The sequence below is a fragment of the Anas platyrhynchos genome, chromosome 35 (assembly GCF_047663525.1).
Source record: "Anas platyrhynchos isolate ZD024472 breed Pekin duck chromosome 35, IASCAAS_PekinDuck_T2T, whole genome shotgun sequence".
NCBI lineage: Eukaryota > Metazoa > Chordata > Aves > Anseriformes > Anatidae > Anas > Anas platyrhynchos.
The window spans coordinates 2,534,226-2,602,894 of record NC_092623.1 but is presented as its reverse complement, the minus strand read 5'-3'; the positions used below and the strand labels follow the sequence as shown (position 1 = coordinate 2,602,894).

Genomic DNA, 68,669 nt, shown 5'->3' with positions numbered 1-68,669 from the left:
ACCTTGCCTGGTCTCTCAGAGGACCCTTCTGTTGTGGGGTTGCTGAGGGTCGAAGAACAGCAAGTGCCAATCGCTACCACAACTGTGCACCGGCAGCAATATCACACTAACCGAGACTCCCTGATTTCCATCCATAAGCTAATTCGTCAATTGGAGAACCAAGGAGTGATCGGCAAGACTCATTCACCTTTCAATAGTCCCATATGGCCAGTGCGAAAGTCTAATGGCGAGTGGAGACTAACAGTGGACTATCGTGGCTTGAACGAAGTCACGCCACCACTGAGTGCTGCAGTGCTGGACATGCTGGAACTCCAGTACGAACCTGAATCGAAGGCAGCCAAGTGGTACACCACAATTGATATCGCTAATGCATTTTTCTCCATCCCTCTAGCAGCAGAGTGCAGGCCACAACTTGCCTTCACTTGGAGGGGAGTCCAATATACTTGGAATCGGCTGCCCCAGGGGTGGAAACACAGCCCTACCATTTGCCATGGACTGATCCAGTCTGCGCTAGAGCAGGGGGAAGCTCCTGAACACCTGCAGTACATCGATGACATTATTGTGTGGGGTGACACAGCAGAGGAAGTTCTCGAGAAAGGAAAGAAAATAGTCCAAATCCTTCTGAAAGCCAGTTTTGTCATAAAACAAAATAAAGTCAAAGGACCTGCACGAGAGATCCAGTTTTTAGGAATAGAATGGCAAGATGGGCGTCGTCAAATCCCAATGGATGTGATCAACAAAATAACAGCTATGTCTCCACCAACTAGCAAAAAAGAAACACAAACTTTCCTAGTTTGTTGTGGGGTTTTGGAGAATGCACATTCCAAATTACAGTCTGATTGTAAACCCGCTCTACCAAGTAACCCGTAAGAAGAATAAGTTTGAATGGGGCCCTGAGCAACGACAAGCCTTTGAACAAATCAAGCAGGAAATAGTCCATGCAGTAGCCCTTGGGCCAGTCCGAACAGGACCAGATGTAAAGAATGTGCTCTACACCGCAGTCGGAGAGAATGGCCCCACCTGGAGCCACTGGCAGAAAGAACCTGGGGAAAATCAAGGTCGACGCCTGGGGTCAACGAGAAAAATGGCCGGTTCTCTATCTCTACACTGATTCTTGGATGGTAGCAAATGCCCTGTGGGGATGGTTACAGCAATGGAAGCAAAACAACTGGCAGCGTAGGGGCAAACCCATCTGGGCTGCTGCATTGTGGCAAGATATTGCTGCTTGGGTAGAGAACCTGGCTGTAAAGGTACGCCATGTAGATGCTCATGTGCCCAAGAATCAGGCTACTGAAGAACATCAAAACAACCAGCAAGTGGATCAGGCTGCTAAGATTGAAATAGCTCAGGTGGACCTGGATTGGCAGCATAAAGGTGAATTATTTATAGCCCGATGGGCCCATGACACCTCAGGCCATCAAGGTAGAGATGCCACATACAGATGGGCTCGTGATCGAGGGGTGGACCTGACCACGGACGCTATAGCACAGGTTATTCATGACTGTGAAACATGTGCTGCAATCAAGCAAGCCAAACGGTCAAAGACTCTTTGGTATGGAGGAAGATGGCTGAAATATAAATATGGAGAGTCCTAGCAGATTGATTACATCACACTCCCTCAAACTCGCAATGGCAAGCGCCACGTACTTACAATGGTGGAAGCAACCACCGGATGGCTGGAAACATATCCTGTGCCTCATGCCACCGCCCGGAACACTATCCTGGGCCTTGAAAAGCAAGTCCTATGGCGACATGGCACCCCAGAAAGAATAGAATCAGACAATGGAACTCATTTCCGAAACAACATTATAGACACTTGGGCCAAAGAACATGGTATTGAGTGGGTGTATCACATCCCCTATCATGCACCAGCCTCCGGGAAAGTTGAACGATACAATGGACTGTTAAAGACTACATTGAAAGCAATGGGCGCTGGGACATTCAAAAATTGGGATACGCATTTGGCAAAGGCCACCTGTTACGTACTGTAGATGGGGATAAAGTTCCTGTAGTGCATGTAAGAAATATGCTGGGTAAAACAGTCTGGGCTACTCCTGCCTCAGGAAAAGGCAAACCCATTCGTGGAATTGCTTTCGCTCAGGGACCTGGATACACTTGGTGGGTGATGCAAAAGAACGGAGAGGTCCAGTGTGTACCTCAAGGAGATTTAATACTGGGTGAGAATAGCCCATGAATTGAATTGTACCATGTTAATTACTATATAATACTGTATGTTATCACTACTATAGGTGACTAATTAGAATGCATGGAAAAGAGTGTAACCTGAGCATGACATAAATGGTATGGAATAAGGGGTGGATAGATGTCCTGGTTTCAGTTAAAAACAAAGTTAATTTTCTTCCTAGTAGCTGGTAGAATGCTATGGTTTGGCTTAGGATGAGAAGAGTGCTGATAACACCCCGATGTTTTAATCGTTGCAGAGCAGTGCTTATACTAAGCCAAGGACATCTCAGCTTCTTGCTCTGTCCTGCCAATGGGCAGGCTGGGGGTGTAGCAAGAGCTGGGAGGGGACAGACCCGGGACAGGTGACCCAAACTGGCCAAAGGGGTATTCCAAACCATCTGACGTCATGATAAACAATATATAGGGGTGGCTAGCCGGGGGATGGGGGCCAGACTGCTCGGGGTTAGGCTGGGCATCGGTCAGCAGGTGGTGAGCAATTGCATTGTGCATCACTTGTTTGTACACAGTATTAGTAGTAGTACTATTATCACCATCATTGTTATTATTATTACATCTATTGTTACTATTATTTTCCTGTCTTAATAAACTGTCTTTATCTCAACTCACGGGCTTCACTTTCCCGTTTCTCTCCCATCCCAGAGAGGGAGGGGGGAGGGTGAGCAAACAGCTGTGTGGTGTTTAGCTGCCGGCCGGGTTAAACCACTACAGGTCCACAAATGCCAACAGGACATGAATGCACAGCAGCCCCAGCACGGGTAATTGCAGACTTATCCTTCACAGATGAAAAAGGTGACCCTGCTCAGTCTCTTGATAATACTGCGCCTATCTTCTGAAGAGGATTCACAAAGAATGGCTTGATATATCTAGAGATTAAAATATAACCCAAAAAGGTTACAAATATTATATTTGTAGATTAACTTATAACCCCAAAACAGAAGCATACGCCACCACATCCCAAAACCAAGTTAGCCAGCAACTGATTCTAAATATCCCCCTATTAAGAGAATTCCAAGCACTTAAAATCCAGAAGGTTACAAGACTCTACAGCCAGCAAAAGAGCAGGAAAAAGCTCCAAAAACAAAAGAAACTGTCTCCAACCCTGAAAAAGGCTACATCTTACATGCCTACTGCTGTTGTTTTCAGATACACTCTGGCACAGGGAACTTGGATGATACATTTCCCCTAAACCCTGCTCCATCACTTTACCACCAATGTTGCAACTTTGATAATATTTGAAATAGAGGTGAAGGCATAAGGTCACAATTGCAGGAAGCCCCGTAATTCTGCAAAAATCAGAAGGGACCTAGAACCACAGAGAAAACACGCAAAATAACATCATTTGTTAACAACGACGTAAGAAGTTGTTAACAAAACAACAACTATCCATAAGCACGCTGTAAAAATTACCCACTTGAAGAAGAGCTGCATGTGGTAAAGGCACCTACTACTACAAAGATGGCTTTACTCGCAAAGATCCTACGAGTTGTTACCTCAAAAAGACGTGCTTCTCTCTCTCAACTTGGAAACGCATCAGCCCATACACTCTGACCCACCTAAAGAACCCTGCACGCTGGCAGGATGCAGCGGTGCTGCGGGATGGGGACATTTCCTGCCTCTGCAAGTGAATTCTGAAGCCTGCTGCACGCACTCAGGGATTTCCCCACAACACTGCGCTCATGGCATTAACGCATGCCATTACCAATGCTGCATGCATTAGTGGAGATGCACTTCACTTGGGCCATTGCCTTCTCTCCCAGCCTTGCCATTGTCCCCCCGGCACAGCTCTAACAAGCTTTGTTTCAGCCCCGTCCCCCGTCTTACCTAGTTTAAAGCCCTCTCAATGAGCCCCACCAGCTCCTGGCCTAGGATCCGTTTCCCCCTTAGAGACAGGGAGATACGATTATGTAAGGGGCAATATCTGGGTAAATATGACAACCCTCACCCCTCCCCATCTACCCCCAAATGTACAGCTCCTCCAGGACGTACGTGCAGGAGGAGCAGGCAAAGAAAGGCTAATTCAATTAAGGCTAATTTCATGGGCACCATGTTTCTTCTTCAGCCTTGATTTTGTGGCTAGAACTGAGTCTTATATACAAAAGCAAGGCCGATACAACAATTTATCAAGTTCAGCAATCCCTTCAGCTTGCTATGTTACATCTTTTCTGTTTTATCCTCATTGTTTCAAAGAGACCAGAGAAGCCACAAAAGGCACTATGGCCCTTAAGGTGGAGTCGATCTTCAACATTGACCCTTGCGGAAGGTTGCGGAAGGGGACAGGCAGGGCTCCACAGGGTGCTGAAGGGTGTTCCCCGGGGCTATGGGATGCGCTGGATGGCAAGAGACACGAGAGCAAACGGGGGCCTCGGCAGACCCTGAAAGGAGCCCGGTGCCCACAGGCAAGCTGACTTAAAGAAAAAGGAGTCCACAATCAGTAAGCTTGTAAGCGCTGGGCAGAACGGGGGGTAATCCCACCAATGACTACCTGACGTGGCAACTTGCCTTGCTTATCTGCAGCAAAGAGTTACATGGGCCTGAAGTTTCACAACGCGCCCGTACATATTCATAGCCTGTCCCCGCTTCGTCTTAAAATTAGTCCCAAGCAGTCATTTCCGGAAACTCCTCCCATTTGCACCAGGGAGGTGGTCAGTGAGAGAGGGAGTTAGGAGAATACAATAATTTACTACCTTTTAGAAATGAAATGAATGCACTAACTATATAGAAATGGGGGGACAGAGAGAGGGAGTTAGGAGACTCTTATCAAGCACAGATAGAGCGCTGATGGCATTAAGCTAGGATGCTGCTCAGCGTCTTTGCTAGCCGTGGTACATTGTGCAAATTACCTAAAGCAAGAAGCTTTTTTTAGGATCTTTGAGAGTATAGCCATCTATGTAGTAGTAGGTGCCTTTTCTGCATGCAGCTCTTTGTCAAGTGAGTAATATTTACAGCATGCTTATGGATAGGAAGATGATGTTATTTTGCAGTGATGAGGAAGAGTCACCAACCTTCATCCCCACGACCCCTGATGACGACCACCAGGAGACACTGCGCAAGCGCAGATGGGAGGAGTTTCCAGCAATGACTGCTTGGGACTAATTTTAAGACGAAGTGGGGACAGACTGTGAATATGTACAGGTGCGTTGTGGAACTTCAGGCCTAGTAACTCTTTGCTGCAGATAAGCAAGGCAAGTTGCCGCATGAGGTGCGCATGACCTTGGTGGTGTGAGGAAAATCTCACATAACTTTCTTTAGACAGAATCTTCTGTGAAGCTATTTTATTCGCGATTGCAAGGGCGGGCGTCCTGTCAATCAGGAGCGCATTTTAGTAAACAAATCCTAACCTTTTATTCCCTATTACCCGACGCGTGATCACCTCCCCTGTTTCCTCATTGGCAGAGTACTACAGGTTCACAAGCTGCTCGACCCTCCTCTATACCATATATGTACCATTTGTCTTGTTTTCAACCCTTGAATTTCTCCCTTCTTGTGTGTTGAGGTCTTGTGATCTTTGTTTTACTGTTCTCATACTGCTCATCCTGTTTGTCTCAAGCTTGCAACTTATTTTGGAACAGCGAGGCCTTCTACCGTCCACTCATCTACTTAGCATTTCTCCTTGTTATGACTACACAACTACCTTGCAATACAGAAAATTAGTTCTGTACTGCAAAAACACAACTTTGTTTCTCACAGGGGGACTACCCCCGTGCCGCCCAGCGCTGAATAAACACACCTACTTTACAATCTTATGGATTGTGGAGTCCGTTTTCCATAAGCCACCGCCCCTAAGCCATTCCCCACCACACCACCTAAAACCCTTACAGCTGCCCACTACGGTAGAGGCTGGAATGCTCAGCACACCATGCAAAGGATTCCACGGCCCTGCACGTGGTGTTGGAGTTTTAATGGAATGCAGGCGTTTGAAGGTTTTGTGCCTCTCCCTGGCTTAGGAGAGGCAGCAGCACAGTGCCCGCCGGCACCAGCTCGATGTCAGCTGCTCCCTTGGACGTGTCAGGATGAAGATGGTCTGAGTGGCCAGAGACACAACACTTTCCTCCTCGTCATTCTGCAAGGGCCGGAGGACTGCAATGGAGAGAAACAGAGCAGAAATTAAACCCACCTGTCTGCAGAGACTGCGGGCAGAGCCTGCCACCCCTCCACCCGTCACTTCCCGCAAAGACACAGAGGGACCAAGGGGTTAGAGTCAGAGAATCATTAACTATCCTGCGTTGGAAGGGATCACTGAGCCCAACTCCTGACTGCACACTGGACGGCACAGGACTTAACACCACATATCCAACAGCTTTGTCCAAATGCTTCTTGAACACCCGCGAGCTCGGGCACCATGCCTGCTTGCCTGGGGAGCCTGCTTCAGTGCCCAACCACCCTCTCAGGGAGGGACTTTTCCCCAAAATCTGATCTGAACATCCCCTGACCCGGCTTTAAGCCACTCCCTCGCCTCCTATCACCGGTCGCCTGAGAGGAGAGCTCGGTGCCTCCCTCTCTGCTCCCCGTCACAAGGAAGCTGTAGACAGATGTGTTTTGCTGTTAACATACTCCAGAAAAGCCCTTTTTCTTAGCCAGCGCAGTACTGGCCAGCTTCAACCCCAGCCGAGCTTTTGGCCATACAAACTTTCTCCCTTCCCTCTGAGAAAGGTGAATGCCCCCTGCCCCACCGGTCGTGGACCCACACCCCGCTGCCCTCACTCACTGCTGCAGATTTCATGGATCTTCATCTCGCTCTGGTCCTTGCAGTGCTGCGCGGCAAGACCTAGGCACAAAGCTGCTGTCAGAAGCCTGCAAGGCTGCCCCCAGGCCCACTTGCATGGGGACCCAGTCCCGGGGGGGACTCTAGGGACACTGGGGCTGCTAAAGGCTGACAAAAGAGGGACCCCGGGGGCTGTGGCTCACCGATGAACCTGACGGCTGCCTCCCGCAAGGCGACCTGAGTGTGCTGCAGGTACGGCAGGCTCTGCTGCAGGTATTTCTCCACCTTTCCCTTGTCCTGCACGAGCTGGAGAGAGCGCAAGGTTACAGGGCTTGCAGACCCTGCCCGGCTGGACAGACCACCCCCTCCTGCCAACACCCCCCCTTCCCCTCAGGCCATTCCCATCTCCCAGCCACGAGCCCTGTGGGGCTGGGGTTTTGAGGTATGGAGAGAGCTGTTGTCTTTACCAAGTACTCTGCGATCTTCCGGGTCTGCTCTGTCTGCGCCAGGTGCTTGAGTTTTCCCTGCTTCAGGAAGTCTGCAGCGGTGACAAGGGCTTCCAGGGAGGCCTGCAGAGCAGCAGAGGCTGAGAGATGGCACCAGAGCCCAGGGAAGGGGACCTGGCAACGCCCACCTCTTGGCAGGGCTGCAGGCCTTTCCCAGCCCCCGGTGGGATAATGCAGTGGGGGGTGAGTGTGAACTGCGTTTGGCATAAGGAAGGAGGGGAGCTGTGCCCCCATTCTCCATGACACAGGCAGCTGCACCCCGAAGGGACACACATGCCAAGTGCCCGATTACCTTCAGCCCTGGCCCCGGACACCCAGGCAACCCCTGTGGTGTCAGTCTGCTAGTCCCTCTAGTCAGGTATGCCATACGCACCTTGGCCACGCTCTGGGTCTGGTCACTCAGGTGAAAAAAGAGTGGGAGCAGGCCCCTCTGCACGACCTTCTTCAGCTGCCTCTTGTGGTACCACAACGCAGCCTGCATCACTTTGTTGTAGAGGCAGATGGAGAGCTCTTGCAGCTGGCTGCACTCCTGGTAGGGAGGAAGAGAGGAAGACTTCAGCAAGAGCTGCTCCCTGCCTGCGGTGAGCAGGGGCGTTAGGGTGGCTGACGTGAACGGAGGTGCTACAGAATCAGAGTGTGCTCAGAGGAGCTGTGGCCAGATCTGTAGCCACACTGAAAGGACGCAGCCCCACTAGAGGGAACGTAAGAGGCCTCCTTCACGGGGGGCAGCTGTCATGAGAGTGCCCATCTGTGGGCAGGTCCTGCAGCAGCCTTACATCGTTAAACAGTGGCAGGATGTCCCCAGCCACTTGCAGAGCGATGGAGCTGGCCTGCTTCCTCTTCACGTGATCCATCACGTTTCCGATGAGAAGCAGGGCCTTCATCTTCGTGTCAGCCCTGGCAACGTGCAGGCCCTGAATGATGCCTGGCAGCAGCACGGGAAGTTTTCTTGCCTGGAGGAAGGACAGAGTTTCCATTTGGTGAAACGATGAAAGGCCACCCTGGCCAGAAGCCTGTGGTGCCAGAGCACCAGGCTGCCATCTTGCTCGCGCAGAGGCAGCACGAGAGTTGCACCGGGCAGCAGCCAGCAGACAGGCGATGGCCATGGGCAGCCCTTGCGTATGTGAGGGGAGCAAGGGTAGGAAAAGGAGGGCAGCTGAGCAAAGACTCTGTGCCCCCTTTTCGGACCCGCTCCAAAAGGTACACGGCATGCATGGAAAGCTCCCCAGAGAGCCGCTGGGCCCCTCCATGGCCAGCTCATTTCTTGGACATTTCTTCTGCGCCACAGAGCTGCGGGCAGAGCAGAGCCCTCCCAGCTGGCCGGGAGCAGGCCATGATACCTTCAGGACAAAGGCCCACCGGCCTTCACAGTAGTGTGCCCTGCTCACCGTGACAGGTGTCTCTGACGCTGGGAGGAGAGCGCTGAGCACCACCGAGTACGTCACTCGGTTGGGATGCTTCAAGAGCCTCTGGAGGTGGCGCAGGGCCTCCGAGTCGTCTTCTCCAACATCTGGGTGGGCCAGCAGCTGAAAGGAACACAGCATTGAGAGACTGTCGGAGCCTGCAGGGCTGCAGGCAGCTCCTGGCTCTCCCGGCGCCTCAGGCCAGGGGCAGCTGTGGCTGTGGAGGGCCGCAGGGCCCCTGAGTGCCCTGTGCCTGGCAGCACCCAGCAGCCTTTCTTTGCCTGCTCCTCCCGCACGGATGTCCTGAAGGAGCTGCCAGTTTGGGGGTAGATGGGCAGAGGCACACACACGGCCCTGAAGAGGAGCAAGGCCTCGTCCAGTAACTCACCGCCAAGTGAGGGATGCAGTTGTCCTCTGGGATGAAGCCCGGGAGCCCGTGCAGCTTCTGCTCCTGGAGCACGCCAAGTGTCTCCCTCAGGACATTCTCCATCGTCTGCTTCTGGGAGAACATGGTTTCCCACATGGCCAGGGCAGCGCTGCAAGGACGGAGCACTCAGTCAGCAGGGCACACTCCGCCCCAGCGCCGTGGCCTGCACAGGCCCTGCAGGCCCCAGGCTGTCCTGCAGCCCTGGCCCTGCCGCCCCCCTCCCTTGGGGTGCCCTGGGAGCCTTGTCCAGGCAAGCAGGAGAGGGCAGAGATGACGTTCCCTGTGGTGGCAGGGATCCTGGCTGGCTTGCTCAGCTCTGGCTGCCCTGGCTGTGGCCAAGGAACCACGGCTGGAAAGCATGGCGGCGTGGAGGGCCCTGCTCTGGAAACGCAGAGCAGGGCCCTGGAGTTTGCTGTGGATGTGTCAGGTGGAAAGTCTCCTGTCCCCTCCCCTCCCATACAAGAAGATCTGAAGGTTGGCATGCCTGTCAGATGATGGCCACATCTGCAGCAGGGTGCTGGCCACCTCCCTTGGCCGCTGGTTGGCCAGACAGAGGATGAGGCTGTCCAGGCTGCGCCGGGCTGATGCCGTGTTGATGCACTCCACGTGTCTGTAGATGCACCTCACGATCTCTGGCACCTGGAGAGGCAAAAGTGGAGTGCAGACGTACTTTCAGCCACTACTCACACAACTGCCCTTCCCATGGCTCTGGGATGGCTTCCAGGGATTGCCTGCGGTGCCTGAGAGGGCTGGACGTGGGAGGGAGGAAGCGGGGCCTGACATGGGCTAACGGGCAGGGCAATCCAACTGCAGGCCACTTACGTCGGTCAGCCAGGAGGCAGGGTCTTCGATGGCCATGTCCAGCACACCGCTGACCTCCTGCTTGTCGTATGTGTTGGAGTCTCTCAGGGCTTCAATGACCTTGAGGATGACGTCTGTCCTCTGAGACTGCTGGAGGTATTTTCCAAAGTTCTGCAAGGAGGAAGGGACGTAAGACACGTTGCAGCAAGTGCCCCGATGGTGCTGCAGAACTGAGCGGTGAGAGCAGCTCTGGAGACAGATGCCTGAGCGTGCTGGCAGCAGTGCCCACGGGAAAGCAGGAAGCAGGGGCTGCAGTCCCTGCGTGGTGGGGGCTGAGAAGAGCCCTCGGGGTGAGGGACCAGGGTTGGAGGCACGGGCCCAGGGTGCTGGCCCTGGAGATATGCGGGGCTTGCTGGTGGCCAGGAGGGCCAGGAGAAACTGCTGCTGGGAGGCCTATGGAAAGGCCCTACTCAGGGACAGCAGGACCGCGCGGGCCAGAACAGCGAGGCCACACCAGCCGCACTGATGCTGGAGCCCTGTGTTCCCACAAGTCTCCTGCTGCTGCTGGGACAAGTGTGCCAGGAAGGGAGGAACTCATTACCGTGGCAATGTCCGTGGCAGTGGGTAAAGGAAGCCTCGGTATGGCCTCAGCTTTCCCCTGAGGCTGTTGACTAGCTTCTGGCGCTGTTCTTCCTAAACACGGCAGCGGAGGGGGACAAAAAGAAGAAGATTCACAAGGACAAGCCACTTTTGTTAGGAGGCTTACCAAGTGGTGAAAAGAGCTTTTGAGTAGGAATGGCTGAGGAGGGCGGAGATGCTGCAGAGCCCAGGGAGGCAGTGTTGGACAGAGATGGAAAGCAAAGGCAGACAGCTGATGGGAGCAACGGAGATGGCAAGAGAGCAAGGGCTGACGTGTGCCTCAGGGGTACACATGCAAATGCTCCCAGCCTGGGACACGCAAAGGAACGAGAGCCCTGCGTGCAAATCGCACAACTAAAACGCTATTGGCCTAACTGAGGTGTGGGGGGTGGCTCGAAGGGCTGGAGCGCTGTAGTGCAGGGATACGAGGGGGACATACAGGGATCCTCTCTCTAGGAAGACCGCTCTAGAGGTCTCCACAAGAGCGCTCCATGGCACTACTTAGGAGAAGAAGCAAGTGCCTCAGGCAGTGCCTGTGTCTGGAGGGGAAGGAAGCCCAACACAGCTTCTCTTACTGTTTTTCTGGATGAATTGGTAGAGGTAATAAAGAGCATCCAAAGCCTCCCATCGTATCTGCCTGTTCTCGCAAGTGTGGCAAAGGAGGAGCCATCCCACCAACTGTCCCAGGAGCGGCACATTGCACTCAGTGTATCCTCCATCAGCGCTGTGGTCCTGGGCGAGAGAGAGAGGAGGGAAGTGCTGTGGGAGGCAGCTGGGGCCAAAGTCCTGGAGCCAAGAGTGTGCCCAGGGCTGGCTCCCAGGTGAGTCAGCAGCCTTGGCCATGCCTGCTCTCCCACCGTGCTCCCTGGGCGCTTGAGGCCTGCACAGGACAGGGGGCAGAGCTGGCTCCCAAGAGTGCTCTCAGGGACTGGGAACATCCCCCACTCGGGGTCCATGGGCAAAGGAGGGCTGAAGGCCCTTGCTTCAGGGCTGAGCCCTAGCTGAGGGTCTGTAGCCGGGCTTGCCTCGGCAGCACCCCTGAGCTGCAGGCTGATGTGGTCTGCGGGGAAGGGGAGGTGGGCTGGCTGGAGGGGTGCGTGGCTCCTTACCTCCGGTGAGAAGCGTGTGGCTAGCCAGCTGGTCAGCTTCGCGGCCCTCCCCACGGCCCTCTCGCAAATAGCTTCGCTGTCGGAGTTGGCAAAGAGCAGCAGAATCTGTGAGGGGAGAAAGTGCTGGTCTGCCCTGGGAGCTGATGCCCGCTAAAGCAGGAGCATCAGTGCTGGGCTCCCGCAGCACTCCGATCTCGGGAGGAAAGCACCACGGACAGGGAGGCAGGTGGACAGCAGCAGCACCAGTGGTGACCAGTGCAGTGCCTGGGAAGAGGGGTCCAATTCCTGCCGCTGTGTAGACGCAAAGGAAGCCCAGGAGTGCCATGGGCAAGGCTTTTCTCCGACACAGGAGGAGTCTGTGGAGGGGAAAGGTCTGCAGCCAGGGGATACGGGGCTGCCAGAAGACCTCAGTGGGCAGCCCCCGGTTCCCCCAAGGGAGGCGGGCACCCTTCCTGCCCTGTGCTGCCTGTGCGTGGCACTGAAGTAGGGTCTGTCCGTTCCGCAGTGGATGCTGAATTCCCTCCGGGTGAGGAAGCGCCCCTGGGAACACTGCTCTTGGCAAGTGGCAGACCTGCAAGATGTCCTGCAGCTCACTGAAGCCGGAGAGGGGAGAATTTCTGATGAACAGCCTCAGCATGCGGTCCATGGCGTCCAGGGTCTGCAAGGACAACAAAGGGGTGGCAGTGGATCTCCAGTCCCTCTCCCTCTGCCAGGATCTGCACAGATCTCAGCACAGAGCAGCCAGGGATCAACCCAGAGGGATGGGTGCTCCAAGAGCTCTCCCAGAGCATACCCTCAAGTAGTAGATGCGGCTCTGGCACTCCAAATGCTCGTGTGAGGGCAGCAAGAAGACACTGTTGAAACAGGTGAGCAGGATGCTCTTCTTCCTGCCATCCAGTGCTAAGTTGACATAGCTGCAAAGAAAGCAAGGGGCCTCGTTGTCACGGTGCTGGGAGCAGGGCCTCAGGGAGGAGGACGCAGCACTGTGGGGCCTCGGTCCCTGCCATGGGGACTGCCTTCCACCTTCCAGAAGCCCCGAGGCTTGGCGAGCAGCGGCCCCGCGGCTGGCACTGCCAGGCTGCTGCCTAGACAGGGGAAGCCTGGAAGCCAGGCCCAGGGCCAGAGCAGGGGCTGGGCACGTACCTCAAGTGGCCAAGTGCAAGCATGGCTTGCTGCTGCACCGCTGTGTGCAGAACGTCCAAGGGCTCCTCTTCCAGCAGATCCTGCAGAGCACAACCGGGATGGCACCGGGCATCGGGCGGCACAGCTCGGCAGCGCCAGCAGAGCTGGTCCAGGTCAGAAGGGCCGGTGGAGCCCCAGTGCCCCCAGCCAGCTGTGGCACCCAGAGGGCCGCCCTGCCACCTCCCTGCTGCTGAGCTCTCTGCTGGCGGGGCTTCTCAATGGCCTCAAGGCCGTCAGGGGCAGCTGAGTGTCCACGCAGCGCTTGCCCCCGCCAAAGCCCTCGAGAGTCCCGTCCCCACAGCCTGCCCTTGCACCCCTCCCAGAGCCACCAGGGGGTTTCCCATCACCTTAATATGCTCTGCCAGCTCGTATTTTTTACAGAAGGCATCGAGGCCGCACCACAGGCCGCAGCTTCTGGCAGTTCTGCACACGCTACTGATGCTCCTTAGGAACTTCACCTTCAGGTCTTTATCCTGGCAGCCGGGTGGCAGAGAGACCAACGGGGAGTGTGAGAGGGGAGACCCACGGCCAGCAGCAGGACCAAAGCCTCGAGGGGCTCAGGGCTGTGCGGGGCTCCTGGAGGGCGGCAGCTCTGCCTCGCCAGCAGCCCGCCAGCATCCTGGCAGCAGAGCTGTGCGACCCTCAGGAGACACAGGCACAGCCACCATGGCAAGGCCACACCTACCTGTTGCGTGCTGCTGACGAAGGAAAGAATGCTGTACAAGCTCTCCTCTTCTTTCTTGTAGACAGCTAAGCTGCCAGCTTCTAAGAAGGCAGGAGAAGAAGGAGGGTTGTAGAGGGTGGCCAAAGGCAGGAGGGAGGAGAGGAAGGAGCTCTGGCCTCCCTCCAGCCCCGTGCTTGCTCCCCTGGCACAACCTCCCTGGGGGTGTCCGGGGGCTGGTCCGGGGGCTGGTCCGGGGGCTGCCATGCTGGTCCTGACGCCGAGCAGGGTGTTCTTGCTGGCCCCCCCCGCTCCCTAGCCCCAGCCCTGCTCCCCCTGACGGGAGCCCTCGCTCACCGTTCAACAGCAGCTCCATGACGTGCTCATGGTGTTCACTGGGAGCTGTGTTCTCCTGACGAGCCTCGGCCTCCACCCAGGCCAGCATGGAGCTACTGGGTGGTCGTCTCTCCTCCATGCTACGGGCTGAGGGTAGAGAAGAGGCAATCTCACAGAAATGGCTCGGCGCTGTGTGAAGACGCGGGCTATGCTCGGGGACTGCTCCGCAGCCTCGTGCTCCTGCCCTGTCCCGTCACAGCCGTGCCGGACACTGGGTGGCCGGGGCTGGCTGCTCTGGCTTTTATACGCAGCAGTGGGGAGTGCCCAGATGATGTCACAAAGGGCCCTTCTGTGACCCGCTGCCGACTCAGGGAGGGCCGGGTGTCCCCTGCAGGGGCACAGGGGCAGCTTGGAGAGAGGGAGGTGGGGGAATCTCTTCGAGTCGAGATAGAGCGCTGACGGCATTAAGCTCGGATGCTACTCAGTGTCTTTGCTAACCGTGGTGCGTGCCACCACGTGTGTGCCACCAAGACACACTGCGCAAGCGCAAATGGGAGGAGTTTCCGGAAATGACTGCTTGGGACTAATTTTAAGACGAAGCGGGGATAGGCTATGAATATGTACGGGCGCGTTGTGAAACTTCAGGCCTGTAATACACAATAAATGTTTGTTCATTGTCTTTTGTAAAAACAAGGACTTCTGTTTTGATTAAGGAGGTATTGGGGAGGCATTGGGGAGGCAAGGACAATCCCCAGACATGGACTGTGTATCTCGAAACAAGACACTGGAACTCATGATAAGGAAGCGGCAGACGGACAGAGAAACAAATGTAAGGACTATAAATCTCAAAATTGGACATTGGAATTCATTATAAAGATACAACAAACGGAAGAATTGGCAACAACCAGCTCTCTCAATTAAGAAACGTGCCAATTCAGCAGATTCCTGACCAAAGGTGAAAAGTACACTGTGAGGAAGACTCGGGGTCTTCCTCCCAAAGACCCCTGCCCACGTCCCAAAGACCCCTGCCCACAATTCTTGGGAGGCTCTATGCAGGCGCAAGGTGCCAAAAGGCTAATTAGCATGAGAAGCGAGGGAAGGCGGGGATAGGTAATGCATATGTATAGGCGCTTGTAGAATATTGATAGATTGATTGTATAAATTCAAGACTGCTTTCCGCTTTGGGTATGCACGATAGGTGGAGAGATCCCCCGTGCATCCAGCGCTGCAATAAAGAATATACCACTTAAAGGAATTTCAGCTTCGATCTTTGAATCACTCTGGCACCCCAGATGGGACTACCTCTCTGCCGGACCGCAGGACCCGCTGGGGACAGGACTCCCTAGGGTACCCCCGGGATTTCCCGGAGGGACTCCTCGACTCACCGGATCACTGCGGAGGCAGACAAGGACCCCATCATTGTAAGTGAGTATATTCTTTATTCTGGTTTGGTTTTCTGGTAGACCGGTCATCTGGGACTGTCCAGTAAGTCGGAAGGTGACTTCTGCAGGACAGTATTTGGTATATACTTTGTGGTTAGTACCACAAGTATATCTGGGGACCTTGAGGTCCATCTGTGTCTGGAACTGTCTGTAAGTCGGAAGGTGATCTTCTGCGAGGCAGTGTTTGGTATATACTTTGTGGTAAGCACCATAAGTATATTTGGGGACCTTAAGGAAAGAGCTCGTTTTAAGGTCCATCTGGAATTGTGTTGTTTATTTCGGTTTTCTGACTCATGGAGTATGGTATTTAACTCTGGTTATTGTTACTGTGATTTTGGCTATTTTTCTGGTGGTAATAGTAGGTTCGTGGCATTGTTATAAGAAAGATATCGTTATGGTGTTACACAGTTCGGTTTTCTGACTTATCGCATGTGGAATTTGACTCTGACTATTGTTATTGTGATTTTAGCAATATTGCTGGTAATAGTAGCTTTGTGACATCGCTACTGAAAGATATTGTGTGCCTGTAATTTTGTGAGTGATACGTTTTTGTGATACGCTTTTGTAAGTAACACGTGTATTCTGAAAGTGTAAACTGGAAAATGGGGGGGCGAGTAAGCAGTGAAATTCCTAAGAAAAGTGCGTTAGGATGTGTTTTGAGTCACTGGAAGGATATTGGAGGATCTGCCGGTGGAAGTGTGAACAGGAAAACATTGATAAAATATTGTAATCAATGGTGGCCGCTTTATAAGCTGGAATGTGGAGAAAAGTGGCCCCTAAATGGAACTTTAAACTCTAATGTTTTGCTACAGTTAATGTTGGTTTTGAGAAGGAGAATAGGATGAAATGTTGTATACTGACGTTGTTTCAGCATCTTGGTGGGAAAAGGTACGGAATTAAGTTGGCCCCTGACTGAGCCTTTGATGTTGGCATTAGAGAAGTACAGGCTGGAGAAAGATAAAGGAAGTGTTAAAAGGGTTGTTGAAAGTGTTAAAGGTGTTTGAAGTTGAATGAGCAGGGAAAGAGGATGTAGGAATGTTAACAGTTCTGCCTCTGCTCTCGGCAGAGATCTTAAAATCATGGGTGTTAGCCCTTTGGGGCAAAGAGATCATGATGGGTCCGAGAGAGAGTTGTTATGGAAACAGAAAAGCAGTTAACTCTTAAAACAACCTGAGTTCATGTGCGAGCTCAGATTACCGATGGGACCGCTCAGGGAACTGTGGACAACTGCATTCCCCTGACCGACCCCACTGAGACCCTAATCATCCCTAAAATTATGAACGGCTAAGTAAATACTAAAATCTGGATGAATTGGGAATTGAGAATATGCTTCCAACAAGGTCTAAAAGAAACCCCTGTGGAATTTTTGGACCAACTCTGAAATGTAATGAAAATAAATAAATAAAACAAAACGGTTTGGACCTGGCTTCGGAGGACAAATTGACTAGCCTTTTTCTAGGGTAATCATTGGTCCATGATTTCAACAGGAATAACGGGGACCTGGGGAATCTACCCTAGCGGATCCTCCACTGATTATAATGAAGCTAGGGGAGGAATGGAAGTGAAATTTCTTATTGATATGGGGCAACGTATTCAGTTCTAAATCAAGCATTAATGCCTTTACGGAATGATTATGTTAAGGTAAAAGGGTGTAACCGAAAAGGCTTATTTTTGTGAACCTTTGAAATACAAGTTGGGGAAATGTTATATATGGAGTGGTAATTCGTGTCGAGAAAATGGTTGATATTAACAAAGAAGGGTGATTCAGGAGACTCCATGCAGTCTGGGGTTTCTTGTTCTCCAGGTGGTTTCTTGTTCTCCAGCCATTAAGGCATGGATGTTTCTGGGTGTTTGCTGTTGTTGTTACATTCAAAGTTGTTTGACTAATTAAACAGTTGTTTTGAAAAGAACTGCTGTGGAGAGAAGGGTATTAGAGGGGAGCCTGCTTTTTAAAAAAAAAAAAAAAAAAAAGGCAACACTATGAAGTTACATCAGTACAGAAGCAGGAAAAAGAAGTGAAGAGGAACAGGCTGGCAGAATGGGGACTGTTAAGTTATGGAACTCAAAGGATTGTTTGTTACCTATCCTGATTGTATGTATGTATAGGCATACTCGGGTTATTATGTAAAGCAATGTTCTGTATACATGTATTTAGAACGTTTGATGTTTGTGTGTGCGTGTTGGTGGAGCGTAGACTCCCTGCACACCCAGCGCTGTTTACTTGCCTTTTATATACCTTTTAGAAATATTTGTTTTATAAATATTACAAAATTCAGACCTCATTTATAACAGGAAACAAATGGGGATACATAGGTTTTTATATCTACCTGGATCTCCAAAATCTCTATTAGGTTGAGATCTGTTAGAACAATTAGAAGCAGAAATTATCTTCGAAAAAAGGAAAATGGAATTAAGGATAGGAGAAGAACAACTAATAAATGTGTTAAGCCTGGCACTAATACAAACCGACCCTAAAAGTGAAATACCCTTAGAGATCATAAATCAAGTATATCCAGGAGTTTGGGCCACTGAAGTCTCTGGAAGAGCTAAAAATGTGACCCCAATAATTATTAAATTAAAGCCAGGAGAGAAACCCATTAAGGTTAAGCAATATCCTTTGAGGATAGAAGATAAGAAAGGAATTAAAGAGATAATTGATAGATTTATACAGTATGGATTATTGATTGAATGTGAATCAGAATACAATACACCCATATTGCCAATTAAAAAGGCAGATGGAAAAAGATATAGGCTAGTTCAGGATCTGAGGGCCATAAATAAGATCACTGTGGATATACATCCAGTAGTGGCAAACCCTTATACTTTGCTGACTAAATTAAGGAATAGTCAAGTCTGATTTACCGTACTGGATTTAAAAGATGCCTTCTTCTGCCTACCTTTAGCCACTGAAAGCCAAAACCTATTTGCCTTTGAATGGGAAAACCCTGACTCAGGCAGAAAGACACAGTTAACGTGGACAGTGCTACCACAAGGATTCAAGAATAGCCCCACTATTTTTGGAAACCAATTAGCAAAGGAACTTGAAACTTGGATACCTCCGGACACTGAAGGGGCTTTGTTACAATACGTAGATGATCTCTTAATAGCTACCGAGACTAAAGCGAGTTGTATTCAATGGACTATAAGTCTCCTTAATTTTCTGGGTTTAAATGGATAACGAGTCTCTCAACAGAAAGTCCAGCTGGTTCAACAACACACGACCTACTTGGGATTTGGAATTTCGGGAGGTCAGCGAGAACTAGGAACTGAACGTAAGGAAGTCATTTGCCGGACTCCAGAACCCCAAACGGTAAAGGAGCTACGAACCTTTCTAGGAATGACAGGTTGGTGTCGCCTTTGGATTTATAATTATGGACTAATGGTAAAGCCTCTATATGAATTGATAAAGAGTAATCAGTCAAAGTTAGTCTGGACTGGAGAAGCACGAAACGCCTTCAAACAACTTAAACGAGAATTGATGCAAGCTCCAGCTTTGGGATTACCGGATCTTTCAAAACCCTTCTGGTTGTTTTCTCATGAGAGACAAGGGATAGCTTTGGGAGTACTAGCACAAAGATTGGGTCCCTATAAACGAGCAGTAGCTTACTTCTCTAAACAATTAGATGAAGTAAGTAAAGGATGGCCCGGATGCCTTCGAGCTGTTGCAGCTGTTGTTATCAATATACAAGAAGCTCGGAAGTTTACAATGGGACAGAAAATGATAGTGTTAGTCTCCCATACGGTCTCAACAGTTTTGGAACAAAAAGGAAACCATTGGCTTTCACCACAGAGATTTTAAAATATCAAGCAATATTAGTAGAACAAGATGATGTGGAAATTGTGGTCACTAACGTCGTAAATCCAGCTTCTTTCCTTAGCGGAACTCTGGATGAACCTATAACTCATGATTGTATAGAAACAATGGAGACTGTGTATTCTAGTTGACCCGATCTTAAGGAGGAACCTTTAGAAGATGCTGATGAATCTTGGTATACTGATGGGAGCAGCTTTGTAAAACAAGGACAACGTAAGGCAGGATATGCTGTTACAACTGCTCAACAGGTAATCGAGTCCAAACCATTACTCCCTGGGACGTCCACCCAGAAAGCACAGGTAATTGCACTTACGTGAGCACTGGAACTGGCAGCAGGAAGGAAAATAAATATTTGGACAGATTCTAAATATGCATTCGGCATGATACATGCTCATGGAGCGATTTGGAAAGAACGTGGATTGCTGACTGCTCAGGGAAAACAAAAAAAAAAAACATGCTGAAGAAATTTTAAAATTGTTAGAGGCTGTAAAACAATCAGAAAAGGTAGCTATCATGCATTGTCAAGGACTCCAAAAGGGAAACGCTGATTTTGAAATTGGAAATCGATTGGCAGATCAGGAGGCTAAACAGGCAGCTGAAATAACTGAGGTGAAGGCATTGTCTTTAATACCAGACGGTAAAATCCAAACTATATACATGAACCAAAAAGCCAAATTATACAAAAGAAGACTTAAAATTAATTGAAGATTTGAAAAGTAAAATGAAACCAGATAGATGAGTATATTTAAAAGATAACAGTGTAATAATACCCTCTAATTTGATATGGCCCATAGTTTTTACAGAACACAATAAAACACATCGGGGAGCTGACACATTGCATAAGAGCATGAGTCAGACATTAGTGGGATGAAATTTATACACAACAATAAAACAAGTAACTTAACAATGTAGCATCTGTTTACGTAATAACCCCAATACCAGGAATAGAATAAAATTTGGAATAATTGGTAAAGGAAATTATCTGGGACAACAGTGGTAAATTGATTTTTTCAGAACTCCCTAGAAAAGGGGGGTTTTGTTATTTACTGGTTCTGACTGACATGTTTCCAGGATGGCCCGAAGCTTTTCCTTGTCGAACAAACAAAGCAAGAGAAGTGGTTAAAGTCTTGTTAAATGAAATAATACCATGCTTTGGGATTCCAGTAGCAATGTCTTCTGAGAGAGGTTCACATTTTTGTGTGCAAGTGGTACAACAGATAAGTAAGATTCTAAAGATAGATTGGCAACTGCATACTCCTTATAGACTGCAGGCAAGTGGACAGGTAGAAAAAATGAACCATTTAATTAAACAACAAATAGCTAAAATCGGACAAGAGGCTAATTTGTCATGGCCTCAATCCCTCCCTTTAGCATTACTTAGAATTAGAGTTAAACCTAGAGTAAAGAAGAATTTGAGCTCCTTTGAAATTTTATATGGAAGGCCATATCAATTTATATTTAGTGGAGAGGATCTAATGCAGCTGGGATCAGAATATTTATATACTTATATAACTGAACTTCAAAAACAATTAAATAAAGTACATAAATTTGTGTTAGGGACCAGGGCTAGAGGGTTGGATCAACCAATCCACCCCTTTAAGCCTGCGGAATATATGTATAAAGACTTTTTCAGGACAACCCCTACAGGAAAAATGGAATGGACTGTATCAAGTGTTGCTGACAACTCACACTGCTATCAAGATTAGAGAACAAGCCGCTTGAATCCACTATTCCCGAGTGAAGAAGGCTCCAGGAGCTCCCTGAAAAGTAACACTAGGTGACAATGAACTGAAACTAAAGCTTAGTCGATCAAGATGAGGACATTATGGTCGGGAGTATTTGGTAATATAGTTGGTAGAAAATTTGTTCATAGAATTGTTTTGTTTTTATGGCTTATAGTTGTAATTGTGATTCAAGAAGGTGCCTCTGTGATAATAGAGAATGGTGGGTGGCCTTGAACTAAAGCCGTAACAACAGAGGATAAGAACTTTAATGGAAAGTTATCAGTTATGGTCATCTGGCGAACAAATGGTAACTATTTATAAAAACCATCAGAATGGTGAAAATTAGGAGAAGAGTGGACACAAGATAATGTATCCTGAGCTCTTAGTTGTATGCAAGCACAGTTATGGTTGCAGGCAACGGCTGCCTTGATCATTAGGGAAGGAAGTAAAGGCATTTTTCCGGCTGAAGTCCAAAAGGCAGTCTGGGACAATGCCAATGATTTTGAGAAGTTCCAGTCCTCGTGGACCCTGGTAAATTGTACTTATGCCCATTATTAACATGGCTACTGCCTTCGTGCTTACTATACGGATGGAGAATGGGAAATGGCAGTCTGTAAATCTAGAATCATGTGTTACCGGGGAACAACGAGGATTTATTTGTGAAAGCAATACAATTGAGGCTCAGGATGTATGTTTTGACACGGAGCAAGGTATCTGTCACTTTGAAATTCATCCAAATACTAGCCAAAAGAATGTGCTTGCATATGTTGGTCAAGGGTGTGTGTGTTTAAGAACTGCTTGTGATTTTGTAGAAGTAGATAAGGAGAACATAACTCTCCATAGCAAACGTCATTCTAATTTCTGTATTTGTAACTTTGTTAGAATCGTCGGGTGTGATATTCTATATTTGGCACCAGTGGTATCCCACCAGCTGATCAAGTCTAACAACACAATGTATCATAAGTTACTACCTACACCTATTGGGATGAACCTCACACTAGTGAAGCAACTAGTTAAACACCAAGACCTGATTAGAATTTTAAAAGGCATTCAGGAAAATGGAGAGAAGACTCTAATTACTGTCCATCATGATACAAAGGAAATAAGCAGAGTTTTGCAAAGAGTAAAACGAGACACAAGTCACAACTGGTGGGATACACTTTTTGGATGGTCGCCAACTGTAACTGGGATTTTGAACACATTGAGTCACCCAATTATTGTTTTATTGATATTAGTTGGTGTAAGTTTAATATTGTCTTTTGTATTACTTGTTTGGAATTGGAAATTGTTACAACGAATGTCCATGTTAACCTCCTTGACAAATGTGCATGGTCAGGTATTGAGGGGTACATATCATAAAGACTGGGAAGAAAATTTCCATATTAAGTAAAAGAATTTACTAGATTTTCCAGAAAAGGGGGGAATGATATAGTATAAACTCACTTTAGGATAGAATAAAACTTGTGGTTAAAAGTTATCAAGGACAAAGTAAACGACATCTTGTTATCCGTAGACCTTTTGTTATGTTTAAGCATCTTGTTATTTGAAAACATCCCAGTATCTGTTAACCGTTAGTCAGGCTGAGACTTGAGATAACTTGAGTCAATTGTCTTGTCTTGTTAACTGAGACTTCCTGTTATCTGCCGACCCTCAGTTAAACTGAAAGCCAACTCAGCATTTTTACAGCTTGGAAAACAACTGATTAAGCAAAGGTGAAAAGCGCATTACGAGGAAGACCTACGGCCTTCCTCCCAAAGACCACTGCCCACATCCTGGAGACCCCGGCCCACAATTCTTGGAAGGCTTTGCGCAAGCGCAAGGACTGATAAGCTAATTAGCATACGAAGCGAGGGTAGGCGGGGTTAGGTAATGAATATGTATGCGTGCTGATTGAATATTCATTGTTTCGCTGTATAAATATGAGATATTTTGTCACTTCGAACATGCACGATAGGCGGAAGGATCCCCCGTGCATCCAGCGCTGCAATAAAGAATATACCACTTAAAGAAATTTTGGCTTTGATCTTTAAATCACCTTCCAAAAGCCCCAAGGCTCCTCCCTTGGGCATTAGATAACGTATCCCTGGGGCACACAAGCAGGATGTCAGAGCACCAGAGAATCTCCCCAGGCCACACAAACACCTCCCTTGAATACGCAGGCACCTCCATGAGGCTTGGGTCTCTCAAGGTGCTGCTTGGTCCTCTAGTTAGGTGTGTGGGTAGTTGGGGGCTGGCGGCCGGAAGATGTGGCGCTGCACGGAAAGGTGGAGCCCCTCCCTTGATGGGCAGTAGCGTGTGGGCTGTGCTGTAAGCAAGCGGAAGTGGCGCTATGGGCCTCGGGTAGATAAGCCCATGGGACTCGACAATAAACGGCGTTTGCCACCCACCACCTTGGTGTCTGTGAGCCGATGGACCGAGCGGCCTGGGGTCGGTCGCCGCTGCCCCCTGAAGGCAACAAGTGGTGCCGAAACCCGGGAAAACTCCGGGATTCGGGAGAACGGCGGCCGGAGCGGCGGGACCAGCCCGGCGGGGAGGACGCTCCCGGCCCAACAAGGAAGATGGAAACCCTTGTGAAGGTCGTATCCAAGTTGTGGAAGCTGTGGGGTGGCTCAGCTGAGGAAGCCAGGGGTGCCGGTGGGGACCGAGACCCTGGGGAAATCTGGGAGCGGCCACGGCCATGTGCGCCCCAGAACGGTGCTGAACTAGAAAACGAAGAGTCGGGTGAAGAAGCCTCCTGCGGGAACGGGGAAGAAGTGCTAGGTTTGACTAACACGTGCAAAGGGGAGAAAGCAAACGGTTGCGGGGACGACCGGGGAGGAGGTAGAAGCGCGAGAGAGGGGCAGAGAGCCGATCGGAACGGCCATCCGAAAAAACGCTGCAGTGGCTCAAACGCCTCGCTGAGAAGGCGGCGGGGAGAGCCACGAGGCAGAGAGCGGCCCGCCCGCAGGGGTGGGGGGCAGGGCCAGGACTCGACGGGAGGGGACCGGAACTCGGAGGTGAGCAGTCAGCCGAGCTCCGACTCCGGATCAGATAGCGATTCAAATTCGGAGGAGGAGGAAATGGGGACAGATAGCGAAAACATCCCCAACCGAAAGAAAGCTGCACCGCGAGGGGGAGAAATTCCTCTCACGGATTGAGAAACTTAAGATTGCGTGCGCCGTCTGGGCTCTATCGGCCATGCTAGCGTTCCCGGTCTGGGTGACAGACGGGGGGCAGAGGGTTCACTCACCAATAAACCCTGAGGATGTCCAAGCGATTGTTAAAGCCATTGCGGATAAAGGGCTTCATTCTGCAATGATCTCCACCCTCATAGATGGTGTTTTCGGGGGAGACGACGTGCTCCTGTTTGATATAAAACAAACTTGTCGACTGATCTTTGACGGGGGGGGATGATCACTTTTAAAGAAGAATGGGAGGACAACTTAAATTCAGTCCATCCAAGTAGGAAAAGTAAATGTGGAGAGCTGTATCTTGGCAAAGAAGATAGTAGGGAGCAAGGAGGTTTAGCAGTCAGGATGGAAGGTGATGCCATGAGGCTTACAGGCTAGTAATGTTGTAGTGAAAGCCAGCCTTCCTAAACAAAGCTGCCTGAATAATTCCTGTGAATAACATACTATGTTCAGCTATTTCCTAACATAGACACGGTGCTGACTGCTTCTTCAGAGTAACGTGAGTTAGTGATACTACTGAAACAGTTGGGGTTCAGACGTAGATCTGATTTCTCCTAAGCACGCTGAATTCACAGCTGTTGATCCTCCAGAGGAGGCTTTGCAATTGAACACGTGGAGAATAGGTAAATTTCCCGCTGTTGTTTTCCTCTCCTCTTGTTTTGTTTTGTTTTTGTTTTGGTTTTTTTTTCCTAGTAGCATAGGCTTAAGACTCTGAAGAAACAGGCTGCTTTTTTTCATTTCCAACACTGGCTGTTCCTCCTGAGCCCCGCCTTGTATTTTTGCAGTCATAAGGTATGTGAATGTAAATTCTTGGGAGAGAGGTAGAAAACTCTGTTTCAACTGTTGTTTTTTCAGCTGTGTGGGGAGAACAAATAGGGTGGTTTTGAATATTCTGGCTCTTACTCAGAGCAGCATGTGGAGGGAGAGAGATGCGTTTGCTTTTTTAGTGCAATGGCTTCAGAAGCAAGAGGGGAAAAAACACTTTCTCTGGGAGCTGGAGAAGGTGTCCTAATCACCGGAGAGGTTTCTAAATGGCATATCTTTGCGAGTGTTCCTGTCGTCCGGAGGTTTTTGTTTGTTTGTTTGCCTTTGGAAGGTTTTCCTCTTAATATTCACGTCCTTCCGCAGAAGTGAGAAATGTGATTTTCTTTTGTGCAGTGTGGCAGACCCTCCGAAATCTGCTGGGAATGATGAATGCCTCGCCCAGTACCAATGTGATGATGGTGGAGAGAAGGAGAAACCAAGAAGATGAAAAGAACGTGACCTCATTTCCAAAGAAAACGTTTTGTCCGGCAAAGAGTCTTCTGAGCCTGGTGAGAAATTGCAGTAAACTTCCTCTCTCAAGTGTGACACTGAATGTAGCTCTAAAAACCTTTCCTCCTCAGCTATTACAGAGAGATGCCAAGATACAAAGGACGAGACTAGTGAAGAGAAGGAGAGTCAAAAAGCAGGTCCGTCCAGCAAGAGGAGGTGCTCTCAGAGCATGGAAGTTGTTGAGCAAAAGCGTCACAAGCAGGAGTACTGGGACGGAAGCAGATGCAGAGCTTTCCCTGCTGAAAGAAACAGCCCTGAGAATGGCAGACGAGCAGTCAAATATTCAAAGTACAGATCTGGCAGCGGAGGAAGATCAGAACAAGGTAGCAATAGGTATTACCGATCCAAAGGGGAAAGAAGTTGGAGCAGAGAAAGATACTATCGAGATGAAGCACGGAGATGGGAAAGATGTAGCTATTCCAATGATTACTATTCACCTCATGCGACAGGAGACAGTAGAGAGAGGAAGTTCTCTCACGGCGATGCAGCCCTTGACAAATCGACTGCAACTTACTACAGCAGGTCACATAAGCGTTATCATTACAAAAGTGGATGGCCTCACAGTTCCCTCTTGAGAGAGGAAGATGTACGTCGCTTTAGCACACCCCGAGCAGACTTGCATCGTTGCTTGGTACCTCAGCAACATTCCGGAAGACATTCTCGTGAAAGACATGCACTTCCACCTGTGTCAGCTCATTTGGAGAGCTGTTGCCAGAAAAATGAAACAGAAGGAAACAAAAAGAAAATATACCCGTGCAGAAGGTAGTGAAAGTGAAATAGAAAGGAAAGATAGAGAGATAGAAAAGGAGCTTTTCGGTGGTGAAAAAAATGCAAAAATATCACAAGTTCTAGAAGAAAAAGAAGTCTAAAGATAAACATGGAGAGAAGGATTCCAAGTAAGCAAGGATTCCAGCATACTCCGCATTTTTTATCCTAATTCTTTTCTGGGTGCTTCTCATGTCTTCCTTTTTTTTTCTCTTTTTTTTTTTCCTGGCAGTTTCTGAGTTATTTAGATAGCATCAGCTGGCTGGGGATCATGTTGTTAGGTTGATCAGTGAAGACATGAAAGCTATTGCTGAATTGTGTCAGAGCTTTGGACCACATAATTCGAATCACATCCGTACACCATTCCGGATTAGGTTAAAAGTTTTTTTTTCTGCTTGCACCTATTCCAGAGCTAGCCATTGTTAATGATCTGTGTACAAACCAGGACCTATGGTCCTTCAATCTGAGGGCTTAAGTTTGCTGCATCTAAAGTAAATTGCATGTGCACATAGCACCACAAAATAGCTGACATGCTGCAAATCATCACCTGTGGTAAAATAAATAAAGTTTCATATAGGCAACAAGTGCCACATCTTTTTTTTCTCTTTTTAACTTGCATGTTTCTTTTAGACTTCACGATTTGTGTTTCTGTGCGCTCCACTTTGACAATGCCAATCGCAAGCGTAAAAGAAGAAGAAAAAGGAGAAACACCAGGAAAGTGAAAGGCTCCTTGGAACACTTAGATCATTGTTTCCAGAAGATAACGTGGGAGAAGAAGGAAGAATCCCATCCTCCAGATGGCTCTTCATGTGAGCAATGCAGAAGTGAGAGCAGTAAACAACCTTACAAGGAAAGGAAGCCTTCCAGTGCAGGCGAAAGCAAGAAATGCAGCTCCATGGCGTCCAACGAGTATATTAAAGGTAAGCGGCCGCAGTGTGTTTGAGGAATTCCTTTTATATTAACGTAGAGATTATTTCAAACAGTCTTGAAGTGCTTGATAACTTAACAGTCTGCAGATTTATTATCAAATCAAAAAAAGCTGACTTGGTAGACTATTTTTTCGCAGTTTTGAATGACCAGTAGGAAGAAGGTTGTTCCAGCATCAAACAGGATCTTGGCTTCACCCGGACAAGCACTCTCACCAATTTTCATGGCACTTTTTAAAAGATCAGTAGAGAATATTTTACAAGTTGTGCAGAAGATGTTCCCGTATGCACAGCTTGCGCTAAAGGAGGACCGACAGCAAGATATAACCACAGCATCCACTTCTTTATAATTCTGCTAAAGCAAAAACTTGTGGTTTGTGCAAGAGAAAGAGACAAAGTCTATTCAGGAAAGTTAACAAACCTCTTTTGCCTTTCAGACCATTTAAATCCTATTTTACAAGATGATATGTTCGACTGTGATGACGATGCATCCTTGATTTCTGGAGATGAATTAAAAGATGGAATGCCTGACGGACCAGAGAAAAAACGCGTCTGTTTCAGCAGGTAAAGAAAGATGGATCCCTGTTACATTTAAATTCTCAGGTCTGCTGAGTCTTTGTAAACAGTTCCAGCTGTTAAAAGTGTGAGGGGTGGTAGACGAAGGGGTAACATCAAGTTTGTGTGTTGAAGGGGTGCTTGGTATTCACAAGAAGAAAGGGTGAAGGGACTAAAGTTGTAATGAAGTTGCTGTGAATGACCAAATTGAAAAGCCCAGGCTTCTCTTCCTAAGCCAAAGTGATCCGTAGACTACCAGAACACATTGACTTAATCCATGGCATTCTTTGAAAGACTCAAGACCACATAAATGTCCTGCCTGTCCTTTTAGCTAAAAATACCCCAACTTTATGGGTTTGTGTTGCCACCTTTTGCCCTTCTGTTTTCCAGGATTGTTAAACCAGTAGTGAATTATGTAGCCGAAAGAAAACTGAGAAATGGCTTGTTAAAACACCTTGAGAAAAATTTGAATGGTGTCTTTATTTGTTAAGCCACCAAGTTGTGTTAATCTTGTGGTATTTTAGTATGGAAGTCATGCAAGCCCACCGTTGGAAAGTTAGATCATGTTGTTGCAGCTGGATCAGCTATTTTTCTCAGTTTCTGTTGCTGTGCTGTCCAGAAGATTTTCTGTGCTTCAGAGCAAGGCTAAGTCTCTAGCATCTTTGATTTAAGCCAGCAAAGGTACAGCCTGATTGTAGTGGGGAAAGAAATGCTCCTCACAAATTTATTTCCTAGTAGTAAAGCAAGATTGCAGGGATATTAATTGGCAGTCTTGGTTTAGTAAAGAATAGGAAACACAAGGGAAGAAGATGAAACAATTGGAATGCCTGAATAACTTAACTGGAAATCTTACATGTATTTAATATACCACTGCCATTTGGATTATTTGGGGAGGGAAAAGAAAGTCTATAGGAAAAGTACTTGGAACATCTGTGTGTCTGTCTATTCAGCACCTCATTTATAAACTTGTTTTCTTAACTCTTGTTCTAGGAGTGCTTTCTGCGAACCAACATCACGCCGGCCCCGTCTGCTAATAGTAGGAAAAGAAGGGTACGGCCAGGTTTCATACGTGGCACCCGCGGTGTTGCACGCTTTGGAGAAGTTTCCCGTTCACACCCTGGACCTTTCTGTTCTGCTTACAAACGTTGCACTGCCAGAAGAAATCTGCGGACAGGTACCTCTTTTCTTTTTATTCTCATCGGATTCTCTGACTGTATGTAAAGGATCAATCGAGTTGCAAGTAAGGTGAGCAAAATTCATTGGTAATGGAGGTGGCCTTGTTTTAATGTGCTGGGATGTTTGCTTCTGTCTGAACATCCCCTTTTCTTTTAGACAGCACCACAAACAATCTGGATGTTGTACATGTCCACATTTTCCATACCCAATTTCACAGTGAGGATGTTGCTAGCAGCTCAGGAAGCTGGGCGGTGTTGCTAATAAACATCTCTTTGTGGAAAGAAATACTGCTCATCTCCCTGGGATCCAGAAAGTAGTTCTCATTGCCTCCTAAGGCTGTGTGCTCCCAGTAGATGGCTCTGTACCAGACTGCATGTCAGCTACTTTTTGTAGCCTTCTTTTAAATTATAGTAGTAAGGCAACCAAGGTTTGGGGCTTGTGTTTATTTTGTTTTCACACGGACATACACAACTTGTGCTGTTGCAGTATGTGCAATAAAAGCATTAACATTCACAAAACACTTCATTTGCACGCTGATGTGGTTTTAACTAGAGAAAATGAACAGATTTGGTGTTTTCACTTTTAGGCAGGAAATCCATTTTATTGTTTGGCATCACTACCTCAAAATATTTTTACCTTTAGTGGAAACGTTTGAGAGCCATACAAGTAAGGACAGACATGTTACACGACTGAATACTGATGTGTCCCATAAGAGGGACATTTCCTTTCTTTGTTATGCGATGATTGTGGCTGTGGCCATACAGCTATGGTGTCTAGCCACTGCCTGAATATATCCTTCCCATCTTCTGACTAGAGTTCTCCGAATACTGATAATCTGAAAGGGTGCCCAGAGAAATTCCTTATGTGAAAGGATGCTTGCCACTCTGTTCACGTAGCTTCATTTCATGGGGCAGTCAGATGGCTATGTAGCTATGTATTAACAGGTTATTCTCCGTGTTTCAGTTTTCTTACCCAAGCTTTCCTTTTCACTAGCTGATCCGAAATGCTCAGAAGACAGCACCAAGCATAATTTATGTCCCAGATATCCATTTATGGTGGGTCAACGCTGGACCTGCCTTGAAACTTACTTTTCTAACTCTACTACGTAACATTCCAGCATTTTCGCCAGTTTTGCTGCTTGCTACGTCTGATGTATGTCACTCAGATCTCCCAGAAGAGGTATTTGTCAATACTTTTCTTACTATTTCTTCAGTGTCTTGTAATTTATGAATGCTTTCAGCATCAAAATGCTGTGCTTTGTTAAATGCCTACTGTTATTACTCAGGCACCCTAACAAATCACTTAAAATTTGCTTAGAGAAAAAGAATACTGTGAAAGCATCTGCTTAAGGTTTTTTCTGAGTCAAGCAAGTGACGTTCACCCCTTTCTCATGCATGCAAATAATAAATTAATACAATAATTCCGGTGGCTACAAAGTGGTTCAGTCAAGAATATGCAGTGCTTGAAATGACAAGAGGATGTCTTTACTGAAGAGATTTCTTCTGACAGTCTGCCATTCCATGCTATGTTGGGTAAACTGCTAATAATGCAATTTAGTAGAGAATTGAAACGCTTTGATTTAAAAAAAAATAAATCAGTTTCTTTCTTCAGATAGGCCAAAGCTTTCCAAGCTGGAAAGCTGAGTTCCAATTTCTGCTCAAGTAACTTTGGAATCGAATTCTAGTTGTATTCCTAAATAAACTGTAGTAAAAGTACATGCAGGACTTCATTGACTTCTGAGAGTTTACATTAAGGGAAGGTGCCCAAAACAGGAACACGCTGTTCTCATTCTGATTATTTTGTCTCAGTTACTGGGGGAAGAGAACGGGTCTTACCTAGACGTGTTTATTATCAACTGCTTTGAAAGTGCTTGAGTTCCCACAGAAGTTTTTGTACAGGTTCTAAATTCCTTCTAAAATAAGTAGTGAAATTCCTTACCTACCTTTTAATACTAGAAATGGAAAATGGAGGAAGACGTAGAGGTACTAGCTACTTCAGGCACCTTTTGGTAGAGAAATAAAAAGTCAGCAAAAAGCCCTCACTTGTCTGCTGAAGCCTTTCTCTTCCCTCTATAGCCATAAAGGTTCTAAGTAAAGGATGCAGCAAGGCAAGTAAATACAAAGGAAGCGATGTTGGATGTGGTGAAAGGCATTACTTTATCAGTGTAGCGTACAATCCCTTCAGTGAGGTTTAATTCTACAGGTGATTCTTAAAGGTGACATTTGAATTTGCCGTGTCAGCCTGTGAAAATGTAGCCTTTTAAGGCCAGGAAGATAACTTTTTTCAGTTTGTGTTCTTCAGGTTATTATTAATTTTAAAAGGTACTCGTCTTTTTGGAATAGAAGATGAGTTTTTGTGGCCTTTAAATCTGAAACGTCTTTCCTCCTTCTGCTTTAGATCCAAAAATTATTTAATAAGGAATTTGGAGAAGTGTGCAATATTGAGTTGTCTGGTAGGGCAGAGAGAGCAGCTTTTTTTGAGGACCTAATTCTAAATCAAGTGGCTAAGCCTCCTGTAAAGAAAACAGGTGAGGAGGATATAAGAAGTACATCTAAAACTTTCCTATCGAAGTTACTAGCTCTTTGGGATTTGCTTTGGTGGTCATTTTCTGTCAGTAATTTGTCATATGCTTGTATTTGAGTACTGTAAATTGGCTAATTTTTCCTGATTAATTGAAGTTGATTGGGCATTGGAAGTCCTGCCTGTAGCACCAGCGGCTGAGCCTCAGAAGCCACAAGAGGAAGAAGCAGGGATGCTGGAGGAGGAAGAGGAGGATACCTTGCGTGAACTTAGAATTTTCTTGAGGGACGTTACTCACAGACTTGCCACTGACAGACGTTTCAGGGAATTTGCAAAGCCCGTTGACCCACAGAAGGTAAAGTAGTGCTGATCTGTGTGTGTCTGTAACTTCTCAGTGTTCGTATTTCTCAGCGCTTTGGGGAAGGTTCAGCTTTGTTTTTAGGGCTGCACTATTAGGATTTTGCAAGAAGCAGTGGCAGTGCTTTTACTTCTGCTGACTCCCAAATGTCTCTTATGGGATTATTTGCTGAAAGCCCTGGTTTCATTCTAAAAAGCCAGTCCAAATGCCAACACAGTTTGCTCGTGAAAAGGCTTTGATACGTAGGCATGTCACAGCACTGAAAAGCACGGAGATCTTTCCTTATAATTACAAACAGTATTTTCAGGACTACTTTAATGAAGTCTAAAGCCCTTTATTGGACTGTCAGTTCCTGTGGGAACAGGAATAGGAGCAGCAGTTTGTAAAAATAAGTTTTGAGGTCCTGTTCTCTGTTTCATCTGGAACTCCTCAATAGGAATCAACCGTAAGTGCAGTGTGTTTTCTTCTTCCTCCAGTTGGCTGCTTAGATCCCTTTTTCTCCTTAATTGATTAGATAAGCCTAAACTAGGGGCGTATGTTTCAAAGACAGATGTAACTTGAATATACCTGCGGATCAGCAAAAGTCCTCTTCATGTGGGCATCCACTGGCTTTTCTTCCCCTTTTCTCCTAGGCTCTTGAGCTGTGAAAAATCTAGACAGATACATGTGTCCTCATCTGAACTAGTCATTAGGCTCCTCTTGTGGTCTGAGGGAAGAAATCAGCACCTCTCTGCCCAGTTATCTCATTCTAAAGTAGATGCCTGCAATAGGTACTTCACAGGTGCAATTCGTGCACCTTTTCCTCAATGTCGACAACAAAGAGAATGTCGGATGGCTTGCTCAGCTTTCACTGTTGTGATTTTCTGAAGCAAAGTGAAATGAATCTCCCACCCTCAGTGTTTCTTCTGTACCATGCACGTGCTTCTGACCTCCCTACTTGTTGTCCTCTCCTAGCAGCTCTAATGCCAGTTGAAAGAGCCCTTCCATTTTTGAGAAGCAAACTGGTTAATTTCAGCATCTTCTGATGCATCGCAAATGTTCAGAGTTTTTAGGAAGTCGTTTATTTAAAGTTTTCAGAATAATTTTGTTAGACAGTGTGCAAGGTTAAGAAAACCTCTGAATGCTTGTATTTGATCTGCAGGTACCTGACTATGCCACAAGGATTAAAGAGCCGATGGATCTTTCAACAGTTCTGACTCAAATTGACTCGCGCCAGTACCTCACTGCAGGAGACTATCTGAAGGACATCGATCTAATCTGTAACAATGCCTTAGAGTACTACCCGGATCAAAGATCTACAGGTGAGGATGTGCTTTTTAGCCCTAGTTTAAAAAATCTGTCAGACGTATAGAAGGATAAATGCTGTGTGTGGACAATTGACTTCGGATGGATTAGATGATTTTGGACATCCACAGAGAACATCTCCTACCACATTGTAAATATTTTATCATTTTGCTACTTGGGCATGGAATTGTGATACAAGTGTTCCCAAGGAACTAGTGCTTTTGTTTTAATTAACTTGGATGTTGTTATGCTGAAAATATTCACTGAGAGAACCTTTTGGAACCAACCTATGAAGAAAGCAATTTTTTCTGTGATCAAAACAGTTTCATTGGTTGGTAGACAACATTCAGTTAAAGTCTGTAAAGTTTCAGATCGTCACAGAGCCTGTGTTTTGCAAGACACTGCAACGGTGAGGAACGAAATGGCTACAGAGTTTGGATGACTTTGTGAACAAATTAAAGAATCTCGTGAGAAAAGAGGTACATGCTTTAACGCTAAGGATTTTAAGACTTGTCTCTGCATTTGTAACTGAAAATGCACGGCGAAGATCTTTGGTATCTATTCTTTATTGCAAGGTCGCACCTCTCCAGCGTGTGCTCCATGCGACAACTCCTCCAAGTCACCACAGCAGAACCCTGCTACTGAAGATGACAAACCAGAGGAAGAGAGTAATGAAAATGAGGAGATGCCAGCGGCACCTGTAGATGCCAGTACACCCATTTCTAATGGCAAGTTGCATTTTATTCAGCTGCTCTTGTCATTCATACCTTCTCTGTTCTTGAGGCGCAACAGGTGTCTCTGATGCCTGGCTCTTTATGCCAGAGGTATTTTGTTTTCAAATTTACTTCAAAATGGGAGAGAGAAATCCAGAGGTCATTCATTCAATATAGTTATGTATTGAAGTTCAAAGAAAGTTGGTTCATTTGATGTACTCTTCCTGGAACTTCATTTTGTAAACAGAACGACCCCCCACTCAAGGATATCACAGCTTCCCTCTCGTACTAAAAATGATAGTACTCACCCTTGTAGGAGCAGCAATGTGAAGAAGGTCAAGGGCAGTAAGAAGGGTTCAAAGCTTTGATATAACAAGCCTTACACTTCTTTTGACAGAGCTCCTAATAAGCATCTTCAGCAAGGTGTGGAGATGGGAGAAAAACTCGAACTAGATTTTAATTCTAGGATGTATAATGTCAAGCTTGACTGTTCCTCTGAACAGTCAACTGAATTTAATTTTTTTAATTTAATTAGTTTAGTTTTTTTAATTTAAATTCAATTGAATTTAAAGTTTTGAATTTAATTTCCAGTTGAATTTATTGAAAAAAATTCCAGTTGAATTTAAAGTTTGTTGTTGTTGTTGTTTTTCACGAAACACTAAGTTTATGTGAAAGGTTTTGCTGCAATATCTTTTTGCCAAGGATATTAAGCTTAAGTTATGCACAAGAAAATGGTGGGGAGAGGGAAGCTTTAGTTTTGAAAGCTTTTTTTTCCCAGGTTTTTCTTGAGCACAGCAGCATTTCAGTGTCTGCCTGCCATTAGTTGCCCCACTACCAAGTCAGGAGGGTTAATTAAACTTGCGTGAGGCAGAATTTCTTTATGTGAATCTACGTGGTTCGCATAAATATATTCTTATTTCCTTCTTTCCCTAGGATTATTCTTCTACCAGTATTGAATGTTTCAACGGACACTGTTTAAGATCAGTGAGAAAAAGCATGCTGCGGTGTTTGGTCTCCAGCTTTGAAGAAAGTATGGCGATGCTGAGGGGAAATGTCAACAGAAGACGCTTTTCAAGGTACTGTATTTCTATATGTTCAATCTCTGTTCGATTTGTAGATTGAAAAGCAAGAGAGAAAGCATGTGCAGTGAGTTGTGGCCTGATAAACCTCCGGCTAAAATCAGCAGAGGCCTATGAGCATGCTGATGGCATACCAGTACCTTAAAACTAGAATCCCTCTTCTCAGTGGAAGTCTCCTGCTTTTCTAAAAAAACATGTGTTTTTTTCCCCAACACTTTGAGGTGTTGTTGTGTAGCTGCCGGCCAGGTTAAACCACACAGCCCTTCTCCAACCCTCCCACCTCCCTCTCTGGGATGGGGGAGGGAAACGGGAAAGTGAAGCCTGCGAGTTGAGATAAAGACAGTTTATTAAGACAGGAAAATAATGATGATGATAATAGTACTGCTAATAGTAATGTGTACAAAACAAGTGATGTACAGTGCAGTTCCTCACTACCCGCTGACCAGTGCCCAGCGTAACCCCTAGCAGCCCGGCTGCCCCGCCCTATCCATGGTGCAGCGTGTTGCCATAAGGCATAGAATTCTTTGGCCAGTTGGGGTCGGCCATCCTGAGTCTGTCCCCTCGCAGCTGTTGCTGTGCGCCGATTCTGATCGCTAGTAGGACAGTGAGACACCGAAAGGTCCTTGGCTTGTTATAAGTACTGCTCTGCAGCAACTGAAACATCGGGGTGGTGTCAGCACTCTTCTAAACATCCTTTCACACTTCCTAAGCCAAAACATAGCAACCTACCTGCTACTAGGAGGAAAACTAACTGTCCTAACCGAAACCAGGATATGTGTCTTTTCCGCTTGGGTGCTATTGCTCATAATTTTGAGAATTCAACATGAGCAAGCTAGGAAATGTGGGTACATACAGAACCGCGTGTATATGGTTCGCAACAGACTTGGGATCTGGATCCTCCGTGAGGCCTACAGGCTTCTCTTTGTATACCATGGAGCACTGGCTTGTAAACATGGTGAAATTTCCCACCCTTCATGGGTCTAAAAACTCTTTTCTCCCTTCTCTCCCCTGTCCTCTTTCTTAATGTAGGCAGTTGAGAAAGCCGAAATTGGAACGAAGAAAAGAATATAACACAGGTAAGTGGCTGTAACTCCCCGGGATACCTATTTATGCTGGTTACTGAAGAGGATGGCACTTGGTCACTCCATCGCTTTCATTTGGCCCCAAAGCCTTCTGTAGTCAGCTGAATTCACTCATCAGTGACTTTTCTGTGAAGAGAGGTAGGTGCAAATAGGAGATTTTATGAATTCCTTGGGGAGGGAGCAGTGTGAATTGCAGCTTGGTAGGCACAAAGCAAACTGTTCTAACTGTGCAAAGTAAATTGATACTTGATAAGTTCAAACTTACTTTTGTGGTTGCCAACTATAAAACTAAACCTTAGCTGTGATCCTACCACCACAGTGGCGTAGCTCTTCCCTTCCCCTTGTCCTCTTGGCTCTTTTAATGACAGTGCAAGCAACAAACGTGTGCCAAAGGGTGCTGTATGGTAAACAATGGGCAGGCTTTTTTCTAAAAAGCACGAGTTTGAGTTATGTGGTGTTTGGGTGTGTCTCTTGAAACGATTCTTACCTCCTTGAGCTGTTAGATCATAATGCAGGAAATGAAAGTGCTGCATGCATAAACAGAGTAATAAAACATACACCTCTTAGGAAGAGGCTTGCAATGTAATAGTGTTTGTTTTGAGCACTGTTAGATACAGTTTGACATGAATGGAGTGAAAACACCTTAGAGAAAGGTGTTGATTGTTCTCCCTTTTCCAAGACAGAAATAACTGGAGTAGATTTCCCTCCTGCATGGAACAAAAGTTGCACGTTTGTTTTTGTCTGGATAGCTTTCAGTCTCTTTAAGAATTTCTCTACAGGTCACAGTTTTCAGTAGACAGTTTAAACGTGCAGAGCGGTAAGTAAGTGGAATGCAGTGGTTGTGACAACAACTTCTGCTCTGAAATTTAAAGAAAAATCAATCCACTTCAGGGTGGATTTTTTGTTTGTCTGTTTACATTTTACAAGAGCAACGGTGAAACAAGGAGAATCCCATCTTCACTGTTTCAAAATACTTTGTTTCTGTGTTTCAGTCACTAGAACATCGAGGAGTAGAGCTGGTGCAAAAACTGTGAGACAAGTCCACGGAGAAAACAGGGACTTGGAGCTGCGCCGCAGCTGTAGCGTCGGACGCAGTCGGTACTCTACTACTAACTCGTCCATTCTATTTGACAAACTTATAACAAAGTAAGTCCTCTTTTCTTGCAGACCTCTTAAAATGATCTTCCTTAGCAAGGCTTTGCACTATGGCATGATGTTGGCCTCGACTTGCTCTGTATTTTGACAGCAAAGAGGTATGGCTGCTCCTGGCATTGAGAGTTCAATTCGTTGAGTTTTCCCCATTTGGCAGTTTTCTTAGCATCAGAAGTGCGTTCATTTTTAATGAACTTTTTGTTCCATACTCACAAAAATGAATGTAATGGTTGATTAAGAAACTGAGGACGGTTTGATACAGTCAAAGCAAAGTAGTCCTAGCAGTTCTGCATTTCTGTCCATGGTTTATTTCTGTTTCTGAAGCCAAAATTGTTTTCTGCTTCAGAATTTGCTTTCCTTGCATTTCATCATTTTCTACAACACGAAACTGAGATTCCCATGTAGAGAAGAACAAACAGCCTTTCCTCGGTTAACAAAAAATGACTTAATGCTACTGTGCAGAGCAACTTAAGTAGGATTAAAAGTTGACATAATTTTTTTATAACATCTTACTAGGATGTCAGAATTCTTATTGTCCTCCTGCATTTAAATATATATATATATATTTTAAATGTGCTCGGTAAGAGGGGAAAATAAACCTGAAAACAGCGTATGTTTGCAAATCCTCAAAAGCTTGTTCTTAAATCTCTATCAAAAATAAAGATTTGACCTAATTTTTTGGTAATGTCTAAAATCTTGGCTAAGTGTCAATGACTTTTGCTTTGTGCATACTCCATTAAAATCTCTTACTGATTATGTGTGCTGTTTTATTTTTTTCGTACATGCCTAACTTTGCTCTTACATGTCAACTTTGTATCTTAGTACTGCGGAAGTTGTGCTACAACAAATGGCTGAAATGGAGCAGATGCGTAGATGCCAAAGATGTTGGGAAGATGTTGAGGTACAAATGACAGAGCAAATACTCCGTCAGTTTGCTATTTTTGTAGAGCGTTTCACGTAGTGAAGTAACTTAGTTGTAATTTTAATTGAACTGAAATAACTTCCTTCCAAAGAATAGTGTGGTCTAAACTACCATTTGGTCTTGCTCTCTGGTTATATCTTCATGTCTTACTGATACGGTTGTGCTCCAGATATCTTTTCAGAGTGGAGGAAGCATCTTCTGCAGAAGATGTGGGATAACGGGGAGATGCTGCAATGCATGTCTTCCACTCCAGTTTCTGAATTGCCTTCTGCTTTTTGAATGGGCACGGTTTACAAACAGCTGTTTCGGACTTGGGTTTTTACTCCAAATGTTACTAAAAGCTCTGCCTGGGGGACTGAATATGCAAAAAGACTGGTGCTTTCCATCAGCTTGGCAGTTTAAGCTGTTTAGCTTTTTATCCTTAACTCCTAAATCATATTTCTCGTCATGCTCAGGAACGCACTTACTTGGAAAGCTTAACAAAAGGCAGTGCATAGCTTCCTGTGTTGGTCACTCGCTCGAATTTTGATTCCTGTTAACGTTTTTTTTCCTGAGAGCTCACAAAGAATCTCCAGTATCATGTAGCTTTAATCATCTGTTACAGGCAAATGGAGCTGTTTTCTTTAATTGACCTAACTTGCATTTTGGAATTCTTCCTTGGTTGCAAACTGCTCCCAGAGTTTTCAGGAACTGGAAGCCTTTCAAACTTCCAGCTGAATGAACTGATGGCTACTTTATGTATATTTGTTCGTGTGCTGGCCTTGCCTGAGAGCTTAAATAAACCCCTGTCTCTAGAGGAACCCCTGTTAAAGTTGTATGCAGCAATCATACTTCCTCTGTCTTAGTTTTGCTCTATTAAATTAAACTATTTTATTAAATTACTGTTCTTTTGAATGATAGGCGCATCGTTTTAAAACTTCCCGATAACCTACTTTCATAGCTTTTTGTTTAGCTCTGAATTCCCTTCTTTTCCTCTCAAATCACAGAATGGTTGAGGTTAGAAGGGGCCTCTGGAGGTCACCTGGTCTCAACCAGCTCTAGAGCTGGTTGCCCAGGGCTGTGAAATGAATCCAGAATTGTCCACAGTACTTTTTATTAGCATCTCTCACACGCCTGTATGATTTCTTTTGGTATGTCTGCTAGAAAGGTAGTTCTTTTTCCCTGGTTCTGTCACGCTGTAGGTTATTAACCTATGATTAACTAACGCACTCAGTTTTGTATCTGGGCAAGTATTTAACCACTGCATGTACTGAGCCCTGGTTTAGAGCAGAAATTCTTGTTACTGATTGTGGGTGCACGCAATCATATTCCCATTCTCTCCTCTTGTGCAATAATTTATTTTTTGTGTGTATAGGGAGTGCCTCGATAGTGTTACTGTGTAAGCATCAACAGACAGACATGTCTGTCAGTGGATGTACGTGTATGCACGTCTGTTTTTCTGCACGTTTGTGACCGATCTTTCTTGCTGCTTGGAATTAGGAGAACCTTGATATCTTCACCTGTGTGAAGTCGGACTTTGAAAGAACTGGACCTGGCAGTCCAGATGAGATTGGTGAGTTCTGGTTTTAAGTTTTCTTTACTCTGTTCTAACCAAAAGCCTTGTCTTAAACAATTGAAACAAGCTAATCTACTGGGTATTTGTCTTCTGTAAAAATTCTGTGTTGCTATTGACTTCACAAGCCTTAGTATGAGCTCTAGGGCTGTACTGTAGTGAGCTCAGAACAGGTGAAAAACAAACAAACAAAAAAAAAAAACAAAAAAAAACCACAGCGCTTTTCCAAACTGCTTACAAGGTAAAAGGCAACAGATGGTTGTAGACAGGTGGGAATGGAAAGAAATGGACAGCATTACTCAGCATGCGAAACAGCGATACCGCTACAGCAGGAGCGTGACAGTTTTCATGGTTTTGAGCAGCACGGCAAGAATTTTCAGGAAGCAAGATAGATAGGCTGCCAGATGTGTATGAAAAGCTCCTCCCAAGCGTGAAGCTCAGCAGGAGGGAAGATAGCGTTGTGCATTTCTGTGTTTAGGAGGCAGTCACCGTAAGCTGCTGTCAGGGCCTGTGATTAGGAGCTTCATCTGGGTACTCAGTGACTTGTGGAATGAGGTTAAGCCACGAAAGCCCATATTAACTTGGAAGTGATGGGAAAACTTACAGTTTTTAAGAAGAACGTTAGTTGTGATTAAGGCAGTAAATTAGATCATCCTCGTAGGAGCTTTCTAAACAGATCAGAACAGGGCAAGACTGTACTTAGGACCGAAAAGGGTGTTGCAGTAGATGAGCTGACGACTTAGATTATGTGATAGAGCTCACCTGCACACCTGCAAAGGAGCTCGGAGAGACAGTGACAGGAGGCTGAGCCCCAGAAAATAGTTTGCTCCTCCCTTCAGAGGCGCAGAGGAGCAGAGAGATGCACAGTGGCAGGTGGGAACCCGAGGGAAGTTCTTCAGAGGAAGAATGGCTGGGCCATGGACTAGTAAGGGAGAAGCAGAGTTGACTCCTTTGGAGGTTTAGTTAGGAAAACATTAGCTCAAAGTCTTAACAAGAGTAGCTTGAATACAAGGCAGGGGCCAGTCTAGAGGGAGAAGCTTGGTTAAAGTGTGTGGGTTTCAGGGAGCTGTGCAGTAGAGACTTGTAGAGAGGAATTTTAAATAGCATGTTGAATAGGAAATGAGCCCGGGTCAATTAATTGATGATCAAAATGCAAACTACAATTTTAAATCAGGAAAGAGCTAGAATATACATTTATAATGAAAAATACGCCAGAAAAGAGTGAGGAAAGTGTCAGTGTTGTTATAAAGGAAGTTATTGGAAACAGGAAAGGGTTAGAGGAGCAATAAAGCAGAGAAATTCATGCTTTTGTGATAGAAGGGTTGGAACACCAAGGCCTGGAGATGGTAGTGATCACAAACTCATTTACTGATCGCTCAGTTTTCCGTGTGCTGTCTGTATACCCCATGGCACCTACCTTGCATTCAGAAAGTAATGCAGCCTTTGGGGTTAAAAAATAAAAACCAAAGAGGGCAGTGCTTTCCAAGAAAAAAAGATCCTTTTGGCAAACAGGTAGGTGAATGGAGTATGTATGTTCCTTCCTCGGTGTCCTGCTGTTAACGTGAGAGGATATTCTCCAGAACCCAGTAGATAATTGCACTCTGGTTCTTGTGTTTTTTACCATCTTTCATGAAACAACTTCAGGTTACTTGACAGAAGCTAATGGCCTAAGCTTATGCGCATTTGGCATTGTTTTCTCATTGGTGAGCTTCAAGCCTGTGTCTGGCCCATTATTGCTCACAGAATTTGTGGCAGAGCTAGACTTGGACTTAGATTACTACGCTTAGTCTTAGCCCTACAGATTATTAAAACCCTTTCCACTAAATACTTTCTGAAACTAAGAAGCGACTTTCTGAAATAGCTGTTTTCAGAAGATCTGCATCTTAGCTAAGCAATAGGACAGAATTTTGCCTGTTGTTAAACACTGAGGCTGACGACAAGTCCATCAGCAGTTTCAGAGAGGACAGAACAATGTCTAGATGCATGCTCATCTGCTAGGATTTGTGATTTCTGAAACGTGACTTGCATAAATTCATCTTAAGGTTTTGCAGGATCCACTGTGTCCTTAAAATAATGATAATAATAAAACTTACAGGCATCTGTGTAATGCATTTTGGATTTCATATAATTTGCAAAAGTACTTAGCGATTCGTTGTCATGTTGTGGTACACTACAAACATCAAAAGGAAGTGAGAACAAAGAAAATGGTGGTGAAGATGTTCCAAGGCGTTACAACCTTCGACAGAGTAAACCTGCTGACCGCTACCGAGCTCCTATGGAAAGTAGGTTGAACGCACAGTTTCTCTTAAAACCTTATTTCGTGCACATAAGTGAGATAAAACTTTTGAATGCAAATACATGTGTTTGCGCACACAGTTCTGTTTCAGTTCTGTACCTTCATTCTGCACATGAACTTCACTGTTTTTATCAGACACGTGTGTCCTGTGCACATTGTATTTCTTTGCTGTTTGGCATACTTAGTGCTATGTATCCTTGATATAACAGTACTTAATCACACTTAATAGTCTTGCTCTTGTGATTTTCAGTTCACCTTTAAGCAGGGCGTAGTTTTCCACTTGTGCCATGCACTGATGAAAAGCAAAAACAGTTAAAAATTCTTCTGGAATTAGGGATGAGTGAAACACGTGGCATTTTCTTTCTCTTGTGATATCGTCCTCTCTTAAATGTATCTGTATCATTATTCTAAATTCTTTCCTTTCAGTAAGACAAAGAGATCGAGAGAGGACTAACTCGGGCCAGCCCCATTCTGTCAGACAGAAAGAGTCACTTGAAAATGCTGGGTCACAAAAATGTAGGAGACGTGCCAGGTTGGTGTATGGCTAGTGATAGCTCTTACTTATCCGTAGAGCTGTCAGTCTCCTTACTGCATAATGCTTCAAAGGGTTTTCAGTTTAGTGGTAATTACAGAGTAAGTTTATGATCGGTACTTTGGTAGTCTTAAGGTAGAGAGGAAAGAAATATTTGGAGGGGAGGAGGTGGATACTTTTAAGTTGGTTTCTTTTTTAAATCCGATATTTGTGGGTCGCTGATAAGATGATTATGGAGGTAGTGTCTTGGGTTTCTGTAACTGAAATTCTTTGGTTCTGGAACTGAAGCCAGAATCCCCCCTTAAAAATCTTAGTCAGACTATTTAATCTTGAAGGATACAAATGATTTTCTTAAAACCGAAAATAATTGTATTCGATTTAGAGGGAGAGGCTTTATGGAAGTTTTGTTAGATTTAAAAAAAAAAAAAGAAAAAGTTATCAGTCAAATACTGACTCTAGTTTCTGTTTGGAATCAACTAATGTTTCTATGTGAAGTTAACCTTAAACAATAAAAGATCTAAATGAAATCATAAATTGCCTTAGTAATGATAAAGGCTTTTTGGATTCTGTAAGCAGTTAGTGCGTAGAGAATGCTGTTGATTGCCAGATATTTTGTTGAGCATTCTTGAAAGCAGACAGCTGTCACGAGGAAAATCATGTCATGGCCTTTGAAATCAGATTCCTAAGGAGTACAATGGACTGGAAAATAGATCTCAGAGTAAATTTTGAGATAGAATTCCCTTGATTTTTGGTGTTACTGAGTATCTGCTCTGTTTTCTTTTGAACTTTCTGGTCTATATGCTTGCTTGCAGACAGAGACGTGCAGATGACATCAGTGATTCTACACCCTCTTGCTCATCTCCCTTGCTTAGCACGTGTGATGCGGAGGAGAGTGGTGAGAGCAGTGAGGATGGCGAGAGCATATCTCCAAGAAGGTTGCTGTCGTTAGAGAATAGGGGAGGGATGAACCTCCTTCAAATGAATATTTAGCCATGTTTAAGTTTATCTGAAGGTAACTGTGTAAGTTTATGTCAATTAATTAGGTCTTCTATATATTAATTAATGTCTTCTACATTTGCTTGGCATTATTACGAAAAACAAAAATCTTTGAGCTGCATCTTAAAGAAAAAGAAGCCCTATAACTTCTCCTTAATTCAAATCAGGACTTTTCGAGTGAAACGTCAGAAACGGGACCTAAAGAGAGTTCAGAGGGATCAAAAGAAAGTTGGAAGAAGTCAGGGAGATGCAATGCAAACAGATAGTGCGGTAAGTCGTAAACTAATCATCGTGTCAGCGAGTGTTTCCAGTGATTACGAAAGATCTCAGTGTGCCATCTACAACTACCTTTGTTGATGGTTTTCTCTAAAGCAACTTCAAAAATTGCCCAGAATGTTTCCGTTGTGCTGAGATAATTTCTGATGAAACCTTGATCTAGATTGCTGCTTTCTTTAACATACAAACTCTTGTGTTGAATTTCTCTCTAGATTGGATTTGAGAACGTGGGTGGTCTTTCGGAACACATTGCAGCTTTGAAAGAGATGGTGATTTTTCCCCTCCTGTATCCAGAAGTTTTTCAGCGGTTCAATATTCAGCCCCCAAGGTAACTCATTACAGTGATAAATCGTAAGTCAGCTGTTTTCAGGAGAAAGTTCGATTAAGGTATCAATATGCTTCCATGCTTCAACATTTTTGGCAGCGGTGAACGTTTGTTTTAGTAGTAGCAAAAAGTGGTTTCTTAAAAACGGATAGAATCAAGAATATTTGTAGGTTAAAAATAGAAGCAATGTCTTAAAATTTTAAGTTTTACCATCTGGTGTTTTTAAAAAGTTGGGTTAGTTGGGTTGGAGTGGTTTTGTTCTCCGTTTTATGTACAAGTCAGCTTGATTAGTTTGCAAGCAAGAAGGGATTATCTAGTGGAAGTCAATTGTAACACGTTGCCTGGAAGCCCAGTTGTTTTTCCTGCCTACTTTTGCTTTTTTATTGCACAGGCTGTCTATTTTATGGCCCCCCAGGAACAGGGAAAACACTAGTTGCTCGTGCACTTGCCAGTGAATATAGCCGAAGTGACAGGAAAATATCATTTTTCATGAGAAATGCTTCGGACTGCATGAGAAAATACGTGGGGGAATCAGAACGCCAACTTCGTGTGTTATTTGAACAGGTGAGGTTGAAATGCACAGTGTATTCTGTCAGAGTTGAAACCATTATTTTCTGTGGTCAACGTTTTTAAGTAGAACTTGCTCTTTTTTTGTATTTTGTTAGGTTTTTTTTTCCCACTGAAATGGAAATGCCAGTGTTTCTGCTGTGAATGTCAGCTGTAAGAACTACTGGAACGATTTGCTTCCTGTCACCCGGATACAGTGGGTTGAGACAGACTGTCTTCTGTTAGTCATGCCAGATACTCCAGTAGCTCTATCAGTAGAGGTCCCAGAGGCTAAAATGAAAGATGTAGTTTAGATGACATTCCAACCATGATGTTTTTGTGCATTTTTCCTTTAAATAATGCTGTTTTACTCTGTGTTTTCGTGCTAGGCCTATCAGATGCGACCTTCAATTATTTTCTTTGACGAGATGGATGGTCTCGCTCCTGTGCGCTCCAGTAAACAAGACCACATTCACAGAATCACAGAATTTCTAGGTTGGAAGAGACCTCAAGATCATCGAGTCCAACCTCTGACCTAACGCTAACAGTCCCCACTAAACCATATCCCTAAGCTCTACATCTAAACGTCTTTTGAAGACTTCCAGGGATGGTGACTCCACCACTTCCCTGAGTACCCTGTTCCAATGCCTCACAACCCTTTCAGTAAAGAAGTTCTTCCTAAGATCCAGCCTAAAACTCCCCTGGCGCAACTTTAGCCCATTCCCCCTCGTCCTGTCACCAGGCACGTGGGAGAACAGGCCAACCCCCACCTCGCTACAGCCTCCTTTAAGGTATCTGTAGAGAGCAATAAGGTCACCCCTGAGCCTCCTCTTCTCCAGGCTGAACAAGCCCAGCTCCCTCAGCCGCTCCTCGTAGGACTTGTTCTCCAGGCCCCTCACCAGCTTCGTCACCCTTCTCTAGACCCGCTCAAGCACCTCGATGTCCTTCTTGTAGTGAGGAGCCCAAAACTGAACACAGTACTCGAGGTGCGGCATCACCAGAGCCGAGTACAGGGGGACGATCACCTCCCTAGCCCTGCTGGCCACACTGTTTCTGATCCAAGCCAGGATGCCGTTGGCCTTCTTGGCCACCTGAGCACACTGCTGGCTCATATTCAGCCGACTGTCCACCATCACTCCCAGGTCCTTCTCTGCCAGGCAGCTCTCCAACCACTCATCTCCCAGCCTGTAGCTCTGCTTGGGGTTATTGCGCCCCAGGTGCAGGACCCGGCACCTGGCCTTGTTGAACTTCATGCAGTTGACCTCAGCCCATCGGTGCAGCCTATCCAGATCCTCCTGCAGAGCCTTCCTATCCTCGAGCAGACTGACACACGCACCTAACTTGGTGTCATCTGCAAACTTACTGAGGGTGCACTCAATGCCCTCATCCAGATCAGCGATGAAGATATTAAAGAGGACCGGCCCTAGCACCGAGCCCTGGGGACGCCACTAGTGACTGGCCTCCAACTGGACTTGACTCCATTTACCACAACTCTTTGGGCCCGGCTATCCAGCCAGTTTCTAACCCAACGAAGCGTGCGCCAGGGGCGTGGCCGTGCGGCGGCCACCGGCGATATGGCGGTGGCGGGGGGAGGTGGCAAATCCTCGGCGTCCTGCGCGCCCTCCGCCCGCGGCCTCGAGCGGCCCAACCCGCTGGTGCGCCTCACCTGCCCTGTGTGCCTCGAGGTGTTCGACAGCCCCGTGCGCGTCACAGGAGTGCTAACTTCATGGAACACCTTCAGAGATGACACCGGTTTTCATACGATACTTTTGTGGTACGTGTTTCTTCATCCTTGGAATACGTGAGCCTGATGACTCTTAAAACCCAGCTTTTTTTATGTAGCCACTACTGTAAAATGTAGTCCTTGCAGATGGTATAATGAGAGAAGTGGAATTACTGTTAAGTCAGAGGAGGAGACAGCTGGTTTTGTGTTGTGTTAACCAATATGGCCCTGGCAGTAAAGAATTTCTGTACCCTTTGTTCATAGGATTATGATGCTGATGAAGATGACATGATGGCACAGGTTTTGATGTGTTCTTTGCGGGATAAATAAAATAAAAAAGAAGACTAATTGTCAAACCAAGCTTCCATGAGAGGGAAATGGCCAGCATTCTTGCACTTCTCCCTGTCCATGCCAAGATGAACTCAGGCATTCAGAAATATGGAAGACTTTAATCTTAGTTTTGAATCCCCGTTTGATCTTTTGGTATCATTCTTGTTTTTTATTAATATGACTATGTTGCTCAACCACGTAAGGCTAATTTTCTTTTTTGTTTCACACAAAGCTTATTTATAGGTCAGTGTGGAGGAGACAGTTCTGTTTTCCTTCACATCTGCCTGTTTTCTGATTGCTTTCTGCCAGTTGTGCTAGTTTGACTAAAGCCAGAAATACTCCAAATTGACTGGCATGAGCTAGCTGGTAAATCTCTTCTTCCCCTGATCTTGTTTACATTTCTTAAATGATAGTATGAGAGGTGTCTTTGTGGCTCTTTTCCTTTAGTGAGACCCCTAGGTGCTAACTCACCAGATTAGTTCCTGTTTCAACTGGCCTATGATGCCTGTGATTTCATGATGTTTACCAGTGTTTGAATTCTCACAGGCAGCCTCTCAATTATATGGAAAACAGGTCTTCAGTATGTCTTCAAACTGCAACATTCCTTAGCAAAACTGTTTGAAGCTGAGTAAGAAACTAGTTCAAAACACTTTAGTTCTATACCTGATTACGCTTTTGTTCCATACTTTGACCATAATTTCTAGCCTGCCTGGAAAACAGAACTTTGGTGTTAGCTAAAATGCGTAACTTTCAACTGTTATAGCAAATATTAATCATTTGTTGGCCTTACTAAATTGGTGTTTAAAAAATCGGTTTTCTAGGAATCTTAAGCCTTATGCTTGTAGGGGAATTCAGAAGCTTTTTCAATATCCGTATCTTATGTAAACTAAAAATTTCATATATATATTCCTAGTTGTTCCATCCCTCAAGGCAAGCTGGTAGCAAAACTTATAACCCGTAGCACTTGCACAGCACTGCCTTCCGCATTGCAGATTCTAACAAGTATTTTGAATTCCTGTTTTTACTTAAATGTCGCTAAGGTAGCTGAAGCTGTGCTTAGATTGTTTTCCATATACATACAGTATGGAGGTATAGCTTTCAAAGAAAATGTAAAATATAAACAAGTTTGAGTTCATAGACAATGGATACTTGATACTCAGTTGTACACTTTCATTGTAGAGTTTCATTTTTAGGTTAACACTAATTGCACGATCTGTATGCTGAGATCAAGCAGTCTCAGAGACCCGAACAGAACTTGGAAATTGGAGTAGTAGTGCTGAGATGTCTGGTCTCATTGAACTTGGCATGCCTGATTGGAGCAGTGGACCTGCATCACCACAGAACTGAGTACTAACCAATTTATTTGACCAATAAACTTCACACTCTGCAGACTGCAGCATAGCCTTACCCTTAAGAAATGAAACGCACCCCAGCTAAAACATCTTGATTAAACTTTGTGTCCAGCAAGTTTGTGGCTTCTAATATATTTAACTTGGTTTTGGTGTGCTTTCCCTAATGTGGTAAGGCTGGTATAGATTCTCACTGAGGTATCTGCTTGGTGACTGCAATCTTAGTCTTAGGGGAAAAAATACATCAGTGTGGGAAAAGTACTGTGTTATGGGGTTGGTGATTCCTAATGCTTGGTCTGTGAAGAGATTACAAGGTGCTAGTGGTTGGGTAGGGATTTCTAGGTTCTGGCTATGACAAAGTTTTGTGATAAAGACTGGCCTGAGTCTAGATTTCTGCAACTGTTCTAAGTGCACTTCCACGCAATTCTGACATTCATAGGTATTACAGTTTTGCACCTACATAAAATCTGCTTGATCTTTGGGGAATGGAAAAAAAAAAAAGGATGATGACCTGTTTAATTTACTGTGAACACGTTAATTTATCCTGAAAACTTGTAACTCAATGCCAAAACAGGTGCTTCTAAACGATAGTTGAAACCAATTTACTAAGCCTGAGATCAGCATGTGGTCTGTGTTAACTTACCTATTTTTTATGTCTTAAAACGAGTCTTGTCCTTAAAAAGCTTGTCCATTATGACTACTCCTGGAAGAAAGTCATGTGGAATGTAACAAAATTTACTGAACCGGTAAGTAAAACTTGTATTTTTCTATTAGTTCCATTGTTTCAACTCTTCTGACGCTTATGGACAGCATAGATAACAGAGGGGAGATCGTGGTAATCGGAGCTACCAACAGACTGGATTCTATAGATCCTGCTTTACGAAGACAAGGACGCTTTGACAGAGAGTTCCTCTTCAACTTGCTAAATACAGAGGTGAGAACTGAAATTCAACATTAGTGCTACCATGGCAAAGTCCAACTTTATAGGGAAAAAAAATTGACAACTTGAACAAAAGAGTGGTATGTGGAGACACTGCCTTGTTCCATGGAGGGCAAATCTGGTACTGGATATATATGGTCAGGATGATACCACCAAGTAGTTAGTTCTATAACCAAACCTTTCATTCCCAAAGTTGTACCTGTTTACTTAATTATTTAGTCCACTTGGGCGCTTTCATCATGAAGTTGTGTTTTTGGTCTCAATCCTTCACTTATGAATGAATAGGGGACGTGTTTGCATTTGATTGTGCCCCGGATCAGTGATAGTAGTTTGAGTCATAATTTTGTCTTTTTTTTTTCTTACTAGGAAATTAAGAAAGAAATCTCAGCCTTCTGGTCCGACACGTAGTCTTCAACATACTTAATTTTTACGCTCCAGAGGCTTTTGTTGCACACTGCTCTGTTATTTGTAAGCAATTTAGTAAATAGTATCTCATATAGGGATATAAAATCTAATATATATGTATTTTAAGATATTTTAAATTTATTTGACCTTTCGTAAATATATTTAAGTACTTTTATTTGATATTTTTGTTCTATATATGTAGCTCTCTATTTATTATCCTATATATATAGGATCATAGAGAAGTGAGAAACAAAGGAAAGAAACCAAAGGCACCTTCCCCCCCATCCACCCTCTTCCACCTCCTCCCCCCGAGCCGGGGGGGGGGGTCCCATTGAGAGCTCTTGGAGCACCCATCCCTCTGGGTTGATCCCTGGCTGCTCTGACCCTACTTCAGTGCCACTCACAGGCAGCACAGGGCAGGAAGGGTGCCCGCCTCCCTTGGGGGAACCGGGGGCTGCCCACTGAGGTCTTCTGGCAGCCCCGTATCCCACGGGGCAGCTGCTTGCCAAGCCTCGGGGCTTCTGGAAGGTGGAAGGCAGTCCTCATGGCAGGGACCGAAGCCCCGCAGCGCTGCGTCCTCCTACCTGAGCCCCTCGAGGTCCTGCTGCTGGCCGTGGGTCTCCCCTCTCACACTCCTGGGGCAGTTGGTGGGATGGCTCCTCCTTTGCCACACTTGCGAGAATAGGCAGCTACGATGGGAGGCTTTGGATGCTCTTCATTACCTCTTCCGATTCATCCAGACAAATAGTAAGAGAAGCTGTGTTGGGCTGCCCTCCCCTCCAGCCGAGAGGCTCCCCCCCAAAAAAACGGGACTGGCTGGATACCCCTGGTGGGGTGGGGGGTAAAAGCAAAGGGTAAAAAAGGGGGGGGAGGAGGAAAGGAGGAAATAGGGTACAAGTGGTAGGGTAAAAAGAGGGGGTATGAGGGGAAGGGCATACGGACTGGGGGCAAAAAGGGGGAGGGGGGCTAGAGGGGGCACTGGGGCTCCACCGGCCCTTCTGACCTGGACCAGCTCTGCTGGCGCTGCCGAGCTGTGCCGCCCGATGCCCGGTGCCATCCCGGTTGTGCTCTGCAGGATCTGCTGGAAGAGGAGCCCTTGGACGTTCTGCACACAGCGGTGCAGCAGCAAGCCATGCTTGCACTTGGCCACTTGAGGTACGTGCCCAGCCCCTGCTCTGGCCCTGGGCCTGGCTTCCAGGCTTCCCCTGTCTAGGCAGCAGCCTGGCAGTGCCAGCTGCGGGGCCGCTGCTCGCCAAGCCTCGGGGCTTCTGGAAGGTGGAAGGCAGTCCCCATGGCAGGGACCGAGGCCCCGCAGTGCTGCGTCCTCCTCCCTGAGGCCCTGCTCCCAGCACCGTGACAACGAGGCCCCTTGCTTTCTTTGCAGCTATGTCAACTTAGCACTGGAGGGCGAGAAGAAGAGCATCCTGCTCGCCTGTTTCAGCAGTGTCTTCTTGCTGCCCTCACACGAGCATTTGGAGGGCCAGAGCTGCGTCTGCTACTTGAAGGTATGCTCTGGGAGAGCTCTTGGAGCACCCATCCCTCTGGGTTGATCCCTGGCTGCTCTGTGCTGAGATCTGTGCAGATCCTGGCAGAGGGAGAGGGACTGAAGATCCACTGCCACCCCTTTGTTGTCCTTGCAGACCCTGGACGCCATGGACCGCATGCTGAGGCTCTTCATAAGAAATTCTCCCACCTCCGGCTTCAGTGAGCTGCAGGACATCTTGCAGGTCTGCCACTTGCCAAGAGCAGTGTTCCCAGGGGCGCTTCCTCACCCAGAGGGAATTCAGCATCCACTGCGGAACGGACAGACCCTACTTCAGTGCCAATGCACAGGCAGCACAGGGCAGGAAGGGTGCCCGCCTCCCTTGGGGGAACCGGGGGCTGCCCACTGAGGTCTTCTGGCAGCCCCGTATCCCACGGGGCTGCTGCTCGCCGAGCCTCAGGGCTTCTGGAAGGTGGAAGGCAGTCCTCATGGCAGGGACCGAAACCCCGCAGCGCTGCGTCCTCCTCCCTGAGCCCCGCACAGCCCTGAGCCCCTCGAGGTCCTGCTGCCGGCCATGGGTCTCCCCTCTCACACTCCCCGTTGGTCTCTCTGCCACCCGGCTGCCAGGATAAAGACCTGAAGATGAAGTTCCTAAGGAGCATCAGCAGCGTGTGCAGAAGTGCCAGAAACTGCGGCCTGTGGTGTGGCCTCGATGCCTTCTGCAACAAATACGAGCTGGCAGAGCATATTAAGGTGATGCGACACCCACTGGAGGCTCTGGGAGGGGTGCAAGGGCAGGCTGTGGGGACGGGACTCTCGAGGGCTTTGGCCGGGGCCTCCTCCCTGAGGCCCTGAGCCCCTCGAGGCTTTGGTCCTGCTGCCGGCCATGGGTCTCTCTACCGCCGTAGCCCTGCTCCATGGCGGCCGCCCTCCGCCCGCGGCACCGCTCCGCCTCCCGGGCGCTCAGTGCGCAGCCGCGCGGCGCCCGCCTCCCATTGGGCCCCGCCGGCCCCTTCGGCCCGCCCACGAAGCGCTGCTATTGGCCGCCATCCGCGTCGGCCGCCATTGGCTGAGCTCGCCCCGAGGCCCTGATCCCATTGGAGCGCGCGGCCCGTCCCTCGCCGGGTTCCCCGCGATCCGATTGGTGGAGGCGCCTCCTGCGGTCCCGCCCCTTCGGCCCTTCTGTGGTCACGCCTCTCCGCTGTCAATCACAGCCGGACCCGATTCTGAGTGGGCAGCGGCGCGGGGCGCATTGTGGGGGCCGGAGCAGAGCGGTCGCCATGGAGACGGGGCCTGGTCCCGCTCTGCGAGCCTGACCCCCGGCCCCTGAGCTCTTCTTGACCTTTACCAGTGACCCCGGCCCCAAATGAGACCCCCCAAGGCGTCCCCATTGACTCCCCAGTCAGTAGGATTGGAAAGGACGAATGTTTATTCAGCGCAGGGCAGAGCGGGGGATAGTCCCACCAAAGACGTGCGCACCCGACGTGGCAACTTGCCTTGCTTATCTGCAGCAAAGAGTTACATGGGCCTGAAGTTTCACAACGCGCCCGTACATATTCATAGCCTGTCCCCGCTTCGTCTTAAAATTAGTCCCAAGCAGTCATTTCCGGAAACGCCTCCCATTTGCGCTTGCGCAGTGTGTCTTGGTGGCACACACATGGTGGCACGCACCACGGTTAGCAAAGACACTGAGTAGCATCCGAGCTTAATGCCGTCAGCGCTCTATCTCAACTCGAAGAGATTCCCCCACCTCCCTCTCTCCAAGCTGCCCCTGTGCCCCTGCAGGGGACACCCGGCCCTCCCTGAGTCGGCAGCGGGTCACAGAAGGGCCCTTTGTGACATCATCTGGGCACTCCCCACTGCTGCCTATAAAAGCCAGAGCAGCCAGCCCCGGCCACCCAGTGTCCGGCACGGCTGTGACGGGACAGGGCAGGAGCACGAGGCTGCGGAGCAGTCCCCGAGCATAGCCCGCGTCTTCATACAGCGCTGAGCCATTTCTGTGAGATTGCCTCTTCTCTACCCTCAGCCCGTAGTATGGAGGAGAGACGACCACCCAGTAGCCCCATGCTGGCCTGGGTGGAGGCCGAGGCTCGTCAGGAGAACACAGCTCCTAGTGAACACCATGAGCACGTCATGGAGCTGCTGTTGAACGGTGAGCGAGGGCTCCCGTCAGGGGGAGCAGGGCTGGGGCTAGGGAGCGGGGGGGCCAGCAAGAACACCCTGCTCAGCGTCAGGACCAGCATGGCAGCCCAGCCCCCGGACACCCCCAGGGAGGTTGTGCCAGGGGAGCAAGCACAGGGCTGGAGGGAGGCCAGAGCTCCTTCCTCTCCTCCCTCCTGCCTTTGGCCACCCTCTACAACCCTCCTTCTTCTCCTGCCTTCTTAGAAGCTGGCAGCTTAGCTGTCTACAAGAAAGAAGAGGAGAGCTTGTACAGCATTCTTTCCTTCGTCAGCAGCACGCAACAGGTAGGTGTGGCCTTGCCATGGTGGCTGTGCCTGTGTCTCTTGAGGGTTGCACAGCTCTGCTGCCAGGATGCTGGCGGGCTGCTGGCGAGGCAGAGCTGCCGCCCTCCAGGAGCCCCGCACAGCCCTGAGCCCCTCGAGGCTTTGGTCCTGCTGCCGGCCATGGGTCTCCCCTCTCACACTCCCCGTTGGTCTCTCAGCCACCCGGCTGCCAGGATAAAGACCTGAAGATGAAGTTCCTAAGGAGCATCATCAGCGTGTGCAGAACTGCCAGAAACTGCGACCTGTGGTGCGGCCTTGATGCCTTCTGTAAAAAATACGAGCTGGCAGAGCATATTAAGGTGATGGGAAACCCCCTGGTGGCTCTGGGAGGGGTGCAAGGGCAGGCTGTGGGGACGGGACTCTCGAGGGCTTTGGCGGGGGCAAGCGCTGCGTGGACACTCAGCTGCCCCTGACGGCCTTGGGACCTTTGAGAAGCCCCGCCAGCGGAGAGCTCAGCAGCAGGGAGGTGGCAGGGCGGCCCTCTGGGTGCCACAGCTGGCTGGGGGCACTGGGGCTCCACCGGCCCTTCTGACCTGGACCAGCTCTGCTGGCGCTGCCGAGCTGTGCCGCCCGATGCCCGGTGCCATCCCGGTTGTGCTCTGCAGGTGCTGCTGGAAGAGGAGCCCTTGGACGTTCTGCACACAGCGGTGCAGCAGCAAGCCATGCTTGCACTTGGCCACTTGAGGTACGTGCCCAGCCCCTGCTCTGGCCCTGGGCCTGGCTTCCAGGCTTCCCCTGTCTAGGCAGCAGCCTGGCAGTGCCAGCCGCGGGGCCGCTGCTCGCCAAGCCTCGGGGCTTCTGGAAGGTGGAAGGCAGTCCCCATGGCAGGGACCGAGGCCCCGCAGTGCTGCGTCCTCTTCCCTGAGGCCCTGAGGCCCTGCTCCCAGCACCGTGACAACGAGGCCCCTTGCTTTCTTTGCAGCTATGTCAACTCAGTGCTGGAGGGCAAGAAGAAGAGCATCCTGCTCACCTGTTTCAACAGTGTCTTCTTGCTGCCCTCACACGAGTATTTGGAGTGCCAGAGCCGCATCTACTACTTGAGGGTATGCTCTGGGAGAGCTCTTGGAGCACCCATCCCTCTGGGTTGATCCCTGGCTGCTCTGTGCTGAGATCTGTGCAGATCCTGGCAGAGGGAGAGGGACTGAAGATCCACTGCCACCCCTTTGTTGTCCTTGCAGACCCTGGACGCCATGGACCGCATGCTGAGGCTCTTCATAAGAAATTCTCCCCTCTCCGGCTTCACTGAGCTCCAGGACATCTTGCAGGTCTGCCACTTGCCAAGAGCAGTGTTCCCAGGGGCGCTTCCTCACCCGGAGGGAATTCAGCATCCACTGCGGAACGGACAGACCCTACTTCAGTGCCACGCACAGGCAGCACAGGGCAGGAAGGGTGCCCGCCTCCCTTGGGGGAACCGGGGGCTGCCCACTGAGGTCTTCTGGCAGCCCCGTATCCCCTGGCTGCAGACCTTTCCCCTCCACAGACTCCTCCTGTGTCGGAGAAAAGCCTTGCCCATGGCACTCCTGGGCTTCCTTTGCGTCTACACAGCGGCAGGAATTGGACCCCTCTTCCCAGGCACTGCACTGGTCACCACTGGTGCTGCTGCTGTCCACCTGCCTCCCTGTCTGTGGTGCTTTCCTCCCGAGATCGGAGTGCTGCGGGAGCCCAGCACTGATGCTCCTGCTTTAGCGGGCATCAGCTCCCAGGGCAGACCAGCACTTTCTCCCCTCACAGATTCTGCTGCCCTTTGCCAACTCCGACAGCGAAGCCATTTGCGAGAGGGCCGTGGGGAGGGCCGCGAAGCTGACCGGCTGGCTAGCCACACGCTTCTCACCGGAGGTAAGGAGCCACGCACCCCTCCAGCCAGCCCACCTCCCCTTCCCCGCAGACCACATCAGCCTGCAGCTCAGGGGTGCTGCCGAGGCAAGCCCGGCTACAGACCCTCAGCTAGGGCTCAGCCCTGAAGCAAGGGCCTTCAGCCCTCCTTTGCCCATGGACCCCGAGTGGGGGATGTTCCCAGTCCCTGAGAGCACTCTTGGGAGCCAGCTCTGCCCCCCGTCCTGTGCAGGCCTCAAGCGCCCAGGGAGCACGGTGGGAGAGCAGGCATGGCCAAGGCTGCTGACTCACCTGGGAGCCAGCCCTGGGCACACTCTTGGCTCCAGGACTTTGGCCCCAGCTGCCTCCCACAGCACTTCCCTCCTCTCTCTCTCGCCCAGGACCACAGCGCTGATGGAGGATACACTGAGTGCAATGTGCCGCTCCTGGGACAGTTGGTGGGATGGCTCCTCCTTTGCCACACTTGCGAGAACAGGCAGATACGATGGGAGGCTTTGGATGCTCTTTATTACCTCTACCAATTCATCCAGAAAAACAGTAAGAGAAGCTGTGTTGGGCTTCCTTCCCCTCCAGACACAGGCACTGCCTGAGGCACTTGCTTCTTCTCCTAAGTAGTGCCATGGAGCGCTCTTGTGGAGACCTCTAGAGCGGTCTTCCTAGAGAGAGGATCCCTGTATGTCCCCCTCGTATCCCTGCACTACAGCGCTCCAGCCCTTCGAGCCACCCCCCACACCTCAGTTAGGCCAATAGCGTTTTAGTTGTGCGATTTGCACGCAGGGCTCTCGTTCCTTTGCGTGTCCCAGGCTGGGAGCATTTGCATGTGTACCCCTGAGGCACACGTCAGCCCTTGCTCTCTTGCCATCTCCGTTGCTCCCATCAGCTGTCTGCCTTTGCTTTCCATCTCTGTCCAACACTGCCTCCCTGGGCTCTGCAGCATCTCCGCCCTCCTCAGCCATTCCTACTCAAAAGCTCTTTTCACCACTTGGTAAGCCTCCTAACAAAAGTGGCTTGTCCTTGTGAATCTTCTTCTTTTTGTCCCCCTCTGCTGCCGTGTTTAGGAAGAACAGCACCAGAAGCTAGTCAACAGCCTCAGGGGAAAGCTGAGGCCATACCGAGGCTTCCTTTACCCACTGCCACGGACATTGCCACGGTAATGAGTTCCTCCCTTCCTGGCACACTTGTCCCAGCAGCAGCAGGAGACTTGTGGGAACACAGGGCTCCAGCATCAGTGCGGCTGGTGTGGCCTCGCTGTTCTGGCCCGCGCGGTCCTGCTGTCCCTGAGTAGGGCCTTTCCATAGGCCTCCCAGCAGCAGTTTCTCCTGGCCCTCCTGGCCACCAGCAAGCCCCGCATATCTCCAGGGCCAGCACCCTGGGCCCGTGCCTCCAACCCTGGTCCCTCACCCCGAGGGCTCTTCTCAGCCCCCACCACGCAGGGACTGCAGCCCCTGCTTCCTGCTTTCCCGTGGGCACTGCTGCCAGCACGCTCAGGCATCTGTCTCCAGAGCTGCTCTCACCGCTCAGTTCTGCAGCACCATCGGGGCACTTGCTGCAACGTGTCTTATGTCCCTTCCTCCTTGCAGAACTTTGGAAAATACCTCCAGCAGTCTCAGAGGACAGACGTCATCCTCAAGGTCATTGAAGCCCTGAGAGACTCCAACACATACGACAAGCAGGAGGTCAGCGGTGTGCTGGACATGGCCATCGAAGACCCTGCCTCCTGGCTGACCGACGTAAGTGGCCTGCAGTTGGATTGCCCTGCCCGTTAGCCCATGTCAGGCCCCGCTTCCTCCCTCCCACGTCCAGGCCTCTCAGGCACCGCAGGCAATCCCTGGAAGCCATCCCAGAGCCATGGGAAGGGCAGTTGTGTGAGTAGTGGCTGAAAGTACGTCTGCACTCCACTTTTGCCTCTCCAGGTGCCAGAGATCGTGAGGTGCATCTACAGACACGTGGAGTGCATCAACACGGCATCAGCCCGGCGCAGCCTGGACAGCCTCATCCTCTGTCTGGCCAACCAGCGGCCAAGGGAGGTGGCCAGCACCCTGCTGCAGATGTGGCCATCATCTGACAGGCATGCCAACCTTCAGGTCTTCTTGTATGGGAGGGGAGGGGACAGGAGACTTTCCGCCTGACACATCCACAGCAAACTCCAGGGCCCTGCTCTGCGTTTCCAGAGCAGGGCCCTCCACGCTGCCATGCTTTCCAGCCGTGGTTCCTTGGCCACAGCCAGGGCAGCCAGAGCTGAGCAAGCCAGCCAGGATCCCTGCCACCACAGGGAACGTCATCTCTGCCCTCTCCTGCTTGCCTGGACAAGGCTCCCAGGGCACCCCAAGGGAGGGGGGCGGCAGGGCCAGGGCTGCAGGACAGCCTGGGGCCTGCAGGGCCTGTGCAGGCCACGGCGCTGGGGCGGAGTGTGCCCTGCTGACTGAGTGCTCCGTCCTTGCAGCGCTGCCCTGGCCATGTGGGAAACCATGTTCTCCCAGAAGCAGACGATGGAGAAGGTCCTGAGGGAGACACTTGGCGTGCTCCAGGAGCAGAAGCTGCGCGGGCTCCCAGGCTTCATCCCAGAGGACAACTGCATCCCTCACTTGGCGGTGAGTTACTGGACGAGGCCTTGCTCCTCTTCAGGGCCGTGTGTGTGCCTCTGCCCATCTACCCCCAAACTGGCAGCTCCTTCAGGACGTCCGTGCGGGAGGAGCAGGCAAAGAAAGGCTGCTGGGTGCTGCCAGGCACAGGGCACTCAGGGGCCCTGCGGCCCTCCACAGCCACAGCTGCCCCTGGCCTGAGGCACCGGGAGAGCCAGGAGCTGCCTGCAGCCCTGCAGGCTCCGACAGTCTCTCAATGCTGTGTTCCTTTCAGCTGCTGGCCCACCCAGATGTTGGAGAAGACGACTCGGAGGCCCTGCGCCACCTCCAGAGGCTCTTGAAGCATCCCAACCGAGTGACGTACTCGGTGGTGCTCAGCGCTCTCCTCCCAGCGTCAGAGACACCTGTCACGGTGAGCAGGGCACACTACTGTGAAGGCCGGTGGGCCTTTGTCCTGAAGGTATCATGGCCTGCTCCCGGCCAGCTGGGAGGGCTCTGCTCTGCCCGCAGCTCTGTGGCGCAGAAGAAATGGCCAAGAAATGAGCTGGCCATGGAGGGGCCCAGCGGCTCTCTGGGGAGCTTTCCATGCATGCCGTGTACCTTTTGGAGCGGGTCCGAAAAGGGGGCACAGAGTCTTTGCTCAGCTGCCCTCCTTTTCCTACCCTTGCTCCCCTCACATACGCAAGGGCTGCCCATGGCCATCGCCTGTCTGCTGGCTGCTGCCCGGTGCGACTCTCGTGCTGCCTCTGCGCGAGCAAGATGGCAGCCTGGTGCTCTGGCACCACAGGCTTCTGGCCAGGGTGGCCTTTCATCGTTTCACCAAATGGAAACTCTGTCCTTCCTCCAGGCAAGAAAACTTCCTGTGCTGCTGCCAGGCATCATTCAGGGCCTGCACGTTGCCAGGGCTGACACCAAGATGAAGGCCCTGCTTCTCATCGGAAACGTGATGGATCACGTGAAGAGGAAGCAGGCCAGCTCCATCGCTCTGCAAGTGGCTGGGGACATCCTGCCACTGTTTAACGATGTAAGGCTGCTGCAGGACCTGAGCCCACAGATGGGCACTCTCATGACAGCTGCCCCCCGTGAAGGAGGCCTCTTACGTTCCCTCTAGTGGGGCTGCGTCCTTTCAGTGTGGCTACAGATCTGGCCACAGCTCCTCTGAGCACACTCTGATTCTGTAGCACCTCCGTTCACGTCAGCCACCCTAACGCCCCTGCTCACCGCGGGCAGGGAGCAGCTCTTGCTGAAGTCTTCCTCTCTTCCTCCCTACCAGGAGTGCAGCCAGCTGCAAGAGCTCTCCATCTGCCTCTACAACAAAGTGATGCAGGCTGCGTTGTGGTACCACAAGAGGCAGCTGAAGAAGGTCGTGCAGAGGGGCCTGCTCCCACTCTTTTTTCACCTGAGTGACCAGACCCAGAGCGTGGCCAAGGTGCGTATGGCATACCTGACTAGAGGGACTAGCAGACTGACACCACAGGGGTTGCCTGGGTGTCCGGGGCCAGGGCTGAAGGTAATCGGGCACTTGGCATGTGTGTCCCTTCGGGGTGCAGCTGCCTGTGTCATGGAGAATGGGGGCACAGCTCCCCTCCTTCCTTATGCCAAACGCAGTTCACACTCACCCCCCACTGCATTATCCCACCGGGGGCTGGGAAAGGCCTGCAGCCCTGCCAAGAGGTGGGCGTTGCCAGGTCCCCTTCCCTGGGCTCTGGTGCCATCTCTCAGCCTCTGCTGCTCTGCAGGCCTCCCTGGAAGCCCTTGTCACCGCTGCAGACTTCCTGAAGCAGGGAAAACTCAAGCACCTGGCGCAGACAGAGCAGACCCGGAAGATCGCAGAGTACTTGGTAAAGACAACAGCTCTCTCCATACCTCAAAACCCCAGCCCCACAGGGCTCGTGGCTGGGAGATGGGAATGGCCTGAGGGGAAGGGGGGGTGTTGGCAGGAGGGGGTGGTCTGTCCAGCCGGGCAGGGTCTGCAAGCCCTGTAACCTTGCGCTCTCTCCAGCTCGTGCAGGACAAGGGAAAGGTGGAGAAATACCTGCAGCAGAGCCTGCCGTACCTGCAGCACACTCAGGTCGCCTTGCGGGAGGCAGCCGTCAGGTTCATCGGTGAGCCACAGCCCCCGGGGTCCCTCTTTTGTCAGCCTTTAGCAGCCCCAGTGTCCCTAGAGTCCCCCCCGGGACTGGGTCCCCATGCAAGTGGGCCTGGGGGCAGCCTTGCAGGCTTCTGACAGCAGCTTTGTGCCTAGGTCTTGCCGCGCAGCACTGCAAGGACCAGAGCGAGATGAAGATCCATGAAATCTGCAGCAGTGAGTGAGGGCAGCGGGGTGTGGGTCCACGACCGGTGGGGCAGGGGGCATTCACCTTTCTCAGAGGGAAGGGAGAAAGTTTGTATGGCCAAAAGCTCGGCTGGGGTTGAAGCTGGCCAGTACTGCGCTGGCTAAGAAAAAGGGCTTTTCTGGAGTATGTTAACAGCAAAACACATCTGTCTACAGCTTCCTTGTGACGGGGAGCAGAGAGGGAGGCACCGAGCTCTCCTCTCAGGCGACCGGTGATAGGAGGCGAGGGAGTGGCTTAAAGCCGGGTCAGGGGATGTTCAGATCAGATTTTGGGGAAAAGTCCCTCCCTGAGAGGGTGGTTGGGCACTGAAGCAGGCTCCCCAGGCAAGCAGGCATGGTGCCCGAGCTCGCGGGTGTTCAAGAAGCATTTGGACAAAGCTGTTGGATATGTGGTGTTAAGTCCTGTGCCGTCCAGTGTGCAGTCAGGAGTTGGGCTCAGTGATCCCTTCCAACGCAGGATAGTTAATGATTCTCTGACTCTAACCCCTTGGTCCCTCTGTGTCTTTGCGGGAAGTGACGGGTGGAGGGGTGGCAGGCTCTGCCCGCAGTCTCTGCAGACAGGTGGGTTTAATTTCTGCTCTGTTTCTCTCCATTGCAGTCCTCCGGCCCTTGCAGAATGACGAGGAGGAAAGTGTTGTGTCTCTGGCCACTCAGACCATCTACATCCTGACACGTCCAAGGGAGCAGCTGACATCGAGCTGGTGCCGGCGGGCACTGTGCTGCTGCCTCTCCTAAGCCAGGGAGAGGCACAAAACCTTCAAACGCCTGCATTCCATTAAAACTCCAACACCACGTGCAGGGCCGTGGAATCCTTTGCATGGTGTGCTGAGCATTCCAGCCTCTACCGTAGTGGGCAGCTGTAAGGGTTTTAGGTGGTGTGGTGGGGAATGGCTTAGGGGCGGTGGCTTATGGAAAACGGACTCCACAATCCATAAGATTGTAAAGTAGGTGTGTTTATTCAGCGCTGGGCGGCACGGGGGTAGTCCCCCTGTGAGAAACAAAGTTGTGTTTTTGCAGTACAGAACTAATTTTCTGTATTGCAAGGTAGTTGTGTAGTCATAACAAGGAGAAATGCTAAGTAGATGAGTGGACGGTAGAAGGCCTCGCTGTTCCAAAATAAGTTGCAAGCTTGAGACAAACAGGATGAGCAGTATGAGAACAGTAAAACAAAGATCACAAGACCTCAACACACAAGAAGGGAGAAATTCAAGGGTTGAAAACAAGAAAAATGGTACATATATGGTATAGAGGAGGGTCGAGCAGCTTGTGAACCTGTAGTACTCTGCCAATGAGGAAACAGGGGAGGTGATCACGCGTCGGGTAATAGGGAATAAAAGGTTAGGATTTGTTTACTAAAATGCGCTCCTGATTGACAGGACGCCCGCCCTTGCAATCGCGAATAAAATAGCTTCACAGAAGATTCTGTCTAAAGAAAGTTATGTGAGATTTTCCTCACACCACCAAGGTCATGCGCACCTCATGCGGCAACTTGCCTTGCTTATCTGCAGCAAAGAGTTACTAGGCCTGAAGTTCCACAACGCACCTGTACATATTCACAGTCTGTCCCCACTTCGTCTTAAAATTAGTCCCAAGCAGTCATTGCTGGAAACTCCTCCCATCTGCGCTTGCGCAGTGTCTCCTGGTGGTCGTCATCAGGGGTCGTGGGGATGAAGGTTGGTGACTCTTCCTCATCACTGCAAAATAACATCATCTTCCTATCCATAAGCATGCTGTAAATATTACTCACTTGACAAAGAGCTGCATGCAGAAAAGGCACCTACTACTACATAGATGGCTATACTCTCAAAGATCCTAAAAAAAGCTTCTTGCTTTAGGTAATTTGCACAATGTACCACGGCTAGCAAAGACGCTGAGTAGCATCCTAGCTTAATGCCATCAGCGCTCTATCTGTGCTTGATAAGAGTCTCCTAACTCCCTCTCTCTGTCCCCCCATTTCTATATAGTTAGTGCATTCATTTCATTTCTAAAAGGTAGTAAATTATTGTATTCTCCTAACTCCCTCTCTCACTGACCACCTCCCTGGTGCAAATGGGAGGAGTTTCCAGAAATGACTGCTTGGGACTAATTTTAAGACGAAGCGGGGACAGGCTATGAATATGTACGGGCGCGTTGTGAAACTTCAGGCCCATGTAACTCTGCTGCAGATAAGCAAGGCAAGTTGCCACGTCAGGTAGTCATTGGTGGGATTACCCCCCGTTCTGCCCAGCGCTTACAAGCTTACTGATTGTGGACTCCTTTTTCTTTAAGTCAGCTTGCCTGTGGGCACCGGGCTCCTTTCAGGGTCTGCTGAGGCCCCCGTTTGCTCTCGTGTCTCTTGCCATCCAGCGCATCCCATAGCCCCGGGGAACACCCTTCAGCACCCTGTGGAGCCCTGCCTGTCCCCTTCCGCAACCTTCCGCAAGGGTCAATGTTGAAGATCGACTCCACCTTAAGGGCCATAGTGCCTTTTGTGGCTTCTCTGGTCTCTTTGAAACAATGAGGATAAAACAGAAAAGATGTAACATAGCAAGCTGAAGGGATTGCTGAACTTGATAAATTGTTGTATCGGCCTTGCTTTTGTATATAAGACTCAGTTCTAGCCACAAAATCAAGGCTGAAGAAGAAACATGGTGCCCATGAAATTAGCCTTAATTGAATTAGCCTTTCTTTGCCTGCTCCTCCTGCACGTACGTCCTGGAGGAGCTGTACATTTGGGGGTAGATGGGGAGGGGTGAGGGTTGTCATATTTACCCAGATATTGCCCCTTACATAATCGTATCTCCCTGTCTCTAAGGGGGAAACGGATCCTAGGCCAGGAGCTGGTGGGGCTCATTGAGAGGGCTTTAAACTAGGTAAGACGGGGGACGGGGCTGAAACAAAGCTTGTTAGAGCTGTGCCGGGGGGACAATGGCAAGGCTGGGAGAGAAGGCAATGGCCCAAGTGAAGTGCATCTCCACTAATGCATGCAGCATTGGTAATGGCATGCATTAATGCCATGAGCGCAGTGTTGTGGGGAAATCCCTGAGTGCGTGCAGCAGGCTTCAGAATTCACTTGCAGAGGCAGGAAATGTCCCCATCCCGCAGCACCGCTGCATCCTGCCAGCGTGCAGGGTTCTTTAGGTGGGTCAGAGTGTATGGGCTGATGCGTTTCCAAGTTGAGAGAGAGAAGCACGTCTTTTTGAGGTAACAACTCGTAGGATCTTTGAGAGTAAAGCCATCTTTGTAGTAGTAGGTGCCTTTACCGCATGCAGCTCTTCTTCAAGTGAGTAATTTTTACAGCGTGCTTATGGATAGTTGTTGTTTTGTTAACAACTTCTTACGTCGTTGTTAACAAATGATGTTATTTTGCGTGTTTTCTCTGTGGTTCTAGGTCCCTTCTGATTTTTGCAGAATTACGGGGCTTCCTGCAATTGTGACCTTATGCCTTCACCTCTATTTCAAATATTATCAAAGTTGCAACATTGGTGGTAAAGTGATGGAGCAGGGTTTAGGGGAAATGTATCATCCAAGTTCCCTGTGCCAGAGTGTATCTGAAAACAACAGCAGTAGGCATGTAAGATGTAGCCTTTTTCAGGGTTGGAGACAGTTTCTTTTGTTTTTGGAGCTTTTTGCTGCTCTTTTGCTGGCTGTAGAGTCTTGTAACCTTCTGGATTTTAAGTGCTTGGAATTCTCTTAATAGGGGGATATTTAGCATCAGTTGCTGGCTAACTTGCTTTTGGGATGTGGTGGCGTATGCTTCTGTTTTGGGGTTATAAGTTAATCTACAAATATAATATTTGTAACCTTTTTGGGTTATATTTTAATCTCTAGATATATCAAGCCATTCTTTGTGAATCCTCTTCAGAAGATAGGCGCAGTATTATCAAGAGACTGAGCAGGGTCACCTTTTTCATCTGTGAAGGATAAGTCTGCAATTACCCGTGCTGGGGCTGCTGTGCATTCATGTCCTGTTGGCATTTGTGGACCTGTAGTGGTTTAACCCGGCTGGCAGCTAAACACCACATAGCGGTTTGCTCACCCTCCCCCCTCCCTCTCTGGGATGGGAGAGAAACGGGAAAGGGAAGCCCGTGAGTTGAGATAAAGACAGTTTAATAAGACAGGAAAATAATAGTAACAATAGATGTAATAATAATAACAATGATGATGATAATAGTACTACTACTAATACTGTGTACAAACAAGTGATGCACAATGCAATTGCTCACCACCTGCTGACCGATGCCCAGCCTAACCCCGAGCAGTCTGGCCCCCATCCCCCAACTAGCCACCCCTATATATTGTTTATCATGACGTCAGATGGTATGGAATACCCCTTTGGCCAGTTTGGGTCACCTGTCCTGGGTCTGTCCCCTCCCAGCTCTTGCTACACCCCCAGCCTGCCCATTGGCAGGACAGAGCAAGAGGCTGAGATGTCCTTGGCTTAGTATAAGCACTGCTCTGCAACGATTAAAACATCGGGGTGTTATCAGCACTCTTCTCATCCTAAGCCAAAACATAGCATTCTACCAGCTACTAGGAAGAAAATTAACTTTGTTTTTAACTGAAACCAGGACATCTATCCACCCCTTATTCCATACCATTTATGTCATGCTCAGGTTACACTCTTTTCCATGCATTCTAATTAGTCACCTATAGTAGTCATGGTAGTGATAACATACAGTATTATATAGTAATGAACATGGTACAATTCAATTCATGGGCTATTCTCACCCAGTATTAAATCTCCTTGAGGTACACACCGGACCTCTCCGTTCTTTTGCATCAGCATTATGACAAGTATACAGATACACCAAGTGTATCCAGGTCCCTGAGCGAAAGCAATTCCATGAATGGGTTTGCCTTTTCCTGAGGCAGGAGTAGCCCAGACTGTTTTACCCAGCATATTTCTTACATGCACTACAGGAACTTTATCCCCATCTACAGTACGTAACAGGTGGCCTTTGCCAAATGCGTATCCCAATTTTTGAATGTCCCAGCGCCCATTGCTTTCAATGTAGTCTTTAACAGGCCATTGTATCGTTCAACTTTCCCGGAGGCTGGTGCATGATAGGGGATGTGATACACCCACTCAATACCATGTTCTTTGGCCCAAGTGTCTATAATGTTGTTTCGGAAATGAGTTCCATTGTCTGATTCTATTCTTTCTGGGGTGCCATGTCGCCATAGGACTTGCTTTTCAAGGCCCAGGATAGTGTTCCGGGTGGTGGCATGAGGCACAGGATATGTTTCCAGCCATCCGGTGGTTGCTTCCACCATTGTAAGTATGTGGCGCTTGCCATTGCGAGTTTGAGGGAGTGTGATGTAATCAATCTGCCAGGCCTCTCCATATTTATATTTCAGCCATCGTCCTCCATACCAAAGAGGCTTTGACCGTTTGGCTTGCTTGATTGCAGCACATGTTTCACAGTCATGAATAACCTGTGCTATAGCGTCCATGGTCAGGTCCACCCCTCGATCATGAGCCCATCTGTATGTTGCGTCTCTACCTTGATGGCCTGAGGTGTCATGGGCCCATCGGGCTATAAATAATTCACCTTTATGCTGCCAATCCAGGTCCACCTGAGCTACTTCAATCTTAGCAGCCTGATCCACTTGCTGGTTGTTTTGATGTTCTTCAGTAGCCCGATTCTTGGGCACATGAGCATCTACGTGGCGTACCTTTACAGCCAGGTTCTCTACCCGAGCAGCAATATCTTGCCACAATGCAGCAGCCCAGATGGGTTTGCCCCTACGCTGCCAGTTGTTTTGCTTCCATTGCTGTAACCATCCCCACAGGGCATTTGCTACCATCCATGAATCGGTGTAGAGATAGAGAACCGGCCATTTTTCTCATTGACCCCAGGCGTCGACCTTGATTTTCCCCAGGTTCTTTCTGCCAGTGGCTCCAGGTGGGGCCATTCTCTCCGACTGCGGTGTAGAGCACATTCTTTACATCTGGTCCTGTTCGGACTGGCCCAAGGGCTTCTGCATGGACTTTTTCCTGCTTGATTTGTTCAAAGGCTTGTCGTTGCTCAGGGCCCCATTCAAACTTATTCTTCTTACGGGTTACTTGGTAGAGCGGGTTTACAATCAGACTGTAATTTGGAATGTGCATTCTCCAAAACCCCACAACACCTAGGAAAGTCTGTGTTTCTTTTTTGTTAGTTGGTGCAGACATAGCTGTTATTTTGTTGATCACATCCATTGGGATTTGACGACGCCCATCTTGCCATTCTATTCCTAAAAACTGGATCTCTCGTGCAGGTCCTTTGACTTTATTTTGTTTTATGGCAAAACTGGCTTTCAGAAGGATTTGGACTATTTTCTTCCCTTTCTCGAGAACTTCCTCTGCTGTGTCACCCCACACAATAATGTCATCGATGTACTGCAGGTGTTCAGGAGCTTCCCCCTGCTCCAGAGCAGACTGGATCAGTCCATGGCAAATGGTAGGGCTGTGTTTCCACCCCTGGGGCAGCCGATTCCAAGTATATTGGACTCCCCTCCAAGTGAAGGCAAGTTGTGGCCTACATTCTGCTGCTAGAGGGATGGAGAAAAATGCATTAGCAATTATCAATTGTGGTGTACCACTTGGCTGCCTTCGATTCAGGTTCGTACTGGAGTTCCAGCATGTCCAGCACTGCAGCACTCAGTGGTGGCGTGACTTCGTTCAAGCCACGATAGTCCACTGTTAGTCTCCACTCGCCATTAGACTTTCGCACTGGCCATATGGGACTATTGAAAGGTGAATGAGTCTTGCCGATCACTCCTTGGTTCTCCAATTGACGAATTAGCTTATGGATGGGAACCAGGGAGTCTCGGTTAGTGTGATATTGCTGCCGGTGCACAGTTGTGGTAGCGATTGGCACTTGCTGTTCTTCGACCCTCAGCAACCCCACAACAGAGGGGTCCTCTGAGAGACCAGGCAAGGTAGATAATTGTTTAATGTCCTCTGTCTCTAAGGCAGCTATACCAAAAGCCCACCGGAACCTTTTTGGGTCCTTGAAATATCCTCTTCTAAGATAGTCTATGCCAAGAATACACGGAGCATCCGGGCCAGTCACAATGCGGTGCTTTTCCCACTCATTCCCAGTCAGACTCACCTCAGCCTCCAATACAGTCAACTGCTGAGATCCCCCTGTCACTCCACAAATACAGATGGGCTCTGGCCCTTTATAGCTCCATGGCATTACAGTACATTGTGCAGCGGTGTCTACTAAAGCCTTATACTTCTGTGCGTCTGATGTGCCAGGCCATCGAATCCACACAGTCCAATAAACTCGATTGTCCCTTTCCTCCCCCTGACTGGAGGCAGGGCCCCCCTAATCCTGGTCAGAATCTTCTTTGTTTCTGTGTTTGAAGGACTGTCTTCTGGAAGTTGGAGCAGCAAACTTTTCAGAGAATTCCTTTTTCCCGATTGTTTTCTTTTGCAACTCATGTACCCGTGCCTCTAGGGTCACGGTAGATTTTCCATCCCATTTTCTCATGTCCTCTCCATAGTCTCGTAAGTAAAACCACAGGGTGGCACGGGGTGAGTACCCACCATATCGTCTTCCTTGTGCGTATGAACGCCTACCCCTGACAGCTGAGACACTGCTTTGTATAGGTGCGGAGGAGAGTAATCTCTCTTCAAGTTGGTGAAACTTTTCAGAAAGTTTCTCCCAAGTGTTCTCTTTTGGTCGGTGGACACTGGTTGGTTCAGGTGGGGAGGAAGATAGATTCTCTTTAAGTTGGTGGAACTCTTTAGAAAGTTTCTCCACAGCTGAGATGCAGGCCTGTAAGGAAGAGGAGAGACTTTCTTCGTACTGCCGGAGTTGTTTAGCCACTTCATCCACTGTGGGTTCCTCATCCTCTTTCCAGGCCATTATTGCCAATGAGCTGGCATATGATGATGGTGCGCTCCATACAAACCTCCGCCACATGGGTCGTGTACACCTGACTTCATCTGGATCTGTGGATGTTTGTCTGAGGTCTGGATCCTCATAAATCACTTCCCGTATGGCTAATTCCCTCAGGTACTGGATTCCTTTCTCCATAGTGGTCCACTTGCCTGGTAGACATTCAAGTTCTTCCTTGAAGGGATACCTTTCCCTCACAGCTGAGACGAGACACCTCCAGAGGCTGTGAGATTGTGCTCCATCTGCAATTGCTTTGTCAATGCCGGCGTCTCTAGCAAGGGATCCCAGCCGCCTGGCTTCCCTGCCATCTAATTCCACACAATTGGCTCCAGTGTCCCAGCACCGGAGCAGCCAGGTGACAAGCTGCTCACCTATACAATGACCAAAATCTTTTCGCACATCTCGTAGCTCACGCTCGTATAGGTTTCAGGTAGTTACTGTTGATTTTTCGGCATCCTCATCTTCCTCCTCCTGAATCCCTGATGGCCCAGTGTCGTCGTCATCTCTATACCTAGATTTGGCAGAAGACTCTGCGTTCGAAACGATCTGAATCTCTATACCATTTTTTCACCTTCTCTACAGGGGCAACTCGCACTGCTACAGCTCGTTTCTCTGACCCCATTACAGGGTCTGCCACAGGGGTTGGAATACCCTCTGCAGGGTCAACTTGTACGGCTACCGCTCCTTTCTCTGACCCCGTTACAGGGTCTGCCACAGGGGTTGGAATACCCTCTGCAGGGTCGACTTGCACTGCCACAGCTCATTTCTCTGACACAGCCACAGGAGCTGGAGCGGCTGCAGAAGCTGGAACAGGAGTGGCT

The 68,669-nt window shown here is 48.4% G+C and overlaps 4 protein-coding genes across 13 annotated transcripts; 3 read left to right on the top strand and 1 right to left on the bottom strand.

The window, feature by feature from the left end:
• Positions 1–6,066: 6,066 nt before the first annotated feature.
• Positions 6,067–12,702, bottom strand: LOC113842115 (uncharacterized). Its single transcript, XM_072032047.1, has 15 exons — positions 12,586–12,702; positions 12,364–12,450; positions 11,793–11,897; positions 11,259–11,415; positions 10,646–10,737; positions 10,066–10,215; positions 9,728–9,882; positions 9,205–9,352; positions 8,802–8,939; positions 8,190–8,366; positions 7,787–7,942; positions 7,375–7,476; positions 7,111–7,213; positions 6,911–6,970; positions 6,067–6,282 (listed from the first exon to the last, which is right to left on the bottom strand). The coding sequence occupies exons 2-15, from the start codon at positions 12,436–12,438 to the stop codon at positions 6,146–6,148; spliced, it is 1,755 nt and encodes a 584-aa protein (XP_071888148.1). The 5' UTR covers positions 12,439–12,450; positions 12,586–12,702; the 3' UTR covers positions 6,067–6,145.
• Positions 12,703–23,199: 10,497 nt separating this feature from the next.
• On the top strand, positions 23,200–46,557 carry LOC113841997 (ATPase family AAA domain-containing protein 2-like). 10 transcript variants are annotated; one of them, XR_011806150.1, is made up of 23 exons: positions 23,201–24,913; positions 25,280–25,434; positions 25,507–26,331; positions 26,831–27,120; positions 27,564–27,690; positions 28,672–28,855; positions 29,851–30,036; positions 31,536–31,732; positions 32,877–33,036; positions 33,391–33,498; positions 33,595–33,747; positions 34,666–34,808; positions 35,841–35,887; positions 36,886–37,039; positions 37,868–37,946; positions 39,447–39,519; positions 41,706–41,801; positions 42,242–42,347; positions 43,160–43,282; positions 43,511–43,613; positions 43,832–43,947; positions 44,336–44,508; positions 44,880–46,557. XR_011806150.1 is itself a non-coding variant. In XM_072032067.1 (22 exons), exons 11-22 carry the CDS (start codon positions 33,724–33,726, stop codon positions 44,397–44,399), a joined length of 1,104 nt encoding a protein of 367 aa, XP_071888168.1. In that variant the 5' UTR covers positions 23,200–24,913; positions 25,280–25,434; positions 25,507–26,331; positions 26,831–27,120; positions 27,564–27,690; positions 28,672–28,855; positions 29,851–30,036; positions 31,536–31,732; positions 32,877–33,036; positions 33,391–33,498; positions 33,595–33,723; the 3' UTR covers positions 44,400–46,557. The 10 variants fall into 10 exon arrangements, 6 of the variants coding, with proteins under 6 accessions (XP_071888168.1, XP_071888166.1, XP_071888163.1 ...); XR_011806149.1 differs by having other exon boundaries at positions 44,610–46,557; XM_072032067.1 differs by having other exon boundaries at positions 23,200–24,913; positions 44,360–46,557.
• A 5,093-nt stretch (positions 46,558–51,650) lies between these two features.
• On the top strand, positions 51,651–57,186 carry LOC140000912 (maestro heat-like repeat-containing protein family member 7). The gene is made up of 11 exons (XM_072032018.1): positions 51,651–52,872; positions 53,106–53,185; positions 53,383–53,523; positions 53,830–53,909; positions 54,147–54,267; positions 54,403–54,489; positions 54,956–55,060; positions 55,438–55,594; positions 56,116–56,207; positions 56,638–56,787; positions 56,971–57,186. Exons 1-11 carry the CDS (start codon positions 52,755–52,757, stop codon positions 57,184–57,186), a joined length of 1,347 nt encoding a protein of 448 aa, XP_071888119.1. The 5' UTR covers positions 51,651–52,754.
• Positions 57,187–57,276: 90 nt separating this feature from the next.
• Positions 57,277–60,788, top strand: LOC140000961 (maestro heat-like repeat-containing protein family member 7). Its single transcript, XM_072032069.1, has 8 exons — positions 57,277–57,648; positions 57,914–58,051; positions 58,487–58,663; positions 58,913–59,068; positions 59,379–59,480; positions 59,642–59,744; positions 59,885–59,944; positions 60,573–60,788. The coding sequence occupies exons 1-8, from the start codon at positions 57,514–57,516 to the stop codon at positions 60,707–60,709; spliced, it is 1,008 nt and encodes a 335-aa protein (XP_071888170.1). The 5' UTR covers positions 57,277–57,513; the 3' UTR covers positions 60,710–60,788.
• The last annotated feature ends 7,881 nt before the right edge of the window (positions 60,789–68,669 follow it).

Bases quoted from the DNA above. Each gene is read 5' to 3' on its own strand.
- LOC140000912 (XM_072032018.1), top strand. From the start codon at position 52,755: ATGGAGGAGAGACGACCACCCAGTAGCCCCATGCTGGCCTGGGTGGAG. The intron at 55,061-55,437 runs GTAAGGAGCCAC...TCTCTCGCCCAG, and splicing joins CCACACGCTTCTCACCGGAG to GACCACAGCGCTGATGGAGG. The intron at 56,788-56,970 runs GTAAGTGGCCTG...TTGCCTCTCCAG, and splicing joins CTGCCTCCTGGCTGACCGAC to GTGCCAGAGATCGTGAGGTG.
- LOC113841997 (XM_072032065.1), top strand. From the start codon at position 33,724: ATGCCAGTACACCCATTTCTAATG. The intron at 33,748-34,665 runs GCAAGTTGCATT...TTCTTTCCCTAG, and splicing joins CAGTACACCCATTTCTAATG to GATTATTCTTCTACCAGTAT. The intron at 35,888-36,885 runs GTAAGTGGCTGT...TCTGTGTTTCAG, and splicing joins AAGAAAAGAATATAACACAG to TCACTAGAACATCGAGGAGT.
- LOC113842115 (XM_072032047.1), bottom strand. From the start codon at position 12,438: ATGGACCGCATGCTGAGGCTGTTCATCAGAAATTCTCCCCTCTCCGGC. The intron at 10,738-11,258 runs GTAAGAGAAGCT...TGCCGTGTTTAG, and splicing joins CCAATTCATCCAGAAAAACA to GAAGAACAGCGCCAGAAGCT. The intron at 9,353-9,727 runs GCATGCCAACCT...CCGTCCTTGCAG, and splicing joins ATGTGGCCATCATCTGACAG to CGCTGCCCTGGCCATGTGGG.
- LOC140000961 (XM_072032069.1), top strand. From the start codon at position 57,514: ATGTGGGAAACCATGTTCTCCCAGAAGCAGACGATGGAGAAGGTCCTG. The intron at 58,664-58,912 runs GTAAGGCTGCTG...CCTCCCTACCAG, and splicing joins TCCTGCCACTGTTTAACGAT to GAGTGCAGCCAGCTGCAAGA. The intron at 59,745-59,884 runs GTGAGCCACAGC...CTTTGTGCCTAG, and splicing joins GGCAGCCGTCAGGTTCATCG to GTCTTGCCGCGCAGCACTGC.